This window comes from Sapajus apella, unplaced genomic scaffold, assembly GCF_009761245.1.
Source record: "Sapajus apella isolate SASKATOON/1434 unplaced genomic scaffold, GSC_monkey_1.0 scaffold109, whole genome shotgun sequence".
NCBI lineage: Eukaryota > Metazoa > Chordata > Mammalia > Primates > Cebidae > Sapajus > Sapajus apella.
The window spans coordinates 4,471,029-4,543,117 of NW_022437049.1; the positions used below are offsets into that span (position 1 = coordinate 4,471,029).

Consider the following 72,089-nt stretch of genomic DNA (forward strand, 5'->3'; position numbering starts at 1 on the left):
ACATTTTAACCTTTAGAATTTACCAACAGCCTTGTTTATGTAGCCCTGGAGACTTATCATCTCTAAAATACCTCTTCCCTCCCTCATTAAGTAGAGTTTTCTATCCTTGGTTACTCTGTGTGTGTGTGTGTGTGTGTGTGTGTGTGTGTGTGTGTGTGTGTGTATGGCAGCGGACAGGGAGGCTAAGCAAAGCAATGGTGTTTTGTAAATTTGTAAATTTAGGGGAGGAGTAACCAATTGAAACACAAAATCCTGAGAAAGAATGTCCTTTCCCCAATTCTCTCCTGCTACTTGTTTGGAAAAAGGGAATGTAGCATTTAGTAAGGGGTGGAGAGGGGACCAAGACATCCCTGCAACCCATCACTTACCTCTGTAGCTAGGACTTGAAGTGAGATGCAGGTGACAGAAGATAGGTGTGCCGGGCTAATTTCTTCTATGACTGTGAAACATAATTACTGTCCTGGGAATAGGCTAGTTCAATTTCTCCATTTTCTGATAGTGAAGTGTTGCTATATCCCTGCCTTGCTTGGGTTACATATGTCAGTGAAGAATCAAACTCTGTAAAACATTTGAAGAAATTTATTCTGAGCCAAATATGAATGACCATAGCCTATGACACAGTTCTCAGCAGGTCCTGAGAACATGTGCCCATGGTGGGTGGGGCACAGCTTGGTTTTATACATTTTAGGGAGGTATGAGACATTAATCAAATATATTTAAGAAATACATTGGTTTGGTTCAGAAAGGCAGAACAACTCAAACGAGGGGGTGGTAGGGGAGCTTCCAGGCTATAGGTAAATTTAAATATTTTCTGATTGACAATTGAGTTTGTCTGAAGACCTGGAATCAATAAAAAGGAAACGTTCAGGTTAAGATAGAAGATTGTAAAGACCAAGGTTCTTTTGAAGTCTTGTGGTGGCTGACCTTAGAAACAACAGATGACAAATGTTTCCTATTCAGACCTTTAAAAAGGTACTAAACTTTTACTTAATCTCTTCAGGACTGGGAGGGCCTGGAAAAAAAAGATCTACCTGTGTTAATAGAGATTCTTTAGAGATGCACATTTTCCCCCATAAAGGATAGCTTTATAGGGCCATTTCAAGATATGGCGAATAAACATGTTTTGGGTAAAATATTTTCATTTTCTTGCTTGTCTCATAATGTTATGCCAGAGTCAGTTTGGAAAGTAAGTCACAATATATAGGACTAAATAAAACCGATCTGATGAGAATTTTTGATTTGAAGGGCATGATTCCCCAAACCTTTTAGATAGGAATTTGGACAAAATTAAAAATTTAAAAATTTAAGCTTAGTCCTCACACAAAATGTTGTAAATATATGTTTAAAACATATATTTATACAATGTTAAACATGTGCTCTGAATGAAGAGACCCCCTAAACAGGCTTTGCATGAGCAACAAGGCTGTTTATTCATTCAGGTGTGAGTGGGCTGAGTCTGAAAAGAGAGTCAGCCAGAGGGCTGTGGGATAGGAGTTGGTTTTATAGGTTTGGGGTAGGCAGCAGAAAGTTACAGAAGTTACAGTTCAGGGTGGTTTTTGCAAGCTGGGAGGGGGTCGTAGGGTTTGGAGTCATTAGGTTAACCTAGGTCAGTTACAAAGTCCTGTTGCTTTATCAGTTGAGGCGGGAATAAGAAACAATAGAAGAGTGGCTCAAAGTTAATTCAACACCACAGGGGTTGATCATTCTTCCCTTTTTGTGGTCTTCCAGTTACTTCAGACTTTCTAGTTCCAGGAACTTATCTGGAGTATATGTGCAGGTCACAGAGGTTACCATGCCATCTATGGTGCTGTCAGTCAGCCTAAAAGACTTTACATACAACACTTTTATTAAAATATGTACTGTAAATACAGCTGGCATTCTACTGAGATTATGTATTTGAAAAGCATAGATTATGATCATTAGTGAGCAAGGAGCATGAATTTTTTTTTCCTTTTATGTTCTGCTTGGCTTACATGGAAAGAACACAGGTATTAGTATTGAACCCATCTGGTTTTGAATTCTGACTTTGCTAATTATAGAACTCAGTTTCCTCATCTGTAAAATAGAAATAGTGATATCTTTTTCATGGGGTTATTATGAAGACTTGGAAAATTCCACTGCTTATAAGTGCATTTTCTGGATTTGTGATAAGCAACCTTTTCCTAATATCTTTTCCCCTACTTTGGGTCAGTGGGAGGAATTGTGGTGCTGGTGGTGTTTTATATCTTGATCTGAAGGGGAGTTACATGTGGGGAATTTATTTTATTAAAAATTATCAAGCTGTGCATTTAAGGTCTCTGCCTATATGTTATTTGTAGTAAAAGTTTTGCTAGATAAATATCATTTTTATTTAAAAAATTCAATGCTGGATGGCTAGACAGTTTCTGTAGGCCATAATTAAAAGACACACCATTATTCAAGAAATCCTAAAGTGTAGACAAAAGAAGAATACAACTTACAATTCAGCACTCATATATTCATGCATTTATATATTGTTTTTATTGAGATAAAACTTATAAACAAAAATGTATAGATTTTAAATGTAAGATTCAATAAGTTTTGATACCTGTATACATTCATGAAATTGGAGCCCCAATCAAGAGGTAGAACATTTTTATCACTACTTCAAGTTTCCTTGTGTTTCTTTCCAGTCAATAGCCTACCTAGAGGAAGCCAATTGCTCTTAATTATGTCCCATTAAGTTAGTAGAGCTTGTCCTCAAATACCTGAAATAGAATAATGTAGTACATATATGCTTGTATTTGTCCTCTTTCACTTGTCATAATGTTTTTGATACTCATTCAAGTGTTGAATGCACTAATAGTTAATATTTTATTTTATTAATATACCGAAATTTATTTATTTCACTGTTATTGAATATTTGGGTTGTTTCTAGGTTGTGGTTATGATGGAGAAAACTGTTCAACATTCCTGCATAAGTCTTTCTTGAAATATGTGACCTAAGAAATCTTTGCTTAACTTCAGGTGATAAAGACAGTTTTCTGCATTTTCTTTTAGAAGATTTACCTTCTTCCTTTATGTTTACATCTGTAACCTATCAAATTAATTATTGTGCCTAGTGTGAGGTAGGGATCAAAATTCATTTTTTTCCGTTTATGGAGTTGTTTCAGCTACATTTGTTGAATGAAACCTTTTATTTCCTCATTGGATTACTTTGCCTCACCTATTGACTGTCAACCAGCTATAAGTATGTAGGTCTATGCCTGGGCTTTCTATTTTATTCTGTTGATCTTCTTACTCTTATGCCAATAACACATGGCCTTGATTACTGTAGCTTTAGTGTTAAGTCTTATGATATAGTGGATATCTATCTATCTATCCATCTGTCTATCTATCTATCATCTATCTGTCTGTCTATCTATCTTTCTATCTTTAGGTAATTCTAACGCATTTATAAACCTCTGTACAGTGGAGATGAACTGCATCCAGTGTCCTAGGTGGTAACTTAATTTTATGTTTGATGAGAAATAATCACTTATGTTTCAGAAATCTTCTATGGCAATGTACCTTAAAATACAGAAGTGTGGATGCTACTCCATAAAAAAATTTAATGCTGTTTATCAGATAAATTTCTAATGGCTTTGTTGACATTTCTATCCTTACTATAAAGGCAGTTCTGAGTAGTAACTCTGACCTATCAAATAGTGGCTTTGGATATAAAGTAATTGGTGAATGTGCTTTTATTTATTTCACATTTTGGTCTTTAACGGGACTTATAGCAGACTTGGTTGCCTTCCCAAATATATTTTTCCCCTTTTCTTCTTGGCTGTTTTTTTATGCTTCATTTTCTTCTGTCCATCCTTTTTCTTTTCAAGAAAGTTATGCTACAGTCTCAACCCAGGGTAAATACAACTAGCCTTAAGGTAATGAGGTGGTCTCATTTCCGTTTTGTCAGTGATTGGTTGTTAATGAGGTGATGGAGAAGCTGCTTTGGAGTTCCTGTGAAAGAACTTTCAGGTCATAAAAAGGAAAATGGAACTCAGGGGCAAAGTAGTAATTTACATGCTGCCTCTGTTGGTTCTGGATGTCGTCCTGTCAGACTGTGCTGTCTGGAGGTGTTGTAGCCATCTTATGATCATGAGGTCTACAAGATAACTTGCTGAATTAAACAGAATGGAAAGAAGAAAGAAACCTGAGTCCTCAAAGAAATGGATGGAGCTAAAAATCAGGTCCTAATCTGTCTCCAATCTTCCAGTTATGGGAGTTAATACACTTTGTTCATTGTTTAAATCATTTGAGTTGGGTTTTCTCTTATTCTTTCCCAAAGCATGATATCTGATAAAACTATATTGCATTTTAGCAGCTCTTTGATGAGGTAAGAACATATACTGAAAATATTAAATAAATAAACCATTAGTTTAAGAACTAAAATATGAGGAAAAGCATAATTTATTGATAAATTCTAGCTCTTGGGATATATGATTCCAAAAAGAGGAAAAATACTTTATAAAGTATGAAAAAAAATGCATGAAGTTTTTATTGCTATGTCTTGGAATAGAGCTACTTATGATCCAAACAACTGTAGATGAATTGAGTAGAAAATGGATAATAAGAGAAACAAAACCAACTGCAGATACTGAGAGGATATCTATAATCATACATTTCCCTTGCCTGATGAGCCATTGGGCTTAGAGAGTTGGGTAAGATCTGAGCTTGCAAAGGCATCAAGTGGCTCAGCTAAGGGGGCAGAGAGCAGGGCAGGGCAGGGCATGATAGAAGCAGCTCCAGTTTCTGTATAGAAGGGGCTTAAGGGATATAGGCAAATTGGGGCTTAGAGTAACGTTTGCAGATAACTTTTCTTATCTGTCATCTATCAAAGAATAGAGATCGGACAGTAGCCACAGAGTTAATTACCTCCTTTCGCGTGATGACTAAGGCCAGGCTAGTTGTTCTGTGTTGGGTTGAGGAAACCCACAGTCATTAAAAGCAAGTCAACTTCAACATCTATAGCTACTTTATTTTAAAATGAAGTTATTATTTCAAGTTAAAAGTGCATAAAGAATTTCTGAAGAGTTTCTAAGGCAGAAAATTCCAATTCAGGTTGGTTTGAAATCACAGATAGTCTTTCAGTTTTCAATCTCATCAGAGGTGACACTTCATAATTTGAACTTTTGATGCTGAAAATTAAACTGAAAATGAGATTCTTCCATAGTTCAACCATTCTGCTTTATTGGTATCATTATTATTAGTAGTAGGTTATCTAGTCCAAGGTGCAGAAAAGAGACCCAGTCTTTGCCTTTGAGATATACAATGACAATCCCAGGAAATACCTTTTTCAAATAGCCTGTGCATGGTGAGGGATGGGATCTTCTATTGATTTAAGACATAGTCTTTTCCACACTCAGGCACAGGGTCTTTTTTGCTGAATTTCTACATTTTTAAATTCTTTCAGTGGAAAGAGAATCAACATGGCTATTACAGAGGGGACAAGTGCATGGAATTCACAGAGCAAATTGTCTGATTTTGTTTTAACCCTTGTAACAGGCAGTATTGGGAATTTATTGGAGGACCTGTCTTTCTTGCTAACATGTTAGCATGATATTCCTCTTTGGGTAATTCATTTACATATTTACAAAGATCTCTGGAAAAATAATGTGTAAACCTAGTTGTTTGTAACTCATGTTTACCCTGCCATGAGATGAATCAAGGCTTTTAAAAAGTGTATCCTTAACTCATCTAAAAACTGTAGAATACAAAACAGACCCACACTAAATATTTTCTATTTTAAAGTTAATACTAGTGACTATTACCTTTCTTTGTGTTGTCAGATTCCCTCTCTCTTTTTCTCTTTCTCTCTGTCTCTGGTGCGTGCGTGCGTGTGTGTGTGTGTGTGTGTGTGTGTGTGTGTGTGTGTGTGTTGTATAGTGGTGTAACCTTTGGGATAAAGCTTTTTCTACTATCCTTGAGTATACTTTTTAACTTGAGAAAAAATGCTACCAGCTTACAAAAAATTCAAAACTGCATCTAACTAACCACAGAAAATTGTATAAAAGAGCTTAGCCCTAAAGTATTTGTGGGTCATATTAAAGTAGATGCCAGGCAGGGCCCTAGCTCATTGTTCAATACCTATTTACATCATATTGCTGTAGTCAGTGGGATAGTGGGTTTACTCACAAATGACACATATTGATAATGTTGAATGTTTTTGCCACTTGCTTTCAAGCTTCCAGATTATTGAATAAAAATTTTCTTGAAATTATTCTCTGGTCTTGTTTAGCTATTAAGCAAAGGGTCCCATAGCTTAGTAAAGGTCTGAGAGTGGGCACCTGGCCCAGATCTGGCTGATTGGACATAAGAGAACTCTGTTGGAAGCTTCTGGAAGAGATGTTTTCTAATTGCCAATGTGAGACACTTGTGGCTTGATCAATATCTGTGAGGAGAAATGGGAACTGTTTATTATTATCATGTGATAGACTTAAAAATATTGAAGCAGGGGTGCATCCCACTGGCTATATCTTTTCCACCCTTAGAGAAGTACCAAGTTTGCATGACTCCCTTGCATACATCAAGATGATGGCAATTGGGGTGAGCAAATGGAGAAATCAGGACCAGTGATTTTGGAAAGAGGTTGAGGGTGGGAGAGTCAGAAGAAGATGATGATCTTAAAGAGGGCTTGTGGGAAAAAGAAGAGAGATTTGGGCCACTGTGAGTGGGATTCTGAGAAGAAAAATGGGAAAATATAATCTTTGTGTGTGTGTGTGTGTGTGTGAATTTACATTTCCACTTTCTGAAGTCTTCAGAAAGCCTCTGATCAAAATTGCCTTTTGCCACTGTCAACAGCAGGAGATGACCCAGTTTTATAAATGAAGAGTGTTTATTCCACTTTATAGGAAATGTTTTTGGCACTTGCCTTTCAAGCTTCCAGATTAGTTATTAAAAAGTTTCTTGAAATTATTATCTGGTCTTGTTTAGCAATTAGGTAAAGCATCCTGTAGCTTAGTGAAGGTCTGAGAGTGGGCACCTGGCCCAGATCTGGCTGACTGGATGTAACAGAACTCTGTTGGAGGCTTCTGGAAGAGATATTTTCTAACAAAAAGAGAGGATTGTCTACAAAGAGGTGGTTTCCTGCTGTCTTGAATGCCCCTTTACTCCTGCTTTCTGTGGTGTTGTGATGAACATGACTGTATTAGTCCATTCTCATATTGCTATAAAGAACTGCCCCAAACTGGGTAATTTATAAAGCAAAGAGGTTTAATTCACTCACAGTTAGGCATGGCTGGGGAGGCCACAGGAAACTTACATTCATGGAAGAAGGTAAAGGGGAAGCAAGGCACTCTTCACAAGGTGGCGGGAAGGAAAAGTGCCAACTGAAGTGGGGAGAGCCCTTTAAAAAACCATCAGATCTCATGAGAACTCATTATCAGAAGAACAGTATGGGAGAAACCACCTCAGTTACCTCCACCTGGTCCCTCCCTTGACACATAGGGATTAAGATTACAATTCAAGATGAGATTTGGATGGGGACACAGAGTCAAACCATATCAATGACCATGAATTGGCCCTTCAGGGGTGGAAGGACAGCCTGCTGATGGTGGAAAGCCTTTATGGCATTGTTGAGCTATTGAACTAGCTCCAGATTGTCTACTTTGGAGAACTGGTTCAAGTCTTCTAAGTGCTATTTCTAATTGGTACAGTTATCTGTATTTGTTGGCTTTTGTTAATCAATAATTGTTGGGAGAAGGTCTTGACGTGTGTGTGATGGAGTATATGTTGTTTCCTGAGAGGCGATGACAAGGAACACCGAGCCATCCCCAGGCAGGAAACTGCTAGAATAAGTAAGCAGCAGGTACTGATCATGCACTAGTTAAATCAGTTCTCCAAACACAGGATATTTGACCTTGTCCCCATTGCTGACCCGCAGAGTGCTTTTCAGCTTGTTTCTATCTTAGTAGTGAACAGGCATTATCTGCCTATTTAGTGTATCTTTATTTTATGAAGAAACACTGAGCACCTGCTTATTAAAAATAATCACTTGTTCACAAAGAATAAACAAATGGGTCAGAGTGCTCTGGGCTGTCACTGGGAAATGCTGTCAGACTCCTGACAGTCCTACTCTGATCCTACTTTTGCACTCTATCTTTGTTTGTTTCTTAATTCCTTCAGTGCCTCCTGAGCTGGGGTCTCTATGATTGAGCTGGTCTTGGCAAATAATAAATACCCTTATGGTTAAGCCACTGACATTTAACTCCGACATGCAGCCAAGGGCATTAGTAACTGGCACACAGCACATTTGAAACTATAGCCATTTGTAACTACTTCTTCATAAGGTGGGATCAAACAAAACAGAAATAATAAAATTATAGCTTATAGAGAACTACAGCTGTCATCCATAACGTTTAATTTTCAATGTCTGTGTTCGTCAGAATCATCTGGCTCCATTGATTGACTGTATAATAGGCAAATGTCGCAAAAGAACTCAAATTATAAATTTTAATTAGTAAAATTTTTCAATTTGCCTGTTTTGCATTTTGGTTCCAATTAAGATTTCATTTGAAAAAAAGCTAAAATAATTGAAAAGCACAGCAAAAGCCAAAGGGAAGCAGGGTAAGTGAATTTGTGTTTGTGTATATGTGCATGTACTAATCATTGCATTCATCTGATCATTTAAATTCATTAAGCCCCTCCTATGTGACATTGACTGTTCTGTGTGCTAGAGATCAAGAGCTTAATGGAACACAGACTCTGACATCTATGTCAGGGACTCCATTTCGGTAAATGGCAACCACAATTCAATAAGATGTTCAGGCTGAAAGCCACGTTGCCATTTTTGAATAGTATGTTTCTCACACATCCTATTTGTAGTCCGTCAGCAAATCATATTGAGTCTTCCTTTACAGCACTACCTGACTCTAACTCCTTTTCATGTTCTTCATTGCCTCCACCCTAATTCCAGCCAACATCATCTTCCACACGTATCCTTCTCTATGGTTTCTTTCCCATATGGTAGCCAGAATGGTTAAAAAAAAAAAAAAGACATAAAGGAGGCCATGACATTCCATTCTTTTTAGCTCTTCCATGGCTGTATATTACTATTTTTTTTTTTTTGCTTTTTTTTTTTTCATTGCATGTGAGATGGGTCTCTTGAATACAGCATTTTTTTGCTTTTTAAATGGTTTTATTTTATGTGCAAATAATGAACAGGTGTTGTATCTATAACTTCCACTTCCTAAAAACAGGAGCTTTTTAAAAGAAAACCATATAATGACTTTTAAAAGGCACTGGGATTCCTCTGCTTTTAGATCATTGCTAGGCTAGAAAAATAAAGTTTGTTCTACCAGGAATCACAAGTTAGAACTGAGTATTTTCCAAAGTGGAAATTCTAGAGTGTAGTGTCCTTCCAGGCAAAGATTATTCAGTTATCATCCCCAACATCCACAACTACCTGTCAGAAGGGTTAAACCAGGTCAAAACAGTCCAGCATAAATAGGCTTCATCAAATTATGTCATTATGCTCTTCTGAGATGCAAATAAACCAAAGCAGGAAATACTGAAATCAAAATAATGTTTGACACTGTCATAGAAATTATTAGTTCCTTATTGTATCCCTCCTTCTATAACATTAATGAAGAGAATATTTTACTGGAAAGGATATTTTATTTTATATATCACTAGCCATGATTTCTTGCCATGAGTTATTATACAAATGCTGCCTAGCATCATTATCCAAATGACAGAACCATTTTGATGTCCACAATTCGCTTCTGTAGTTATACGTAAAATTTTCATGATTTACATGGCTACATCTATCAGTGAAGATTTAACACTGAGATGCAATCTAACATCCATAATATCTAATGTAGATAGCAATGTAGGAAAGATATATTTTAATCACTTTTCATTTAAGTGACCTTATGTAAAAAATAAGCTAATAATTTAGAAGTTTCAAGTCTCCAAAGGGCATTTTCCAATGTACATAAAAGAAATGGTTACAGAGATTTTTAAGAAGGATCTTCCATGTCCACATTCTCTTGTAACTGCTGTACCACTTTCTCTTCCAAATGCTTCCCTTTGCCTGCAAGCGGGCTCGGATAAGATGGATGTTTTGCTTGACTTCTTTGATATCCTGAACTTTCTGTAGTTCTTTACTTTTCTTCAATCTGTTCCCTGTAAAGTTAACTAGGCATTTCTATTTGATCTCTTCAACTCTCTTCATTGCATCGATAGTTTTATTCCGTAGCTCTCGCAGGTATTTGATAGGTTCATTTCTTCATTTTTCAACTTCAAATGAATTATCCACTGTAAGCTCTTTCCCAGTTGCTTTCTGGAATGCTTTGGTCCACCTAGCTTTGCGAGGATTGCACTTCTATTTAAAGTTTTTATGACATTTAGATTGACAAAATCTGAACACTTTGTAATCGTTGTGGACGAACATCATGCCATGGCCAGGGTAGATGGGCTCTGAACAGAAATAACATTTCTTGATATGTATGTTAAACCTGCGTGGTTCCCCACTGACCAAACACCAAGCTTGAGAGAAGCTGTATATTACTATTTAAAAAAATCCAAATTATTGTTCCTCGCATATAAGGTTTCTTTATGATCCCAGCATAATTTTCTACCCTGCTATTTCTCATTCAGTTCAGTCCAAGCATTCTGGCCTTGATGTTTGCTGCACACCCCAACTATGTTTCCTCCTTGGTAACTTTGCCCTTGCTGATCACTTAATTCATGTCTGCTCAAAGTTACCCCAAGGTTTCCCCTGACCCTTTTATATTCTTCTCTAGCCTTACACTGTATTGTATACCTAATAGTTGTAATCTACCTCTTTCACTTGAGCATCAACTCCATGAGTCCAAGGACTTCGCTGTTTTGATGAATCTGAATGGATGGATGGATGAATGGATGGATGGATGGATGAATGGATGGATGGATGGATAGATGGATGGGTAGATGGATGAGCTCTGGGTGAGTCACTCCATTCTTTTCAGTCCTGATTCTTCCCTGACTAGCGATGTCTTCTGGACCAGTTTTTCCCTTTGTGCCTCTGTGTTTGCGTCTATGAAATGAGGGGAAATTTCAAGCCTTGGAATGGGGAGATTTTAAAGGGGAGGCCTGTTGGTTGCCTTCCTTTCACGCTGCTTGGGTGGCTTCCTACTTCATGCATCAGGCCAGCCTGTTGCCAGGCAGGATGGGAAGCTGACCTATGTGCAGGTGCTGACTAATGTAGGCATCTCTCACCTTAACCCTGTGGCGAAAAGCCAGCTCAGGCAGCCTAGGGCAAACAAACACATGGAGTCAGCAAAGACCTCTTCTGGGCTTGCATTTTTTTGGCACCCTTCCTACTCCTGTTGACCCACTTCCTACCAGGAACATAATGCAATCCTGATACTGTATGCTTTCATCCTAAGAGGGTGGATTACAAAATTTAACTCATCCACAGCTATCCAGGAAATATTTGTTCCTCTTTCAGGCATCTTTGCATGGATTTCATGAAGAGCAGTCTATTTTCACTCTAAAACCATGTACACCTTTTGTCCAGGTCCAGCTCTTTCACAGCTGTGTGAGCTAGGGCAGGTGTCTCTACCTTTCTGAGCCTCAGTTCTTTCCTCTGTAAGATGTGAACACTAAGAGTTACCTCATGTCATTGCAATTACAGTTAAATGAAGTGACAAGTAGAAGGTATCTGATACAATGCATACAGCAGCCCCACAATAAGAAAAGACGGCAGAGAGAAGACAGTGGATAACTCAGTGAGATTTTGGTTCACCTTGACTTTCTAGGATCCTTTAAATTTCCTCTGTATGCCATTTCTGTTCAAATAAATAGCCAATCTTGCTTATAACCATGGAATTGGGAAGTGCTAGAAGGGAGGCTGAGACAAATCAAAAACAACAGTTAAAAACATTAATGCGGGCCGGGCGCGGTGGCTCACGCCTGTAATCCCAGCACTTTGGGAGGCCGAGGCGGGTGGATCACGAGGTCAAGAGATCGAGACCATCCTGGTCAACACGGTGAAACCCCGTCTCTACTAAAACTACAAAAAATGAGCTGGGCATGGTGGCACGTGCCTGTAGTCCCAGCTACTCAGGAGGCTGAGGCAGGAGAATTGCCTGAACCCAGGAGGCGGAGGTTGCGGTGAGCCGAGATCGCGCCATTGCACTCCAGCCTGGGTAACAAGAGCGAAACTCCACCCCCCCACAAAAAAAAAAAAAAAAAAAAACATTAATGCATTCACAGTCCTGGACTCACCTCAGCAGAGCCTGTAGTCTGCAAAGTGTTGGTCATTAGGAAAACTGCTAGGCCCGCAGCCTGGCTTCTTTCCCCCGCTACCCGTCATGCTTTCCCTCCAAGGGTGGAGCAAACCTGCTGGAGGGGGGCGCTGGTCTGGACTACACATCCCTAATCTGTAATCCTACCCTGACTCTGGAGGACGGGACTCCCCTTTTTCCATTCCCACATGGCAGGGATGAGGATGGAGGTGGGAGACCAGCTTGCTCATTCATGATAATGTGTACCAGGCCTGTGAGAAATGAAACAGAATGAGCACACACAGCTTGTCCTTCATGGAGCTCACTCTTCGTTACCTTTCACGGCTTGAGCTCCTTTGTGCCAGTGTGAGGTGGGGTGGCTAGGGGCTTCTGCCAGGAAACAGGTGGAGTCTTGCCAACACCTCTGCTTGATGCTGGAGTTTGTCAGCAGAGGAAAACGTGTGTTGAAAGGCCAGGAATCTGCCACTTCCTGCATGTGAGTGAACAAAAAAGCAGTTTTGTTTACCTGGAGAACTACTTTTAGAGCCCATGGCAACCACGGTTTTGGGGGCAGGGTTACTCTGAGATATCCAGTCAGACTGAGGGCTGGGAAGTCCCTGGATCTCCCAGAAAGGGAGGCTGGCTTCTGGGCCAGGGTGAGGGATTCCAGCCAAGGGGAGAAAGGAGAGAAGTCAGAAAAGAGGCTGAGGCGTCAAACTGATTTCCCCCTCGGGCTTTTGCCTGTGTGCTCTCTGCAGTGCTCTCCGTCCTTCACGGGTGGGGCTTCCTCCTCCCTCTCGTCTTGCCCTCAGTGCCCCTTATCCTTGAGGCTTGGCTGGAGCCCTCCTTCCTAACACCCAGTGCCCTCCACTTGCTGTCTCTACAGTGTCTCCAAGTGTTTCCTGGGTATATTCAACATGTCTATGGAGTTCTAAGTCAACATCTGGCAAATAAAGGATAACTCTGATCTGATTTCTTTCCCAATTCATCCATGTATCTATTTTGTAATCAATTTCCAGAATATAACAAAGCCGTCTGAATTCAAAATAGACTGTAATAACTAAGCCATTCATTGGCTAAAGCTTTCTGGCAAAAAGAATAACATAATGATGAGGGCCTGGGAAGGTCCTACTCTTGATGAGGGTCCTCCTCTCCTTGTAAACGAATGCTCTGCTTATCTTCAGGTATGGAATTCTTCCTCAAGGCACATCTGTGTGGTTAAATGCAGGCCGCTTTTGTAAAGTCATTATACATTTAGTGCAAAAGGGGTTACAATCATCATTTTACTTGAAGCCTCCCCCAAGCAAATGATGAACCCCATTATTAGTGGGACAAGATTAACTTATTTTTACAAGAAACATATGGAAAGCTTAGGTGGGGGGAAAACGTCTTGCTTTAACCACCATGTGTGTTTATAATGAAATAATTTTAAAAAGAAATGCTGTAGAAAGGTTAATTGCTGGGTCTGTATGTTTTACCAGGCTGGGACAATTTCTAAGCACAGTAATCAAATTAATCACAGCAGGATTGTTCCAGTGTGGTAGAGAAGGGAAGCAGGCAAACTGGCCACACAACTGGCTCGTCCATGGATCATGATTGTTTTTTGTTTGTTTGTTTGTTTTTTATTTTTTAGAGGCGGAGTCTCACTCTGTCATCTAAGCTGGAGTGCAGTGGTACCATCTAGGCTCACTGCAACCTCCACCTTCCAGGTTCAAGAGATTCTCCTGCCTCAGCTTCTAGGCTGGTCTCAAACTCCTGACCTCAAGTGATCCACTTGCTTTGACCTCCCACAGTGCTGAGATTACAGGTGTGAGCCACTGCACCTGGCCCCGTGGATCATTATTGGTCACCTACCGTGCCAGACATTTTCTAGGGGTTGGGAATTTAGCAGGGACAACAGAGATAAACTTGCCTGGCCTTGTGGAACTTTCCAGTGTGGGAGACAGATAATAACAAAATAAATAAAGTATACAGTATATTAGAAGGTGACATGTACCTTCTAAAAATGGCAGAAATGGGGGTGGGGGATGCACCTTAAAATGGGCCCATCAGGGTGGCACTTAGGTGACATTCAGGCAAAGATTAAGAGGTCAGGAGATAGCTGGGGGAGGGGCATGCTAAGCAGAGGAAAAGGCCAGTGTGAGGGTCCAGATGTGTTTGAAGAAGAGCAAGGAGACCAGTGTGTCTGGACGGCAGTGAGCCAGGGGCTGGGTGGGAGGGTTGGGGTAGGAAATGAGCCAGGGAGGGAAGGGGTGCTGAGCACCTGGGGTCTGCACCCAGTGGAATAATCTTTGTGCTTTATTCCGAGTGAAATGTGAAGCCAACCCAAGGTTTCACAGAGGACCTACATGATCTGACTCACAGTTTTCAAAGATCCCCAGAATGAATCATTTGACAGCCTGCGTTAGTTTGGCCAAAACACTCAAGTCAGGGCTTGCAGGCAGGGTCACCCCAAGGTGTAGTGGGGAGTCAGATGCAGATCCCTGCACATGACGCTAACACCCTCCACCCCTAAAGCCTCTGTGTTTTACTCTCAGTAATGCCAACAGTTAAAGTCAAGGGTAAAGGGGTTATAAGCTCTGAAACTATTTCTGGTCCAAGAGGCCCAGATTCCTCACCTTCCTTTTTTAAACTTCCCTGATTGAAGGAAGAAGGTGGAACTGGGGTGTGGGGCAGGGGAGCTCAAGCTAGAATATTCATGCTAATGTCCTGCCAGAATGCTCCTGGTCACAGCAGACCTCACCCTAGAGGATCTTATGCTAGGATTGCCTGAGTCACTCTTCTCTTCTAAACATTTGGTATTGATGCAATTACTTATTTCATGGCCTGTGAGCAGGGATTTTTATAGAACCTGGGACACTGTGTCTAACATGGGATGTTTAAATTATTTTAAAGTTAGAGGAACAGTCAGGGAAGTGTGGTATAGATGCAAAATGGACTCTCTGGGGTTTTTTATTTGTCACGAAGACAATAAGGCAAGAATTCTTGGACCAGACATTTCCAACAAGTGGGTTGGAACAGGATAAGGTTGGATGTCGTCAGTGAAGCAGAAGAAGTATCCAAAGGCTTAGGGAGAACAGATTTATCGTAGGAGACCAACTCACCCACTCCCTAACTGTGTCCCCACAGAGGGTCCAGAGGCCGCTCCCTTTTCCAAGGCCACTGAGACACACTTGTGATTGGAAGTCCAGCGTCCTCGAGTAGCTCCGTGGTGGGCCAGAAGTGACACTGGGCCTGGCTGCCGTTGGACGGGATTCTGACTTTAGTGGCCATGATGGGAGTGGCTGGCAGGGACCAAGAGGCTCTGTTTTTGTTTGTTTTGTTTTTTTGTGTGTTTTTTAATTTGGTTCTTTTGAGACCGAGTCTCGCTCTGTCACCCACACTGGAGTGCAGTGGCACAATCTCGGCTCACTGCAACCTCCATCTCTTGGGTTCAAGCTATTTTCCTGCCTCAGCCTCCTGAGTAGCTAGGATTACAGGCGAGAGCCACCACTCCTGGCTAAGGAGGTGCTCTTTAATTACCAAAGACAAGATAAGTGTGGCTACTGTAAAGGTCATCAGAAGAGTACTGGGGAGAGCAAAAACCACATGGTGACCATCAAGCAGGCTATGTGGAGACGAACGACTTTATATTTGAGGAATTTAGAAATAATTAGACTTCTCTTTTATCTAAAGTCAGCACCTGGTTGCAGACCTCTTTTCAACTTAAAATTTATAAGTAACTAGAATTTCCATACATTTCCAGAACACATGCGTGCTGAAACTCATTGTGCAACTCTCGCCGACATTAAGGCACCAAAATGTCTACAAATGAAATCATTTATTATGCAAACTACCCTCTAGGTCCCACTTTAAGGTCCATAAATACCCTTAAGGAAAAATGATGGGGCAGCCTGTCTCGCTGAGGAGCCCCACTGCACTTTTCTGCAGCATTCTTTCTTTTTTTTTTTTTTTGAGATGGAGTCTTGCTCTGTCACCAGGCTGGAGTGCAGTGGTGCAATCTCGGCTCACTGCAACCTCTACCTCCTGGGCTCAAGCGATTCTTCCGCCTCAGCCTCCCAAGTAGCTGGGACCACAGGCATGTGCCACCAGGCTTGGCTAATTTTTTTGTATTTTTAGTAGAGACGGGGTTTCACCATGTTGGCCAGGATGGTCTTGATCTCTTGACCTCATGATCTGCCCGCCTTGGCCTCCCAAAGTGCTGGGATTACAGGCGTGAGCCAGCATTGTTTCTTTTTAATAAAGCTTTCCTTCTTCAAACATACACTGTCATCAGTAAATTCTTATCAACCCATGAGATGACCACTTTCCGATGCGGGGGCTCTGACATCTTGCACAGCAAGTATGACCCACAGAAATCACTGTCTTGGTTGATCATCATGATATGCCTTGAGCAGCAATAGATGGGCAGACGAAAGCAATCTCACCTGTTTTGCATAGATGGAAAAGCTTTAGATCGGGCACGTGGAATCACCACAATAGTAGGTCCTAGCCTCTCACCCAGTTTGTAGATTTGAGCCACTTCGCAGGCTCAACACCTCTGGAAAAGAGAGGAGGACCAGTCTCCTTAAGGAGATCCTGCAGCATAGCCGACAATGTACACTGTCAATTGTCCTTCCAACCTTCCCCCAGGGACCTGCGGCTGTTTATTAGGGTGACTGTGCATAAGGGAAGGGGATATAACCAGACTTTGGGGAACTACTGGACAATAGAGACCCCAAACTCTACTACTGTCCCTACTGTCTGCCAATTAAGTGACCAGTGGAGATTGGCTCTGGTTCATCTCTTGGTGGACCCAGAATGTTCTGCAAATCTACTCTGTGGTTATCTCTCCAGTTTCAGAAGTCAGTGTTGGAAAAGATATGTCATCAGTGTGGGCAGAGGGACCACATTGGTTAGAACTCTTTAGCCTATCATCTTTTAGGTTCCCAAGTACTAAGTGCCCAGTGCTCAGGGTACTTCCCAAACACAGATGGTGATGTATGAGGGGCTGTGTGTGAAGAGGCCAACCCACTCTGGCTGGCTGGCTGCTTGCCCGTGGCTGCAGCACCAATTCTGATGCTACACAACTGAGGCTGAGGCAGGAACTCTTGTAGGCCAGAGCAGGTGGCAAAGGGCAGGGAAGAGAAAACCAGTCTCATTTCTGCCATCACTTTCATGTGGCTTACTGGGCACATCCCTTTGTCTTTCTGAGTCTTGGTTTGCTCATCTCTAAGAAGAGAAGTCAGGTTTGAAGTCACTGATTCTTTGGCTGCATATTGGAGTCACTCAGGGAACTTAAAAAGGATGAATACTTAAGCCCTACACTAGAGATTTTGATTTAATTGGTCTGGGGTGGGGGCCAAGTGCTGATGATTTTATGCCTCCTCTGGTGATTGAAGTGTGCATTCAGGGGTGATCCCTGCTGGCTGAAGTCTTTCCTGAGGTCTCTTCCAGCTTTGACAGGAGGAGTCTATAAGATATTCGTTCACTGAGAGAGAGAAAGAGAGTCTGACACATTTGAAGTCAAAGTTACATGGAGCCATTGGAGAGAAAAACCTGAAAGCCTCTTTCTAAAATTAGAAACCTGCCTCTGTTATTCTCCCTGGGAAAAATGTGACTGGCCAGAACACAGGGAAGCTGGTTGAGGACAGTCCTGCTATGGTCTGGATGTTGGTATCTCTCCCAATTTATATGTTGGAATCTAATAACCAACTGATGGTATTAATAGGTGGGGCTTATGGGAAGTGACTAATTCATAAGGGCTCCCCTGGGGCATGGGATTAGTGCCCTTCTGAAGGAGGCTTGAGCAAGTCCCATCCCCCCTGCACCTTGTGAGGACACACAGAAGGCATCACCTATGAAAAACAGGCCTTCACCACACACCCAATTTGCTGATGCCTTGATCTTGGACTTGCCAGCCCCAAGAACTGTTAGCAATACATTTCTACAGTTTATAAATTACTCAGCTTAAGGTATTTTGTTATAGCAGCCTGAACAGACTAAGATAAGTCCAAATCAGCATTTCACTGCTCAAAGATTTGTTCATAGCATGTGCCTGTGTCCTAGACATAGGCCAAAATCTGCCCTTGGGTTTAATCTGCATCTTGCCATACCCCTGATATTATAGATTCAGAAAGATACCCATCCTTTCTGCTTACTGATGGATGCTCTAACTTCTGTGTCTTATTCCTGCCTTCATCTTTAGCTAGACTTTGATAAATGATTGTTCCTATTCTGGGAATAATAGTAGGATTGGTTCTGGTTTCTGAACCTGACTTGAACACACACTAGCTGCGTGCCCTTGAAGAGGTATCTTTCTCTTCCTGGCATCAATTTCCTCATCTGTTAAACCTGTGGTCCCGAGGTGTCTTCTGGATAAAATGCTCTATGCTAATGTAATTTTATGAAACTCCGCTGATCCATCCAGAATAGAATGCTGAGCTGCCTTCCTGAAGCAAAATGGAGCCCAGACGTTTGCAAACTGATTATTCTCACAGGTGTCAGAGGTAGATTTGTGCGGAGCATGTTTCCAACTTAGTCCACCCCAAAAGAATGGTCTCTTCTTTCCACCTACCCCTGTCGACAATGAACCCAGCTTTGAAGCACTTGGAGCAAAGGCTGCTAGATGGCGCTGTTTCCCAAGATTTGCAGGGAATCTGCGTTTCAGCAGATGGCTGTTAGAGAAAAATTAACAATTAATGTCCACTCTATCAGCCAAAGCCGGCAGAAAATACGTTATACTCCAGAATATACAGAAAGCTGAGATTTCTCAAAGACGTTCTGCTGTCAGCTTGGTCCTCTGCTGGCCAAAAATGTAATCCATCCTCACATTGGTCCCCTAAATAGGAGACATTAATAACAAGGGTAAATAAGGAATATTATAATAAATTATTTGTATGCTTATTTTCTCAGTCTTATCACATTTTCTTCTGAAAGTTTATCTTCATATTTCAGCTAGAAAACTATCATTACTGGGCTAGAGGGTGACTATAAGGTCACCAATTCTGATGTGAGTTCACTTGGCAACCACTTAAAAAAGGAAACTATCAGATGAAACACATGGGCTGCTTCTCCGAATCCATATGGCGTTTGCAGGGTATCACAAACCCAGGCACGAGGGCTGTGGAGGCAGGCAGATTTCTCCTGTTTGCCTAACCTTTATTTTTCTACAACAAGGCTGTTTGAGTCAAGAGCTTGAACACCGCAGATGTCATTGTCTTCATCAAAAGGCAAAGATGTCCTTTGTCACATAAAAGGAGAGTCAGGAAATGCAGTCAAAGGGAAGGGTAAAGAGGTCGTGTGGCACATTCTCAGCGAGGCTTCTTGCATTTTCCCCCCTTAGTGTTTGCAACCTTCATTCTCACTATTTCCATTCCTGCCTTGCTGGGTGCTGAAAGGTAAGCTCCTTCTAATGATGACAGAGCGCGGTGTGAGGAGGGCACCGTAAGATTCTGCTCTTCTGCCTGGCCCCCGACGACCTGCTTTGCTTGTAGATATGGCCACATCGTGGGTAGCCAGTGGTGCAGTGGCCGGGTTAAGCAGCAGAACCACAGGATTCTCTTGCGGGCATTGCTCATGCTCTGAAATATAAAACCTATGCCCTCCGCAGTGTGTCCCTTCCCCTTACTTTTTGGCTCCCTACTCCTTCCTTGCCCAGAAACAGCAGTCTATCAAGATTAAATTATTAACCGCTTCACCCTCCCTCTGCCACGCTGTTTGCCGCTCACTTTTGCAGTCTGGGGAGAAAAAAAATGAAACCTATGTATTTCCCTCAAGTTTCCCTCCTAGTTAAATTTTGCTTTTTGTGAATTCATGGTGTGCATAGTTTACATTTAGAAAAATATTCCCAGTGCCAACTCCTCTGTGTGATTTTTTTTTTTAAAGCACACATTTTCAATCAACAGCATCAACAACTCAGACCCCAGGCTGGTGGAGAAGGGTGAGTAGGGGCTGCCCATGGGAAAGCAGAGCATCTTCCCTCCCGGCAGGGAAAGGCAAGGCCCCTTGACCCAAGGTACCAATTACTATTTTAACTATCCTCCCCCACTGCCCAAGAGGCAGCTGGAAAGGAATCAGCATGCTGGGAGTTCCCAGAGCATCTCACTGGCTCCCCAAGGCTTCCAGGCATTTGCCCATCTGGTGAGGCCTCCGGAGCAGGGGGGCTAATTAGGCGTCATCTGGCCACCTGAGAAGGCTTGGCGGGCCTCCCCTGGCTTCCCCCTCCTCCAGGCAGGACTCCGCTCTGACAGCTGCAAATCTCTGGAGTTTATTTGGTTTAGCAGCTGCCCTGGCTAATTATTGGATAGCAGGGTCCCCAGATGGCTGCCTCAGACTGGAGGGGGTGGGGTGAGCAGAGAGAGGGTTGGGGAACAGAAAGAGGGGAACGACATGAGGGGTAGTAAGAGAGCAATGTGAGAAACAGAGCAGTTGGATAAACATTCGATTCAAATCTCAGGAGCTGGAAGATGAGGAAGGAGTTTCCTGACTCCTGGCAGGAGAGTTGATTTCTTAGATGGGTCCACCCATGAGAGAACACCAACCCCTACACACACATCTCCTGCCACACCATGATATTCTGTATTCATGCCCAATTCTTCCCTTTTAGCACCGTCCTCTGCCTGGACTTACTCCACCATCCAGGAACTAACCAAGAATTTTTCATTAAGAGAAAGTGGCCTTACAGTCCTAATTTGGGGTGGGGATGGTGGGTAAGCAAGCTTTAGAAAGAGAATGTTTTATACAAAATTATTATTTACTATTGTTGGAATTTTTTTTTTTTTGAGATGGAGTTTTGTTCATGTTGGCCAGGCTGGAGTACAATGGCACAATCTTGGCTCTCTGCAACCTCTGCCTCCTGGGTTCAAGCGCTTCTCCTCCCTCAGCCTCCCGAGTAGCTGGGATTACAGGCACACACCACCACACACTGCTAATTTTGTTATTTTGGTAGAGATGGGGTCTCGCCATGTTGGTCAGGTCTGTCCTGGAACTCCTGACCTCAGGTGATCCACCCGACTCAGCCTCCCAAAGTGCTGGGATTATAGGAGTGAGCTACCTTGCCTGGACCACTGTTGTTGGAATTTTAGGCTTAAAGGCATGTAAGTATTTTAACCCTGGTGTCCCTAAACCATGACAGGTGCCCAGAGAATTGAACACTTATAGGCAAGTCGGTCTACCTACCACTTCTGGGATATTCTCTTTGTCTCCTGGGCAGGCACCCCATGACATGGAACAAATAGGAAGAATGTGGGGATGAAATAAGAAGAAGCAGAATGAAAAGCAGTATCATCCACACAATGGGCTCTATTGTGAAAGATGCTACTTCTAGGTCACTAAATCCTGCTGTCAGTGTGAACCCTCACTTGCTAAGCACCTAGACTGAGACACTGAAACACTGAATTCCATAGTTTTCTCTTTTGTAATGTAAGATTATTTGAAGCAATAAGGTGGGGGTGGGAGGGGTAACCCTGGTCTAGGTCAAAATGAGTTCTAGTTTCATTTCTGGTCCTGTATATCCGTGGTATGTTTCTTTGGATTAAATCATCACATTTTTTTCCTGGTCCAATGTTCCTATCTTGAGATGGAAAATGTGAGACAATGCTTTTTTCAGTATGTCAGAAGTTCCTATTTTCTGTGAATATTAGAGGTTAGAATTTTGTGTTTCTCTATTTTGTTGAACTGTACCCAAGAGAGAATGGCTTTCTCTGTCCCCCTCATCTCTAAACTGCCATTGTGAGACTGAAGCCCATTTTATACCAGGAAAGGAAAACTACTGGATGGAGACAGCTGTCTTGAGACTCATCACGTGTGCCCCAAAGATCAGAAAGGTGGGGGCTCTACATATGTGCAATACTCGTTGACAGCTGTAGTAATAATTGGAAGGGTGGTTGAGATTTCGTGATGGCAGGAAGATAATCTTGTTAAGGTTTTGATATCTTGTCTGGTTCCCTCATAACTGTCTACCCATCCCTTGGAATTACAAGGCTGAGACGGGAAGACTTAGCCTGGGATAGAAGAGTTCAGAGATTTGGATCCATCAAGCAAGATTCACAATGATGAGTAATTCTCTTCAGAGCACTAGAACACTTTGATTCCATTAGGTGGAGACTGCAATCATCCTTATCCCCCCAGCTCTCTAAAGCCCTTGGGGCATAAATCCCAGGCATATGAAATGGACGCAGTGGGAGCGGAAAGGAAAGCAAATGAGGGGCTTCTTAGTAACCCGTGTCAGCTTTCAGCGGGGTATGTAATAATGGAGACTGAATTTCTTCAGTTTGGGGATAAGAGTCATTATTTTAAATTAGTCTGGGACCAAGATAGACCCCAGAGGATAAATGTTACATTTTTCTGTAGGTCACTAAACATCCTAGCTTTGTGTTACAGCTTCAACAGAAAATGACCAAACCTTTTATTGAAATCTGTAGTTCTTCAGGGGAACTACAGGGCCTCTGAGAGTTGATTTTGTCCAGTTTATCACTCTGGTAGCTTCCCCTCCAGTGTCTCTGAGGAATGGAAGCCCATTGTTTGCTTGACTACCCCTCAATAAAGGAACCCAGTACATTCCATCGTGGGCAGGTCAAGTGCTTAGAGGACTGTTCCTTATTTTGAGCTGAAGCCCTTTCCTTAAGACTTCTCACTAATCCCATTTCTGCCCTTTGGAGCTACACAGGATAAATATGGTCCCCCTTTCAGATGAAAGCTCTTCAGACAGTTAAAGCCAGTTATCACATTCTTTAACTCTTCCTTTGTACAAAATGCACATTTCAAGTGTGACACAGTCTCTATCTCCCTTACCGTCTGACTCTGGACATAATCTGGTTTTTCTGCATTTGCATCAGAAAAGAAGATAGAAATATTCTCGGTATTTCCAATAAAGGGAAATTAATATAAGGCAATTATATTAATAATAATGAACTAATAAAGGCAAATATGAGAGAATGCAAATATTAGTAAGTTCAGGAAGTGGCTTCCATTCCTACAGCTGGAGAATGAATAAGAAGTGTCCTGCTACCTGGAATCCCAGTGGGGTGGGGGTGAGGAGCACCCAAGGCAGAGTGGGAACCATGGCAGAGGCACCATGAACAGTGCTGGTACTGCCAAGGGGAATTGAGCTGCTGATGGTGGAATAACTGAAGGGGCACTGCCTGGCTAATGCTGGGACCACCATGGCTGCTGCTGGCATCACTAACATGCTGCATCTCAGCAGGTGAGACCAGCACTGGCTCCAAGGAAGAGGTTTTCCATACAGATGTGGAAACTGCCAAAAGACCTTGGACGTGAGCTGCCACCTGCTGCTGGAAAGATGTGGAGAGAATGCAGATTCAGGAAGAGAGCTGCTTCTTCCCACCTCTCATATCCCAGTTTCTTGCCATGCTTTCCATTGGCACACCCTAACTGAAAACTATTGGCAAGAGACTTGCAGAAATTAACTTTGCAGAGTCCCAGGGCCGCTAGATTACAGAGAAGAGAACAGAAGAGAGGAAATGGGGCCTGAGACAAATATCCTAAAATATAGCGTTCTTCCTAAAAGGTAAAATCGGGAATTGAAAACTAAACCCTACATAAGATGGGAATAAAGCTGAGAGATGTAGCTAGCCTCACCCTTGGGTTGACAGTAGAGTGTTATTAAAATCAAACACATGTGACATAAATACTGTTCTCGGTTACTGAACTTGCAGTCAACAACATCCTTTATTTACATGAAGCAGGTGAGGTAAAACCTGTATTTTTGAAAATGAGTGACTCAAGTTTAAGTCTCTAGTCGATATATTTGTATATATTTTTTCTCTCTTTCCTGGGATACTGCCTCTTTCTTCTGGTAATGGAGCCCTTCTTTTTCCCTTGGGGAAATTGCACTCTTCCATCCATGTGGCTGTCCCTTAATCACATGACTCCAGGAGCCCTAATCACAGGGGAGGGCACAAGAGACAAGCTCCGAAACTTGAGTAGAGACACTGAGGGACAGATGGATGGTGGATCTGAAGCTGTACTTGGCACTTCCCTGCAGATGCAGTCTTCTCCACTGACATCCAGAAGCTACTCTGATTCTGGGCGGTCTCAAAACCTGGTTGTTCACCTTTTCTGCTGTTGCACCCACTGCCCAGTGTTCTTCCTGCAAAGTCTTTTCTTGCTTTGGTTAGCCAGGGTCTATTCCTGTTGCTTACACCAAAGAACCTGGAATGACATGCAGTCTACTTACCTGTATTCCCTCTGGGTGAGAAGACACCCCCTGGCTTAGGGGAGAGCTATCAAATGCTAACTCTACAGCCAGTGTAGCAGCTATTGCTCCATCTTTGTATCCTCACAAATATTAGAAGCATAATGAGCCATGGCCAACCAGGAAAGTGAACTTACGGTGATATGCTGGAGAGATCTGTCCTTATTGCAATGGAGTTCCAAAATCTATGATGCAGATAAATACATGGGAAAAGATTTTCATGCAATAATCTTGATGTGGCTATTTTGATTTGGTCACATCAAAATAGGCGCCTCAAAATAGCTTATATTTTATACCAAATTATTTATTAAATATCATTTTTTATTCTCTAGTAATAGATATCTCAGAACCCTGTCCCATTCCTGGGCTTGACCTGATTGCATTTCTAAAATGTGCTCAGAAATGGAATAAAGATAGGAATGAAGTTTGTGTGTAGTTATGTTAATTGCTACTTCAACAAGTTTCTTAACATTAAGTTGTTTTCTAGGGCTGTCAGCATGTCTTCAAAATGGCTGCATCAAAATATCATGTGTCTAATTTCTACATAGTCATATGAGTAATAACAATGTGCCAAATATAAGAGCTATCTCTCCAGAGCAAGAAGAGCACCCCTCCGTCAATGCACACTACTTTCTAGGTAGACAGAATTGAATGTATAAACAGCTTATGTCTCCAGATACTCAACTAGTTAAGAAACTCTTCATTATGTAACCATCATTCAGCCTATGTGTATCTATATTGTCCATAGGGATAGTTTGGGGATGACTTCTTGAAATCTCAACCCAGGAAACTGTGTTGACATCCCATGGTAACTTTTCAACACAGAAACAAAGTTAGTTTGGTAAAGCTTATTTTATAAGAATTCTGTTGGCACAAGTAATTTTGTTTAGTAGTTATCTTTTAAATATTAAAATATATTTAAACTTTTAAAATTTTGCTGGGCATTGATATTTTACAATGTTATGTAGCACACATATTCCATGCTTTAAAAAAAAATTGGAGCATATTCCTGTCTCCCTAATCCTACAGTTCTCCCTGCAGCTGCTCTAGTCCACACCTCTCTTTGGTGAAGTAGGATGAAAGTCATTCACTTGGTTCTGTGGACTTGAATTCATTTAGAGAGGCTAGGTGTTTTCTTATTGTCTTCTTGCCTATCTCAGGTTTGAATTTCCTACTAACCATATTTGTTCTAGCCATCCCAGTTTGAAGGTTGCTTTCCTTGATAGAGAAGTGATATAGAAGTTGAATTGTCCTGTTTCTCTCTGTTTGCTTTCAATATGACACCATTTGCCCCCAAGCAGTGGGCTGATTCATTCCTCATTCTTTTTTCTTTGCTGAAGCCAGTGGAATCCCCCCTTTTGGTGCTCTTACACTGTCCTGTGAAGCCTCAGTACAGCTTGGACTCCATTTTTTCCTAGTATTATATGGCTGGTTTGTATTGCTTTGTTATATATGCCTCCTTCCATTATTTCAGGCATTTCTTTAAAAATCTAAGATCATTAGAGAGCTCTTTGTAGAGCTATTTTTTAAAAAAAAACTTAGTTTTTTTCCTTCATGATCAGTGTCATTTGTTATTGTTCTGATTGAATTCTTTCCTGTGAAACTTCCTTCTTCTTTCAGCCATTTTAACTTTTATAGTGTCATTAGGAATCATACCTACCTTTTCTCTGAACTTTTAGAAACTATTTTTCCTAAGGCGTAGAGTTTATGTTTAATTTTGGGCAACACCTCCTTCTTCAGATCTTAGAATTTCTAAAATAATTATTCTTTATCCAAGTGTTTTTTTGAGTATGCTGTAGCAGGAAAGGCCACAAAACCTCTCGAACATCGAATTGGGAAGGAAGGGGTGATTTATTCGGCCCGGAGCTGAGGCGGCATAGTTCCCTAACAGCCAAGCTCCCCTAACAAAGAAAATACCTGCCCTTTTAAAGGCTCACAGCTCTAGAAATTCCATGTGAAAGGGTCTTGGGCTTACAACTCTAGAAATTACATGTGAAAGGGCCTTGGGCTTACAACTCTACAAATTACATGTGAAAGGGTCTTGATCCATGACGTAGGTGTGGCATACGTGACTTAGGTGGGGGTGTGATTGTGTTTAAGTAAAAACAATGCCTTCTGGAAAGATTCCTCCATACCATGCCTGCGATCTATAGGAGTGCGATTAAGGGTGGCACCCGAGTCTGCTAGCCTTAACTTCTCCTATTGAAATGCAATGTAGAAGTCTAGGGGGAAGGAGTCTTAGAAGCTTAAGAGGGTTAAGGGTCTCCTTCCTCAATACTAAGCTGATTGTGGCCAGTGTACTAATATTAAGGTGATGGATTATAGTTAAGAGATCAGATCTGTGTTCAGATCTCCACAGACCTGCTGATGATCTTTAAAAATCTACTTGACTTATCTGACTTCTCTAAGAGAGTTTTTTTAAAATGTAGTCAACTGTACAACTTTACAGGATTGCTGTTGAAACTGTAAATTATGTGAAATACCATTAGCTCCATAAATGGTAGCCATTATTATTACTGCCTCATGTTTTTGATATTTTGGGAAATTTCTTTGCCCTAATATTTGCACTAATATATGTGTAGAAGTTGGTAATATAGTATGAATAAGGTAAAGCTACAAGGGAGACATTAGGGTTGAAGTATAAATATATTGTTGGCAAATACATGCTGTGCAAATGGCTGGAACATTCTCTGTTCCCATTTCTTTATAGACAATCCCAATTCATGAGGTCATCACAAAAATTTAAATGAGTGGATATATGTAGTTGCTTAGACCATCACCTGGCACATATCCAGCACTTCATTTGGTCTTATTATTGACACGCTAAGGACTGGAATGTATGAACATGGGGTTGAGAATGCCAGCAGCACTAGCATTTTTATGTATGTAAGCCAGGATGTATGAAATAAAATTGAGAAATCCTTAGAGATAAAGAAGCCTATGGAAAATGAGCAAAAGAAAATCACTGAAAAGTGTTGATCAAAAAGTGTAGATTGATGTCATTCCATTGAGAAACATGAACATTTTTTGAGGTGACGGATTTAGAGTCATTATACTGTAGAAGACTGGACCATGAAGGCAGCTGAGCATCAACCATCAATTTTGGGGTGAATCTTGCTGAATTATTGGAGCCATTGTTTGAGCTGCCTATACATGTGCCCTCTATCCTTTTATGGAACTGGAGGTGTGTACCATTCTCCAAGATGGATTGTCATGTACATATGGATTGTGAAAGAAAAATAAATCTTGGGGCCCCAAAATCACCACGCTAAAGGGAAAGTGAACCTGGGAACTGCTTAGGGCAAGCCTGCCTCTCATTCTATTCGGTCATCCCTCTGCTTAATGAGACAAATGCATATCTGATGGCCCCTTTTGGAAAGGTGAATCAGAAACTCAAAAGAATGCAACCATTTGTCTCTCACCTACCTGTGATCTGGAAGCCCCCCCCTGCTTTGAATTGTCTCACCTTTCTGGACAGAACCAATATACATCTTACATATATTGATTGATGTCTTTAGTCTCCCTAAAGTGTATAAAACCAAGCTGTGCTCTGACCACCTTGGTCACATGTTGTCAGGAACCCCTGAGGCTGTGTCACATGCAGGCTTTCTCAACCTTGGCAAGATAAACCTTTTAAATTAACTGAGAGTGTCTCAGATATTTGGGGTTCACATATCGTAACAACAGAGGGATTCTGAGTGGAGATAATCTGATGACCTTTACTTTCACAACATAGTAATTTATGCACCCTGGTGCCTACCAAGTCCTTTGTCACATATGATCTTTCTAGATTTCCTTTGGCCCTGTCGATGTGGTATACTAAGCTAGGTTCCCCAAATTCCCAACCACGCCTACTTGTCAACATGGACTATAGTTAGAAGAAGCCCGCCAGTGCTGGACTAGCAGGATCTAAATCCTGCCTCTTCCATTTCCTCTCTGTTCTGTCTTGCCCAAGTTGATGTCATTTTAAAATGTGGATGGTGATAATACCCATCCATTAAATGTTTTGAGGATTAAATGAATTAATCTAGTACCTGGCACATAATAAGTGCTCAACAAAATTAGCTACTGTTTATCAAAGGCTGTCAAGGAATTGAGGATTATGAACTGAGAAACTTTTCTTTGTTCAAGAATTCCCCTTTCTGTCTTCCATAAATATTCTTGCATACCAAAAGTAATCTTTGAGGTCAATTTTTAGAAGATTTTTGTCTATCTAAACCAAGGTTCTATATAAGGTTGAGTCAATTCAGGATTCTGCTGGGTTTCAGAGCTGATTCAACCACCATTACCCCTTGGAAGCCCCTCCAGCTGTTCCACAGCGTGTAGTGATGTCCCTCTCTGGTTGTCCACTGCCCATTGGCCTAAGCTTTACATGCTACCAGTCATTTACATGATATTTTGTATTTCTTTCTCTTCGTTGCATCTGAATAAATCTTTTATTCTAGATTATTGAAGGCAATATCTAGAAGTCAGACTGGTTTTAAAAAAAATTATGAGTGAATTTATTTCTCTGTGTAATCCAAGGTTGGCCTATAAAGGAAAGATTGTGTGCTGTGATTTAAAAAAATGTCTAAGTGTTGAAATCAACTTGCCTGCATTTTAGGATTGGGTCCTCTCCTTATTTGTTCTACAGTTTTGTACAGGCTCTCTAAACTCTCGGGACCTTGATTTCTTCATCAGTAATATGAGAATCATTGAGAATATATATACACACACACACACACACACATACACACACACACATATATGTATATATATGTGTGTATGTATGTCTATATACAACTCCTTATCTATTCTATCAAAAAATGTCTCTGAGCAGGGGTTCTTTTTTTTTTTTCTCCCCATTTATTTATTTTATTGCATTTTAGGTTTTGGGGTACATGTGAAGAACATGCAAGATTGTTGCATAGGTACACACGTGGCAGTGTGATTTGCTGCCTTCCTCCCCATCACCTACATCTGGCATTTCTCCCCTTGCTATCTCTCCCCAGCTCCCCACCCCCCACCGTCCCTCCCCTATTTCCCCCCAACTGACCCCAGTGTGTAGTGCTCCCCTCCCTGTGTCCATGTGTTCTCATTGCTCAACACCCACCTATGAGTGAGAACATGCGGTGTTTGATCTTCTGCTCTTCTGTCAGTTTGCTGAGAATGATGGTTTCCAGGTTCATCCATGTCCCTACAAAGGACCCAAACTCATCGTTTTTGATGGCTGCATAATATTCCATGGTGTATATGTGCCACATTTTCCCTATCCAGTCTATCGTCGATGGGCATTTGGGTTGGTTCCAGGTCTTTGCTATTGTAAACACTGCTGAGCAGGGGTTCTTAACCTTGGGCACACACACCCAGACTTCAGGCTTCTATGAGCTCCCCAGATTTGAAGCCAAATCACTAATCTGTGCATTTCTTCTTTGGGGGGGAAGTTGACTGACAGCTTTCATTTTATGTATATCCCTGAACCCTCTTTCCCATGTTCTTTCTCAGCAAAAACAAAACCAAACCAAAATGAAAACCTTAAGAACCATATCTCCATGCTCCAGGCCAATTTCCACCCCAGCCATCAGGGTCTATCTTTGTATAATAACAATCTGGATGGAGCTGTGCCAGTGACTAGCCTATCCCCTCATGGACCAATATCTCCCCACAATCTCATCAGTTTTTGTTATCAACATGTGGTTCTTCCAGGCACAGTAGTATTTCAGGAAAAGGTGCAGAACATGCAGACATGACTCATCTAGCCTATCTTCAACTGTTCTTCAGGCTGACTGAGGCTCCTGCTGAGCACAGGTCTTGTGGAAACCCTGCTTTGGGCCCTGTGTGGACCCTACTAGGTATCCAAAGATGGCCATCTATCAGGCTTTCTCTGATTGAAAGTTTTCTGCCACGGTTCCCATCAAGAGTTCTGTTTTGCATAGGGAGATCATAGAGTGTCTCCACAGGGGTCCAAACCAACTTTCTTGGGAAAGGTCTGAGCCATTTCCACAGCTTGGTTATTCTCCCTCTGAGAAATATGGCCACACTGCAGCTCCTTTGGGCACTGAGTCTAATCCACAGTAGAATTTTCCTTCCTTCTTATCGTGGAGCACGTCCAAGCAAGCAGGTTCCCTGGGGAATGGTGGATAGAACTTGCATGCTGCCCTCTACTCATAGCCCCTTAATTCCACTTTCCCTGTCCCCTAAGCTTGTGGGATAGGAACCACCTAGCCACCTCGACCCATAATCATTTAATTGCCTGTTTCCTAAGCTCTTCTCTTTATAGGGAAACATCAAATAACACTCCCCTCTGCCATGTCTGATTCTTTATTTATGAAGATCCTGTTTCTCCTCTAATGTGCTTCTACACTGTCCCAGGCTTTGGAATGTCTATAAATGGCTCAAGAGCATTTGCTGACAATGCCTCATGCATGTGTTCTTCCTCTGGGCAGAGCCTATGTCACAGCCTTTAGACCCAGCTAGTTTCCTGTTGCATGGTACTTGTGGGGAAGGCAGTAGGAGACTGGTGTAGCCAAGTGACTCTATCTGAAGGCCCCTGTGATCTCTGAGCTCACGTACATCTTCACTTCCTTGATACTTTTTTGTCTTTCAGTCCCATGACAATAGCTTTCCTGGAGAAGTCCAGCTTTGATATCTGCACTGCTGACGTCTCCTCTGCTAATAAAAATGGCATAGTGAGTCTGGAGACAGTGAAGTGCCTTTTGTGTTCACTCCCATCCCTCCAACTGCTCCGTTCTTCTGCCTAGTTGCTTACTTAATATGAGAAGCTTAGCAGTGCTGGGCTCTGGAAGAGAGCAGGCAAATATGGCAATATAAAATGCTAACAACAGCAGATGGCAAGACAAGTTTCCTTTAGATTCAGATGAGCAGTTGTTTTTTTCTGGTGGGTTTTTATTATTAAATTTATTTTCATCATTTGGCTTGATAAGACTATCTTTGTACTTACTTATGATGTGCCAGAATAATCTTGCTTTCAGTATTTAAAACAAAGAGCTGTATATCATACCAATTATAAATACATCCAATGGCCCCATGTGTAATTGTCAACTCAGCCTTGTGTTTGGAGGGAGTGAATACTTATTTTATTCTGAAGAGTTGATAGAAGCCTAAAGCTTAAAAACTTACAAGAAATAATCACTTCTATGGCTTTTTTTCAGGGTCCAAAAAATATTGGGTCTTTAATTGATTTCAAACATATTATCCTTATCTTAGGCCCGGAGGTCCTGGATCTAAGCCCTATTTTACAACTATTCAAAGCTGGGACACTTATCTTAATGCCATCACTTCTACCCTTGTGGATTTTTTATTTTTTATTTCTAACTTTCAATAAGAGGACACAAAGGTCAGCAGTTTCTTTGGAATTTAAATTTAAATGATTCCTACTCTTTAAACCTGCCCTCCCGCCCCCCAAGGAAGAATTCGTCACCCCCATGATAGCAGCAGCAGCATCTCCACTATTGCTTGTCTTCCTTCTCTGCAGCTCTTGCCATCAATGTTGATTAATTTCATAAGTAGCAGAAATAGCATAATACAATATATTTCTGACAATTCCAGACCAGAAATCCTAGACTCACAAAATTCCAAGGTTACACGGGAAGACCAGGGAGTCATCTAACCCAATCCTCTGCTTTCCAGGAAAGAAATGTTGAAACCATACAGCAGGAATTTCTTTTCCAGTGAAATATCCTTTTTGGTGAGAGGGATAGGGAAAGAATAATGGACATCAACAGGAAGTTAAAATGAAATGGCTCTTCTCTTTTCACAGGATCTCTAGTTAGTAGTAAAGGACCATGAGTGCTGGGGGAAAAGGCCATCATAGATAATTTTGTGAACCCAGTGATAATCTTCCTGTTGAAGAGAGATGTGCCGTGAACCTGATTATTTTTCAAAGAACTGTCATTTTCCCAAGAGCTGGCATTTTCAGCCTCTTGAAGAGCACCAACCACTGTTATCACAGCTCAAACTTGAGCAATCAATCAGGGGTTTGAAACATTAAACTGGAATATATAATTTCAATAGGGATAATTTTAGCAAAATTCATCCTGAACTAAAACAGCTTTAGTCAGCCCAGCTTCAACAAGGGGGCCATTGCCTGCTTTTCTTGGCACTGACAGCCCCTCCTTGCCCTCACCCAACCTCTTCTACAGCCAGAGGAAAAGACACAGCAGGCCATGGCTTTATAATAAGATTTGGAGGGGCTAAGCTAGGTTGATTTACTAGGAGGTAGGTCAATGCCCAGGACGATGCCTACTGGGAAGCTGCAGGTTGTAGGTAGTGGTGTAACAGCCTGGGATGTGCCATCTAAATGTCTTCCCATATATCTGCCCACAGTAGAGTTTTTCTTCCCAGATAACACTTTCGTCTTCTATTGGAAGGTAAACCAAGACTTTATAAGCATTTTACAATGTCAGGATTTTTACTAGTCAATTTACAAGTATGTAGCATTTTTCTTCTTTGCTCTTTCCTCTCTTGCTTGCACACTATGTTCCTGGGGACTTTTCCTCTCTCTGGCAAGGAGCTACCGAAGAAGCTAGCCCAGCCCCTCCCAATCCTCCAAAAATATCAGATTAAACAGATACCTGTAGTCAGACTCAGTCAAGCCAAAGAACTTGCTTAATTGGTGATTTCTGCCGATGTCGTGGTGGTGGTGAAAAGGATGATACTGGGAATAATGATGATGCTAAATGACAAAGGCCATGGGTTTGAAGGAAGAGTGCTGTTTTAGCTGGTTTTAAAGTTTCTACACACTTAATTACAATTTAGGATTTTCATGTCCAGAGTGTGAATCAGGGTCCAGTTAAACAAATCAGGCTTGTTAGGTAATGACAGGAGACAATGGGTAGATGTCATTTGAAGCACCATGAGAGAAAGAGGGCTGAGAACGTAAAGCAATGTTTATGTAATATCCGCTACGCGCCAAGCTTGCTTACTCTTGCTCTCTCTCCGTCTCCCCACTCTATATATTGTTATATATGCAAAAGGCAGTAAAAAAACACCTAAAGACATAGAGCCTTTGATGACACCATTTAGGCTCTTGATTAAATGCTGTGAAATTCACTGTGTCTTTGGACTTTCTATTATGTGAATTAAATATCTCCTGTGTATTTTAATCCAAAGATCATAGATTTTATAAATGATAAAAACTGAGACTTTTAAGCCAGGTCTTTGACTTCAGGATGCAGTCTCTTTCTATGACAGCAAATGCTTTCCTAAATGATTAAAATAGTTAACTTTTATGCACAATGCAATACACACACACTTATGTGTATCACTCCATTTAATCATTTAATTATCATAACAAGTTTAGAATTGGTATCATTTCCATTTTATGTACAGGAATCGTGAACAAGAGCAGTTAGCTAATTTGAAATGATTGTTAGTTGCAAGGCCATGCACTTAAAAGGACTGAACACTTGGGTCAGGGTTGGGCCTTGAAAGACCCATGCCAACCAGGACAATCGCATGCCCTTCACCTTAGTGACTGATTTTAGTGACCCAGATCTAAGCCACTCATGGCATTCCCCTTGGCCCCAGAGAGTGGTTAAATAATAGGCAAGTGGTCCATTTAGGCAGAAAAAAACCACAGAGAGAGGCCTGTTTGAAAGGTTCTCAGAAAGAAGCATCTCTGTTTCTTTGCAATACTCTGGTTGGTGTAATATGCAGATGTGAAGCATGAAACCAATGCAGCCATTTGATCTTACAAGATAAGCCAAACTGGCAATGAAACTGACACTGTGGAAGACAGAGAAACGAGACCTAAAGACATAGGGCCTTTAATGACACCATTTAGGCTCTTGATTAAATACTCTGATTCTCACTGTGACTCTGGATTTTCCATTATGCGAATTAAATATCTCCTGTATAGTTTAACCCAAAGGTCATAAAACTTGTAAATGGTAAAACTGAGATTCTAAGCCACGTCATTGACTTCAGGATCCAATTCCTTTCTATGACAGCAAATGCTCTCCTAAGCGATTAAAATAATTAAATTTTATGCACAATGCAATAGAAAATTAACTTCAGCTCCTCAGCAGGGAAGTAATCTGATCAAAACAATGGGTGAGACAGATGGCTGTGATTTGGGTATTCAGAGTTAGCTGGGGAAGGACAGGAAGGAAGGCAGAGGAATTAAAGTCATTGTTGCATGTTCTAGGGATTTGCTACAACAAATTCATCCATGTCTTTGATAGTATTTGTTTGAGTACTTAGCCTGTGCTAGATACCAAGAACATAGTGTGACAAAATAGACATTCTCCCTGCTTATGTGAAGTTATAGTCAGTCTAGAGGAGGGGTTGTCAAGCCATGACCCATGGGCAGAATATTGCTGCTACTTGTTTTTGTAAATAACATTTTATTGGAACATAGTCATGGTCAATATTTTATGTATTATCTATGACTGCTTGGCTCTACAGTATCAGAGCTGTGTAGTTGCCACAGAGAATGTATGGCACACAGAGCCTAAGATATTTATTATCTGGCCCTTTACAGAAAAAGTTTGCTTATCATTAGAGAGAGGAGACAGACCATGATCAAATTGGCTACACGGCTTGTAAATATTGGGTGATATATATAATCACCCAATAGATAGGTAGATTATATCTATCACCCAATATTTAGATTGTTATAGATTATCGATTGGTATAGATCAGATCTGATGGTGATAACTGAAGTACATGTGGAAGAATGAGTTGAAGGGACTAATTTGGGTGGGGGAGTCTACTTCTTGGGGGAAGTGATATGTGAGTTGGGGTAATAAATGAGTAGGAATCAGCACTGTAAATGCTAGAGGAAGAGTATTCCTGGCAGGGTGTGTGAATCCTGGAGATGGGAAAGAGAACACTGGAATAGGTCAAGGAATTGAGAGAAGAGTGATGTGCCTTGAGCATAGTGAATATGAAGGAGTGTGTCAGGGGTGAGTCTGGGAGAAACCAGGTCAGATCATGGAGAATCTATCGGCCATGATATGCAGTCTGCATTTTCTCTACATGGAATAGAAAGTCGTCTCGCTCAGGAGAAGCTCAACTTGATCATTTATCTTTAATAAATAAGAAACTATATTTTGTTATTTTATATTCAGTATTTTTGGTCTGTTGTCTTTCAACAGTTTTGGCTCAGTAAATAAGAGTGAAATGAACAAAACTTTTTATAAAATATACAGTCAGCCCTCTGTATACATGTTTCTACATCCATGGATGCTACTAGCCATAAATTGAAAATATCTGAGAAAAGACAATAAAAAACAATAGTACAACAATAAAAATATTAATAAAGTACAGTAAAATAGTGACTTACAGAGCATTTACATTGTATTAGGTATTAGGTATACAGGAAGATTGCATAGGTTATATTCAAATACTATACCATTTTATATCAGAGACTTGAGCATCCTCAAATTTTGGTATCTTTGGAGATGGAGGGTGGGGATCCTGGAACCAATCCCCCTCCAATATGGGGGAACAACTGTAATTTTTATATCCCTATATATTTTTCAAGGAAAAGGGAACTACATTATGATGGACTTTTCTATCATGGGTAGATGTAAGTTAGGAAAGAATTTAGAGCATTGCAGGGGATGCTGATTAAGTGATGATACAGTGGCAGTTATAGAAAACACTCTCTAGACCATGCCCATGAAAAGAGGTGTACCTCTCTTTGTTGCTGCTATCTCTCACCCAACCTTTGATACTCAACCAATAAAGGGAGTGTAGAAGGATGGTGTCAAGGGAGGACCCTGACTTCTTAGAAACAGCAATGCTCTGTGTATGCTCAGGGTAGATGGCATTGGCTGGTCCACCTGGCCAAAGGCAGAAGGAAATCTACAGTGGGTCCAGAAGCAGCATGGCGGGATCAAGAGCATGGAGGTTGGCAGAATTGAATCCTCTTCTCTTCTCTCTTGAGACTCTCTCTTAGGGGGCCCCATGGCTCCATGCAGAATCTATAGGGAGATGAGCTACAAACTTCTATTTCCACCTTAGAGCTCTTTGTTTTAACCTTCTAACTTATATGTTCAACTGCTGCTTGGTTTGCTATCTTGGATGTCTCGAAGCAGTTTAAACTCAACACATCCTTAAGCCAAGTTGATAGAACAAGCTGCTACCTGCAGAGGTGGACAGCTCCCATCAGATGAGGCACCAAGATTGACTTTGCAACTCTTCAGCACCTCTCCTTCCCCTTTTCTCTGCCACTCATCTTGCCTATTATTGTGCTTTGACCCCCTCTATTAGCTGACTAAAAGCATTATTGGCATAATATCCCTTATTTTCATCCTGCTTCTTTTGGCTCCCTCTGGTCTGCTACTATTTAAGAAAAATCAGACTGCTCTGGTGTTTTTCTCAGACCACATCTACTGCTCTCAATAGACCTGATTACTGCCAAAAATTTAATGATTGCTCCTTTAGCAACTTCACAAGGTAGATTTTCTCCTACAGGTCCCTTCTGATACTTAAATTCCCCTCACATAATTCATCTCAAACTTTGGTCTTATAAAAGTTCAATGTTGACCCCACTTCAATACAGTGTCACTGCTGAAGTAATGACACTCTGATTGGCAAAACCTACTCTTGAGGAATGGAAAGAATATTGGGGCTCTCCTTGCTACAGTGGTCTGTTTTTCCTTTCTTTTTTTTTAAATTTATTTTATTGCATTTTAGGTTTTGGGGTACAAGTGATTTTTCTTAGTGACACAACTGCTTGCTTTTGAGAAATTGTTGAAACTCCACTTAAGAAATCTTCCCAATTGGAGAGAGGAAAAAATAAGTCTTATTCCTGTTGTGATAAATACCCAGAGTAGGAATAATATAGGTAGAAAGAGTGATCTCAGACTTACCTATGACCCTGTAGGATATCATGAATAATATAACTTCTGCTCTGGAAGCCCAACTAAACAGTTTACGTTTAGATTCATTAGCTGATGTTGTCATGAATAATTACGTAGGTCTTAATTTCCTCTTAGCCAGCCAAGGGGAAATTTATGCTGTAGCAAACACTTTTAGTTGTACCTAGGAAGAATAGTCTATAATTAGGCTAAAAAATGCCCCTTGGATCTCTAGAAGAGACTACTTGGAATTTGGGACATGTTTTCATTGCCTGGGTTTGGTAATCTAGGTCCCTGTCTTCAGGGCCTATTACAAGAACTAATAACCATTTTTGTTTCTGTTTCTGGTAATTGCCTTTCTTGCAGAGAGCTGGTGTATCTTGCTCAGAGTCGTAAATGCTACTGTGCAGCCACTGTCTTGTCAGATGATAAGCTACTTGTCCTTTAACAAAGGGAACAGGAGAGACAAACCTGGTCCCATGCCTATGAGGTATAGGCCACATGGGTGGTACAACCGCCTAACCAGCAAAAACTCAGCAATGGTGAAACGTGAACGTTCCAGATGAATATCTTGCAGCTTAACCTTATCTGCCCTTGGTCAAAAGAGGGGCCTGAGAATGAGAAAAGTACCCCTGATGGCAAGGAACTCACCCGGTCTTAGCCATTAGGCTATCACATTTCTAGGCACTTCCTGTCATTCACAGCTAGGCCGTGGTGTTCTCTTGTGGCACATAAACAATTTCAAAGCACACCGACATCAGGTAAGGCCTCTCAGACAGGACAAAAACAGGATCCAAAAGCATAATCGTCCTCAACACAAAAATGAGCAAACATCACCTCCTCCCGGATACCACAAGCCTGTGTTGTCATTACCAATCACAACTTCAGCTTCATTCAGCCATCTGCATTAAGAATTATGAAGATACGCAATTACAGAAATATCTTTGCTTCCGGAAAGCATTCAAAGCAGAGAAAACTCCCATTTCCTTGTATCATCTCCAAATCACCTAACAGAAGCCTGAATTCTCTAAGTCCCTTTTAACAGTCTCCTTCTGAGATCTTCTGTGCTTCCCCACTGTGTGCATTCTCTCTTGTTGCAACGAGTCAGTGTGCCCAATCTCATTCAGCTACAGGTCTGTACTCGCTGGCATTCAGCTGAAGGGGATCAACATCTTCTTGTACTATGTCACATCTTCGTAAATGTTACCATCATCTCTTCCATTCTAATAAATGTCCAGGGATCAAGAAGTCAGGCTTGACATCTTCCTCTTGACCCTATCCTCCATCAATCAAAAGTCCTAATGTTTTTACCACACAAATAGGTCTCATAACCACTTCCTCCTCTATGTCTCTAAAGTGACTTTAGTGGTCCAAGCTCCATGCATTCCTCATTTTAGCTACTGTAATAGTCTTTTAATTGGTCTTCCCGTAGCCCCTTGACTTTCTCCAACCTCTTGTTTTCCACACGGCAGCCAAAGTTTTTATTTCTAATGGGAAGCTGTAAAAGAGTCATTCTCATGTTGAAAGTGCTTTAACACTTCCAAGTGCTCTGAAAATAAAGACATGTTCACTTCACATGGCTGACAAGGCCACAAGAAGTCTGGCCCATTCTTGCCTTTGCAGCCTCATCTTATGCTACTCTTGCATCTTTCTATTCCATCCACATTGGCCTCTCATTTCCTTGAACACCACGTGCCTCTGGCTACAGTAGGGTCTTTGCACATGTCCTCTCTCTGGAAGTTCACTCTTCTCCTCCTTCAGTTAATAACTTAGATCTTAGTTCACCTGTGTCTTAGGGTGGCCTCCTTCACCAACCTGAGGAAATCAGTTCATGTTGTTTACAGCTCATCGCACCAAGCGCCTCTCTGTGGTAGCTCTTTTTAAAATTTGCATTGGTTTGATTCTTTGAGTAATATTTGTCTCCCACAGAAGACTCCTTGCTCTTCGTATGTGCTTAATAAATATTTTTGTAGTGAGTGACTAGTTTCTGTTCTTCTGCTGGTAAGCTGTCTCATTTTGAATGTGTTATTTAACCTTGTGTTTGTATTAGTCTGCAAAGGCTGCCCTAAGAAAATAGCACAAACTGGGTGGCTTAAACACGGACACTTATTTTCTCACAGGACTGTAAGCCAGAAGTCCAAGATTAAGGTACCTTCAGGGTTGCTTTCTGAAGAAGGTTTTCTTCCAGGCTTGTAGACGGTGCCTTCTCCCTAGGACTTCACATGGCCTTTTCTCTGCGCAGGTCAGGGGAGCCCTACAAGTGTCTATTCCTCTTCCTATAAAAACACAAGTCCTATTGAATTAAGGCCTTGCCATTATGACCTCATTTAACCTCATTTAATTACTTCCCTAAAGGTCCCATTCCAGATACAGTAAGTAACATTGGGAATTAAAGCTTCAACATGTGAATTTGCTCTGGGGAAACAGAATTCAGTCCATAACATCAAGCTTTAGATTTTTTGTCTATACCAGGGATAATTATGCAGCCCTGCTCCCAGGAAGATGTTTTAAGGGAAGAATTAGACAATGAATATGAAAGCTCCTTCAGATATAAAGTGCTAAGCCATGGAATGGGGTAGGAGTCCACTGTTTGACCAAGAAGGACTGTGATTAATGCCCTTTCAGTGTAGAAAACATTTATAGATAAAAAAGCCCACACTGGGATGAGGGTAGGAATTGTCTTAGTTCAACCTCAGAAACATTTTTCCCTAATAGGTAGAGTCAAGGTGTTTGATAATGAGCTGGGATTCTTGGAATTGTTAGTCCCCATGCCTGGGTGGTTCTTGCAGACATTCTATGGATTAGGAGGCTGGACCAGGGATCGTCTAAATTCTTTTCTCACTTGAAGCTTTGTTCCTTGTGCTGTGTTACAGCTTGTCTTTACCGCATCAGGAATGGGCCCTGAGCTAATCTAATTTGACCATAGATATAAGAAGTCAGCAAACTATTTCTGAAAAGGGCCAGATAGTAAATAAATATTTTAGCCTTCTCAAGCTGTGTGCTCTCTTTTGCAGCCGCTTAACCCTTCCGTTGTGGCACAAAAGCAGCTTTAGACACTACATAAACAAATAAGCGTGACTGAATTTCAAGAAAACCTTATCTACAGAAAGTGAATCCAAATCTCAAATGATTTTTATGTGTCACAACATAGTATTCTTCTTTTGATTTTTCTTTTCAATTATTTTAAAATGTAAAAATCAAAGGCTGGGTGCAGTGGCTTACGCCTGTAATCCCAGCACTTTGGGTGGCTGAGGCAGGCAGATCATGAGGTCAGGAGTTTGAGACCAGCCTGGCTAATATGGTGAAACCCTCTCTCTATTAAAGATACAAAATATAATTAGCCAAAGCTTCAAGTGAGAAAAGTGGCGTGCCTGTAGTCCCAGCTACTTGGGAGGCTGAGGCAGGAGAATTGCTTGAACCCAGGAGGCGGTGGTTGCAGTGAGCTGAGGTTGTGCCATTGCACTTCAGCCTGGGTGACGGGGCAAGACTCCATCTCAAAAAAAACAAAACAAAACAAAAAAAACAAACAAAAAAAACCATTCCTTCCTGGTGAGCCTACACATATGCAGTGAGTTGGAGTTGACCTAGGGCCATCATTGGCAAGTCTTTGATGTATATCATTAACTCAGAACCTGAAATATTATTAATTTCCTGGCTATCCTTAGACCACCAAGCTACCTTGATTTTTAGGCATGGTTGGAAAAATCGAATCTTCTCTAATTTGACTTACTGGCTAGACAGAACATTTACTTTATTGTTTCCATAAGTTTCATTTTACTGCTGGCTGTGAAAAAATTACTTATCCCTTTGCCAGGTTACAGCAGCTGACGCTAGGCTCTTAAGCCAAACCTGGCCTTTTCCACATTCCCTCTGCCTCTGGCCAATCCTAATTCTGCCATATTCTCGGAGTCCCTTAGCTGCTGCCAATGCCAAGCCCTCAACCTGTAAGCCAGCCTCTTCCAATAAGTATTTCCAACCTCTAGATTTTAAAAATACCCCAGAGCCATATATAGATTCAATTACAAAGCTTAGACATGCACCTAGAAGAAGAAAAGGGCAAAAATTGACTGATGTTCTACCAGCAACCCTTAGGTCACTTGGCAAGAATGACTCCATGTAATTTAAAGATTGTGTTAAATGACAGTGTTTCATTTTCCCAAAGATCCTTAAATTAGAGTGTACAAAGCCTTCTTCAAATGCCTGGTCAGGCATAATTCTGCCATGGATGTTTTTAGTGGTGGCAAATCATCTAGAGATCAGGTCAAGAGAAGTATTGAGCCTGAATCTCTGAATTTTCTCCTTGCTACTGAATGGTTATCTCTGTACTCAAACCGTCCTCTCCTTAATAGATATGAGACTGGTTAGAGAATGTCAAGATGCCTAGAAGTGACAACCTGTGGTTCATGATGTGTGCTGTGCTATGGAAAAAAAAGAGAATTGCTTCTAGCTGGCCAAGGCTAGGTAGAATATTCTGGTTGTAGAGCTTACATGTTGCAATTTGAGTCTCAGTGCTCTTCTAAAAAACTATCCAGCTTGTTTATTGATAAATTTTTATTTATTATAGCCCATGTTTAATGTTCTACAAAACAACCAATCACACAGCTGCATGCCCATATCCTGATTTTTAAAAGTGCCAACTTATGTTACCAATGTGTGTGTTCATCCCAGGTAGCACAGTTACAACAAATACCCGGAGAATTCCTCAAGCAACTCTTTTCGAGTCATAACTCTATTACTCATTCATTCATTCACTCTTTCATTTATTCCATCCAGCAATAATCCTGACTTACATATTGTTTACATTATTTTAACCGCGTTTCGGTCATCCACCCATTGGAAGAGATACTAGACACTGGGGATAAAAAAGAGAAACAGACATAGGCCCATGTTAAAAAAAATAGTATGCATATTTAGTTATGGGGGAGTAAGGCATTTACAAAATGTGTTATTTTGATGTGCAAAATGGCATAGCAGAGATATTGACCAAGAGCTTTAGGACTAGTCAGGAATGCAATGGAAGTTTGGAAGCAGGGTAGGTAATGGAAAGCTTCAGAGGTGGCATATGAACTGGGCTGTGAAGAATGAGTGGTCCACCAGGGAGAAGATGGGAAAGAACATTTTAGGCAAAGGAGACAGCACCCACCCCGTTACTATCCCCAGAACATGCTTTCTTTTCTACAACCAGGCTGAATCATATCCTCACCTGTAACTATCTCATTTCATTCGGCCTCTCCCCTTTCTTTGTATGCCTTTTCTCTCTAGGCTGATACACAATGAACTAGGAGTAACTAGTGGAAGACAAATATATAGGAAGGGGGTTAAAAGCCAAGCTAGCCTTTTTTACTTACAGTAATCGATAGGTTTCTAAGTAGAGACAAGTCGATGTGAGCAATATTTTAGAAGGGTTTGCATGGCCATGACATAACATGGTTTAGAGGGAAGAGGCTAGGTATTGAAGTCACCTGTGATGCTATGTTGGTGATGTTTGCATTCTGCTTCCCACAGAACTGTGCAGGCTATATTTTGAGTGAGCACCCAGCCCAAACTGGGCGTCTGGCCCCTGGTGGAGAAAATGTATCTGCATACCCAACGCTGGCTCTGATAACGACTGAGAATCAGGCAAGGATTTCGAGTAGAGGCTTAACTTGCAGCTCACTCAGCCCTTCTGAGCAGAGCCTGGAATTACTTAGCAGTCAGGGAAATTTGGCCAACGTGGCAGATGGGCAGGAACGACACTTCTGCTTGGCCTGAGGTTGAAAATGAGGTAGGCTGCCATCGTGCTGAGCAGGGACAGGGGAAAGCAGAAGCTCACAGGAAGGATGCAGTAAAAGCTGCCAAGGTGCATGTCAAGCAGGGCTAACAGAGTTCCAGAAGCCTGAGCCAGCAAGGAGTGATAAGTAGATACAAGGTTCCCTGCAGAACCCTGGCAGATAGAAGAGTGTTATCAGGAAATACCCTTTTCTCACCATGGCGGGGAAATTTGTTACTTGCCTGGTCCAGATATTTCAAAAGCTGCTTCCCTTGAAGGCAGAATCCAAATTAAGACGTCAGGTGATGGCAACTCTGCAACACTTCTGTTGAGCAGATAAATAGGCTCTAAAATGATTTGCAGATCCCTGGGAGACAGTGCAGAGAAGTGGGGGTCAGAAGAGCTGGTTCTTGCTCAGCTCATCCCTCCGTGTTCCTGTGACTTTGAACACGCCATTGAATGGCTGGACCTCGGTTGTCTAATGTATAAAAGAGGGAGTAGAAGATGCTAGCTAAATCACCTCTAAAATTTCTTTCATATTGCCATTCAAAGCATAGTGATTAAGTGTGTGTATTTTAAAGAAAGTAGCAAATTTAAAGTGATGGGAATATCCAAATCACTGTTAGTATTAACAAAAAATAGTACAACTCATTTGCAAAGCAATTTGGCAATCTATATTACAAGCCCTGAAAATGTTCACATTCATTGACTCAATAATTTCTCTCCTAGAAAACTATTGCAAAAAGTGTTCTGAAATTCAGAAAGAAAACAATGTGCTTTGTACTATGATTTTTTTATTTTTTAATTTTTTTATTGAGACAAAGTCTCACTCTGTTGCCCAGGCTGGAGTGCAGTGGCGTGATCTCGGCTCACAGCAACCTCTGCCTCCTGGGTTCAAGCGATTCTTCTGCCTCAGCCTCCCAAGTAGCTGGGACTACAGGCATGCACCACCATGTCCAGCTAATTTTTGTACTTTTAGTAGAGACAGGGTTTCAGCATATTGGCCAGGCTGGTCTGAAGCTCCTGACCTCATGGTCCGCCTGCCTCAGCCTCCCAAAGTGCTGGGATTACAGGCATAAGCCACACCCCCCGGTCTGTACTATGATTTTTTATGAGTCAAAAATTGTCCAGCAATTGTGGGGCAATGATTCATTGACATTCCATATGATGGATATTTTTTAGTCATTAAAAATGATTATCAAAGCATATTAAATGATGATTTTAAGTAGTAAATAGGGAAATTATTGAAGTAAATAGGGAAATGTTTATGTTGTAATATTTAGTTTTCAAAAAGCAGGATTCTAAGTCATGTAAAGACTAAGATCTCAATTATTTAAAAAGGCTTAAACAGACTGCAGGAAAATATTAATTTTAAATGTTTGAGATTATCATTTTAATTTTTTCTCATCGTTCTCTAATATTCTAATCAACTTGAATTACTTTTATTATAACAAAAACTGAAATAACTCAAGTTGATGATTATCAGTTGGTCATATATTAAGAAGCTGTCAGAAAAAAAAATAGAAATCACCACAATTACAGAGCTTCATTTGTTAATATAAAATGAAATTATATACCATGTAGCTCATTGGTTGATGGGTTACTAGAAAGCCTCCTACACTCATAGTCAAAAGCTCTAGATTTAAATTGTAGTTTTTACATAGTCTAGCTGTGTGGTCTTGAGTAATTTAGTCCTATCTCTGAATCTCAGGAATATTATCTGTAAAATGAAAATTCAAAAACATTTATTGAATATCTACCATGTGCTAAGTATTTGTGACATGCAATAGTGATATTGAGTTAAACAAAATAAGATTCATGTTAATAAAATATTCATCAATAAAAGACACATCAGTAGATGTCTTCATTGAGTCTTTGAAGTTGAGCAATGAGTGGGAGTTAGTAAAATGACACTATAGCTAGAGGAAAGAGCAAATCCATTATCAGGGACCTCCTGAAGTGTTTCATGCAGGGAAGTGGCCTGGTAGCATGGCATAACAGAGAAACCACGGCCATGGTGTCATAGGTCTGTGTTCAAGTCCTGACTTAGTCTCTTACTAGCTGTGTGACTTTGGGGAAGTTGCCCAACCTCTCTGTGCCCCAATTTTCTTCACCTTAAAGTGGAGATTCTGTTACCTATTTCTCATGAGTAGCGTGTGTAGAGACAACTTTTGTAAAGTACTTGATGAAGCCATGATCCATGTCTTCAATGATTATGTATTGAATGCCCAGTATGTGTTAAATGTGGCCACAGAGGCTGGGAATAAACAATAACAAGACAACTTCCTGTAATCTTCCATCTAAAATGTTATTGTCATTCATAATATAATGTTGTAATTGGAAAGAAATTCTTAGGATTTTCTATGTGCCATGTAGTGCCATCAGTTTCCATTACTGGTGTAATTTTCATATCAGATCATGGGGGAGGGAGACAAGAGATCACATATTGATGGAAAATGGTTCTCCCGGATACCCTGCTATGCCCTTCCACCTTCCTGCCCCATTGAGTCTCACTGAGGGGAGAACAGATGTTCCACTGATTGGCTGGGGTGAGGAGGATGGGCTACCGCAGCGGCCTCTGGGAAGTGGGATGCTCACAAACCCCTTCAGCCAATGATGGCTGTCACCCTGCCCAGAACTGGGGAGACAGAGGAAGAAAAAAAGACCCAGACAGCAAACTCCTTCCAGAGGGCTCTTTGAAAAGTGGGGTGGGGGAATAATTATGGCAAATGTCTGAGCAGCCACAGGAGGAGGTGAAGGGGAAGCAGAGGGGTGGTGGAGGGGAGAGTCTAGTTAATTATGGAACAGATGCCCAGCAGCACCTTGGGGTGAATGCATTAAGAATAAGGAACTGTCATCTCATTCTCCGCCTCAAATGTATTCACAGGCTCTTGTGGCACCCAGCTGGGGCTGGTTTAGTGTGGGTTTTGCCTCAGTTGGAGAGATGTGCAAGTTCAAAGCCTTCTCCTTATTTCCAAATGGGCTCTCCCTCTGGCCTTCTCTGTCTTCCTTCCCCTCTCCGCCTCGCCATTGTGACTCTCCGCACACCCCACTGTGCTGCCTCTGCCTGCAGATGACTTTCATTGTTTTGCCTGTACTCATTCAGGAAAGTGCCCTCCAGACCTTCAGGCAAATAGGAGGAGGGGGCTGGGGCTTCCAGGCATCCTCTGCCTTCCCAGGTCTCACCTCTGCTCCATGGCCTGCCCATGGCCGGGAGCCAAGTCCAGCCAGCAGGGTCCTCTTGCAGAGGATGCCTGAGGGAAGGCTTCAAAGCCTTGCACTGTAGACCTGGGGCTTCTGCTTGCAGCCTAGAGATATGTAAATCAGGCAGCAGGGACACAAAGAGCAGAGGCCCTCATTCTGTTTGCCTTACACTGCTGTTTCCTACCCAGATACTGCTTGGTTTGTATCCCAGCCCCAGGGTCTTGGGGCCTGAGGCCGAGCGTGGAAAACAAGGCTGGAACTGGGTTGTCCTGGGTTCTCCTTTACTGCCCTGCAGTGTCTTTCCCACATTTTCCCCAACTGCATTCTCTCAGGCTGCCAAATGGAGTTAAAACCTAAAAATCAGAAGAGGGAAATGCCTGGTATTGTCACCTGCTTTCCTTCCCTCAGCATTTTCAAATATGACTCACCTCACCAGGGGCCCAGCTCAATCCACCTTTGCTATGAAAAATGCTCTACCTCCACAGCGCCTCTCATCTCTCTCCCAGCTTTATTTGTCCCCAGGTGAGCACTGGCTTTTCCACTAACATTTTCTTCAGAAGATCCTTTCTCTCTCTGGCTAAATGGTAAATTTCTGAAAAAATCTATGCCCACTTCAGAGCCCACCCCCGACACATGGCAGACATGGCGCTCTGGGCACACACCCTCTCCAGTTTTGCGCATGTTCACCTATGGGTGACATTTATGGTTGGTCAGCAAATTAAAATGCCCTTCGTTATCAGGGAAGTCTATAATATCTAGCATGAGCATCAAGAAAAATTGGATGGGAAGACCAATAGGTGATAATTTTTCCTGCACAAATAAAATGAATACTATTAGGGTTCAATAATTTTATTGATTACTGGTGGTAATCCATACAGGTCTTCGGCAACCTCAATTCTTGCCTCGTCATAAGAAAGAATTTGACTGAGGGGCATAAGGCAGAAAAAGAGATCAAGGCAAGTTTCAGCGCAGGAGTGGAAGTTTATTAAAAAGCTTTAGAGCAGGGAAGGAAGAGAGTACACTTGGAAGAGATCCAAGCAGGCACTTTGGAGGTCAAGTGCAGTGTTTGACCTTCTATCTTGGGGTTTTATATACTGGCTTACTTCCAGGGAATTGCGTCCCTTTTCCCATGATTTTTCCCTTAGGGTGGGCCACCTGCATGTGTAATGCCCTCCCTGCGCTTGGGAAACGCGCATGCGCAGTGTGTTTGAGAAGTTGTACTCATGCGCAACTGACGCTTTTTTCCCTTTTTTGGTGGAAGTGCCCCCAGAAAGAGGAGTGAGGCCATTTTGTTTCTTAATGCTCATGCTTGAGCTCACTCGCTCAAGCCCTGAAAGCTGTCAATCACCAGTTACAGGTGTCTTTTTAAAATCTGTATGGGGAGACTGCCTTTCTCTGGTGCCGGCTGTCACCAATTACTATTTGAGAGAGAGAGTTAACAACTGCCTGACTAGGACCTGATGGTCACCTGACTTTCCTGGTGGGGGTGTAGGGGGAGCCCTTTCCTGCCCCTCATAGTCTGGCTAGCTACCTGCTGTAAGAATACTGTGAGTAATTCAAAGCAGATAACACAAATGAACTCATTGGAAATGAAACACTTCATGCATTCTTGGCTCTATCCTTGTTCTGTTGTTATTCTCCTAATTTCAAGATATGGGTTATCTATGAGATTCAGAAGTGACCTTCCAAGTTATTTGGTCCAATTGTTGTACTGGCCCGAGCATAGAAAGTCAACACCAAGACAAAAGTATGCCAAATTGCAGGGTCTTTATTGCCGGTGGCCACGGAGGACTCACATTTCTCCAACCCGTGGCCCCGAAAGGAGGGTGTCAAGACCTTTTATACCCATAAAACCAACTCGAGAGTGAGAGTGAGGGGCAGGGTTGGGGGTGAGGGGCTTCAGACGTTCTTAGGGCTAGTGGATTCTGTAAATCACCTCCTGGGCGGAGATTAGGGTGAGGGGCTCCGGACATTCCGAGGGCCAGGGGACTTTGGACATTCTGATTGTTACTTAAGTGGTTCACAAAAGTCAAGATTAGCATTTGTTTACACATTGTCTGGGTAGGGTGGAAATTACAGTCCTTAATTACTAATTACAAGTCGCAGGAGCCAAGATGGCATGGGTTTGGACTGCTTGCCTGCCACATTTGGGTTACAGAGAGCAGTTTCAATAGAAAGCCGAGGTATGGTTGAGGTATGCAGTTTTATGGGGCTTTTACCATGTAACACAATGTCCTACCCAAAAGACAGTTTTCTGACTTAGCAAAAGCTAAGGTAAAATGCTAAATCAGTTTGTATGCAGAAACACATAAGGAATGTGAAATTGGTGTGAGACATTATCGTGCTGTGGAGAAAGAGCAGGGTCTGAAATATGGGATCTGTCTGGCACCACACTCGGAGATCCATAACCTTCCATGAGAGCATTTAAAGCAGGGATTGCAAATTGGCTCCTAAAGGGTTGATTTCCACCTGCAGAGGTGTTTGGTTTGGCCTGCATATAATTTATTAATTTTTAAATATCAGTCAACATTTATAATTCAGGAGAGTTCACCCAAACAAGTCAGAATTTGAGTTTTTTTTTTTTTTTTTTCTTAGTGGAAGATCTGGAAATAACAGTTCTGCCATTATACTTGGAAGCAATTAGCTAGAGGAATTTCCTTTAGACCTGGGATGACCTTTAGGTTTACCACAGTCCTCACCACTCCCTATTACCTCTTTGTCACTAATGTCAGGTGCCAATTGCCACTTATCCTTATGCCTGTCTTAAAATTTTTTCTCCTGTCTTCTTCCTTTCCTCCTTCTCTCCTTCCTTCCTTCTTTAATTCCTTTTCTCTTTTTTAAAAGCAAAAGTGGGACGATAAAAGTTAGATTAATATTACTTATCCTTCCAAATACTGCTCCATACATCTTATGCTTTCTCTCCATATCCCTGGCATTCATATTACTTGTTTGACGCCTGTCTTTGCCTCTGGCCTGTGAATTGCTAGTGGTAGGGAACTGCCTGTCTTGCTCACACCCGTACCTAGTGGTGTGCCTAACAGTCCACATTGAATATGTAACTGAACAGAAGTTTAGTTGCTTGCTGCATACAGAGTCCAATGAACAAGAGCAAAGTATGGGATAAAACAAAGTGATTTACTCTGAAGCTAGCTTAGGGGAAGAGGTGCAGAAGTCCTGCCTTTAAATGTGCCACTTTATTTTTGGAGCATAAAGTGGGCACTTTTATAAGGCAGAGGAGGAAGTGAGCAAGGACAGGATGTCCCCATGCTAGCTTGTTGCCTTAACTATTGGGCAGTTGAGCTGGCACCTTCCTGGGAAGAAATAAGTTGTAAAAGTGGCCAAGTGGGCATGCTTTCAACATGCCTTCCTGGTGGGTGAGAGTCCTGTGGCAACCCCCTGGAGGATGACAGTTCTATGGTAGGCATGCTTTGTTCTGCAAGTCGACTGTCAACTCCAGAGGAGAGATCTTTCTTGGAGCAGAGTTAGATGAACTTGTGCTATTGGGAATAACCAGTGAAGGTGAGGTGAAAGGATATATTTGCATTTCTAAAGGGCTAAGTAGGAAGCAGAGAAAAGGTGGAAAGGAGAAAGGAGAAAAGAAGAGACAATAACTTTTTTAAAAGTAACTCATTCATTTTTTTCCTAGAAAAAAATGGGGGCACTTAGTTATAAATAAATATAGTTGAAGTGCTATTACATTCTCTTACTCTTACCTATAAGTAACGAGATATCGCATAGTCAGAACGGACTAAACAAGGTAACAAGATGAGTGGGATCCAAAAATTCAACAATATAAATGTGGGTAATTGGGAGGCAGTGAAAACAGTGCTTTTCACTTGGTCTGTGCTGTCACAAGGAGCTGAATGGAGAAAGAATAAACAGTCACAAATCAGTCACTTCCTCACTGCCTTTTCCCACCAGAAGATAAGAAATTCACCTGCTTTTGAGAATGGGGATTAGGCACAGCATGGGAGCCAGTCATTAATCGAAATGTCCGAATACCCATTATCACAGCAAATGCTTCCCTGAGACCCACAATCAAAGGCTTTTAGTGGATACTGACATTCTGGCTGGAAGTTGTGAAATCAAAACACTGCATCGTGACTGGCTGTTTCTGAGGTGCTCCTACAAAGACCACAGCTAACGTGATGCACTTCTCAGTGTGGGTTTGTTGCTGTCTCCTTCACTTGCTTTTAAGCCCCGAGACTAAGAACTTTATTTCCAACCCCTAGCTGCCCCTGGGCACCTGCTCAAAAAACTTGTTCCTTGGTCCGGTGTGAACTCTTTTGAAAATGTCATTCTCTACCTGGCTTTGCTCTCCAACTTTGAGCACTGAGAGGTTCTGCCTTCCTCTTGGGTCCTGGACATAGCCTGAGCAGGGAGCTCAGGAAAGAGTGGTCAGCCTTCTCACAGGCTTGAGTCAAAACTCTAGTGTATGTCAGGGGTTCCCACTTTTTTCTTTGAGGTTTAGGGGGACATAATTCCTGGGAGGCTCTTCTTGGAATCTACTACTATCTGTTATTCCTTGCCTGCAATGAACATCTGGTTTTTGTACTTTGTCACTCTCTCCTCTTTCTGGCCTGTGCTAAACTCCTGGGCAGGGAACGTGGCTGGAACACTTGAGAATCACTCTCTACCCATCGCCAGGCACCTGGTTTAATCCTGGCACCTGGCTGAGGCTGCTAGCTTACGGGCTTACAGGTAGACATTCAGTATCTGTGTAACACCCAGCCCTATCTCCTTTGATCACAGGTGACAACTCAAAGCTGACCTTTCCAATATGGAAAACCAAAGGGAAAGTGACTTAATCCATTTGGCCTTCTGCTTTTCTTTTTTTTTTTAGTAATAATTTTTTGTTTTGCTTACTCTTTATGCCCTTCTTGAATACAGCATCTGTGGGCATTTGAACAAGTCAGTATTAAGGCCAAAGGTAGCCTAGTTCTCATGGGGGCTGGAGGTGGGCTTGCAGGAAGCCATGATCAATACTGGCAGGGTAAACCCCTGAATATAGGTACAGCACACTGCTTCAGTGACATTGATGATGCTACTACATACCTGCCTTCCACCAGGAGCAGTGATTGTGCATCAGAGAGACCAAGTGGGTCAATTTTGATAATCCACACCACCCAGCAAACTTTGATAGCTTCTACAATCAGTCAGGAGAAATCCCACCATGCTAGGTTGCTGGTAGGCTTTTCCCAGGACTTAAAGCGTACCTGGGGGGGTCACTCTTAATCGTTTCTGATAGAGCATATACCTTCCACTCCCTCCCACGTGATACCTGCCTCCCCAGATCCTGCCTTGAAAAGAATTGCCTGCTTCAAGGGTGGCCTTCTCAAATGTCACAGTGATACAGTTAGTACCTTATTCTTGTCAAAACCTTTTGCAAGACCACTGCCTCAGCTACCTTGAGCCTCTTCCCACTGAGCACATCCCTTTGTGAATACTGCATTTCTCTGATGAGTTTCCCCCTCTGCCCTGCTTTCTTCATCTGTTTAATTTGTTTGCTGTGCACTTTGAACCCATTCCCTGGAAGACATGACATAACACCATCTCTTTCTATTTAAACTGTTATTCAGGACATGCTTGAAATGTGCATTATTCATGGGCATTATTGGAGATCAGTGCAAATCAGCTTCATTGGGCACTCTGGAGACTGCAATAGAGTTGCATGTACTTATACATTGGGTAATATCATTTCCTGAAAAGCAGGTTTCCTCTGCCTTCTGGGGGATGGGAAATGACAGTTTCATGGAACTTCTGAGAACAATCATGCCTTTGAAAGGGATCACGAGGCCATTTCATTTGTCATTGGATGCACACACTTCAGCAGGGCTGGAAAACTCCTCATGTGGTTTGATTCACAGGGTTTTGAAATCTTATTCAGACTCTGACATTGGCCAGGACCCTGTAGAAGTCACAGGAGAGTTGGGGTTTCAAGACAAAACAACAACAACAATAACAAAACCAACAATCTTGAGTCCATTTTGCTTAGTGGGGATGGAAAGGCCAGTATAGAGAACTTCTTTAATCCAAGGACACCCACACCCATAAATCAGATAGCAGTGAACCCGGATAAGCATGGCTGTGAAGGTAAGTCAGGTGTCACTTTGGTGCCCTGCTGCCCTTTCTAAGTCTTTTTTTTTCCTGTTCTAAGCTCCCATTGTACCCTTGGGCTACATGAGGGACCTCTTGTTCTGGAGAAAGTGATTCGTGTGTTGGGTGGTAGAATTTTGCCATACTGTCCCTCCTAGGAACACTTGCTATTAGAAAGACTGATGTGGAACCTCAAGGGGGGACATTTCTGTCGATGGAGATCAAGGATTGTGGCCCTTGAGTGAAGAGACATTTTTAAACAGGAAGGACTTCCCAGAGCCTCTCTAAATCACACTGCACCATGAAGCTCTTCCAGCATTTGAGTGGATCAGGTCTTGTGCCAAAGTGAGCTGGACCCTCTAGTTCTATTTTCTTTGCACTAGTATTCTACATGCTTCAATAGTCCCTGGTGGTAAAGGAGAGTTTTTGGAAAGCACTTACTCTTTCAGGCTTCTGTACAGGTATGTACTAGACAAATGTCTTGACTTTTGAAAAGTCTGGGTTAGGAAAGACTATTGAAGTCAGTTTGTTCCAAGAGTTAAAAGTGTTGATATGAAAGTGGCTGCTAATGCCATTGGTTGGTAATGGGTAGAGTTGAGACACCTCTGCCATGGGTTCTGCTTTGTTCTGTTGATAGATGTTCTTATGTGGAAAGTTTTAAATGAAAGGCCTTTGTGGAGAGGAAAAAAATTATTGGGTATTTAAAGGATTTAAAGAGGAAATATGTTTCTGTTATGCATTTAGCTCCTTACATTAACATTTCAAATGGTCAGGGCCCAGTAAACCTCAAACCTTAATTTTCTCATTCATACATTTAAAAACTTATTATTTTATTCATTTAATTCAGAGCTCGTGAATGTTTACTGTACCCTGTAACACTCTGCTAGGTACATGGAATAAAATGGGTAAAGGCTTCTCTATTATGTATGTGTGTATGTGTGTGCATGTGTGCATGCGTGTGCATGTGCACATGGACACACTTGGGTTGCAAGGCATAAGTCTAAAAGTTTTGATTCAGTGGGCTGAGGGGCGGGATGGAGGGAAGGTAAGAGTCTATTGGAGTGAAGAGGATAGAAGTACGCAGTCTAGCACTGGGGGAGATAGTTGGGAAGACAAGCCAATGAAACTGATGCTTGAGTTGAACCTTGAAAAATGATGAAGATCATTGAAAGGAGAGGCTGTAGCTTTGTCAAAGCATGGAAGCACTTGTACAAAAGCACAGAGGAAATGAGGCTGTTTAGGGAAACTGAAAGTGTTTTTACAATTGGGAGTTCTGAAGCATGTTAGGATTTTGATAAAAGAGAAGATTAGAGAGGAAAACTGAGTCCAAACAGGAGGTGCTAAAGATTTGAGATTCTTAAAGTGATGGAAAATTGCTGCAGATTTTAAACAGGACTGTGCAGTTTTGAAAGATCATTCTGGAAATGGTGGAGGCAGGATTAGAAGAAAATGAGATGAGAGTAAGGGAGGCCAATTAGAATGCTGTAGCCATAGCCCAGGTGGGAAAGGCTTCCCAACAGCAGTGGCAAAGCCCAGGTGGGAAACGCTTCCCAAAAACAGTGGCAAAGCCCAGGTAGGAAAGGCTTCCCAACAACAGTGGCAAAGCCCAGGTGGAAAAGGCTCCCCAACAACAGTGGCAAAGGGGGATAGAAAGGAGCAGAGGGGCCGGAGACACCAAGGAGGGAGAACTGGCAGAGCTGGTGAATGTGTGGATGTTAGGGAGGTGGAGGATGGCTCTCAGGTGCCTGGTCTGGGTGCTAATGATGAGTGGACCATTCCTAGAGACAAGGCGCCTTGTCTTGAGGAGGCTCCTCCATTAAGAGAAAGAGACCCAAGTTGGAAGAACATGTACCTCCTTGGGAAATGATTAGACAACACGAATTAGCTTGTATTAAGCAAAGGGAATTCTTAAAAATATATAAGCCAAATAGCCCACAACTGTGCATGCAAGTGCTAGACTCAATGGAGCAGCCGTCTTCAGTCATCTGTCTCTCTCCATGGGAGAAAAAGACCACTGATATTTAGGGTGATGACTTTGTGGCCTTAAAAATCATGAACAAAGCTGAAATATTCCATTATATTCATTAAAGCAGGAAGGTGAACTTGGGCATTTGAATTTGAATTTATTCCAACTCTGCAAGCTGCCCACTTTCAAAACAATTAGAGCCAGTTTACAGATTTGGACTGTTCAAGACACATGAGGAAGGCAGAGGAGTAGGAGATTTTCAGGCCCTGGAGTTGAACAGACATCACCATTTGATGATAAAATACCATGAGACCAAATTTTGAGTTCTTTCCACTAAGGCAAAAATATCGTTTTTGATAATAAAAAGGATGTACTTTCATCAGTTATTTTAAAAATTCTGCAATGAAATTAATTTTAAAACATTTTATTTTTTGTGGGTATATAGTACATATATATATTTATGGGACATATGAGATACTTTGATACAGACATGCAATACATAATAATCACATCATGGTAAATGGGATATCCATCACCTCAAGCATTTATGCTTTGTGGTGCAAGCAATACAATTAAACTTTCTAGTTATTTTAAAATGTACAATTAAATCATTGTTGACTATAGTCACCCTGTTGTGCTATCAAATACTAGATCTAATTCATTCTTTCTGGGTTTTTTTTTGTTTGTTTGCTTGTTTGTTTTCCATTAGCCATCCTACTCCCCACTACCCTTCCCAGCCTGTGGTAACAATCCTAGTCTGTATCTCCGTGAGTGCAATCATTTCGATTTTTAGCTTCCACAAATAAGTGAGAACATGCAAAGTCTGTCTTTCTGTTGCCTAGCTTATTTCACTTATCATAATGACCTCCAGTTCTATCTATATTGTCTGTAGAGAAATTTTAAAATCCATTAATAATTACTTCCCATAAGGTAACATCAGTCTTGAAGTCGTCCAAGGTTTAAACTGGAACTTGTTGCCTTCACCTTTAAGGCTCGAGAGTCATCCTTTAAACAATGTTTAAGCATCTCTTTTCCTTCTATTCTAAGCCCAGGCCTCCCTCTCTGCATGCTGGGCCCAGTGCCTGGTGTGCGGATGGCACTGTGCCTTCACTGTTTTCCCTCTCTGACCCAGCTTGTGTGCACCTGCGCTTGTTCATTGACACACAGATGACACCCTAATTGATATTTCCAGCCCTCACCTTTCCCCTGAGTCTACTCAACATCTCCATAAGAGATGTTTAAGAGGCATTTTCAACTTAACATGGTCCAAAGTCAACTACTGATTTGATACCCCAAAAGCTATCCTCTGTCTTCCCCCAGTATCCCCACATCTTGTCCCCTCTGCCAGTTCTCCCTCCTCGGTGACTCCGGCCCCTCTGCTCCTCTCTTTGCCACTGTTCTTGGGAAGACTTTCCCACCTGGGCTATGGCTACGGCATCTTAATTGGCCTCCCTTACTCTCATCTCACTCTCCTCTAATCCAGCCCCCACCATTTCCAGAATGATCTTTCAAAACTGCACAGTCCTGTTTAAAATCTGCAGCAATTTTCCATCAGTTTAAAGATTAGGTCTCAAATCTTCAGCGCTTTCTGTTTGGACTTGGCTTTCCTATCCAGCCTTCTCACTTGAATCTTCTTATCTCAATGGCAATTCTGGACTTCCAGTTGCCTATTTTAAAAAATTCTCTTGGTTCTATCTATCTATCCAGAATCTGATCACCTGTGACCACCTTTACCTCCACTTTCTGGCATCATCATCTATCACGTGGATCGAGTAAAAGCCTCCTGCTTGGTCTTCAAGTCTGCCTCTGGCTCCTACATAATGTTCACAGAGGCATGGCCAGAGTGATCTTATTAATACATATATGTGTTCCTCCCCTGCTCGGAACTCTCTGGCAGCTCCATCACCCTCAGAGTAAATCTAAAGTCCTTGCAGGGGCCTCCTGGCCCTTTCATCTTGTCTCTGCCTACCTCCTCATTTCCTGCCAATCTCCCCTTACTCACAGTGCTCCAACCACAGTGACTGCCTTTCTTTCCTCGCCTCCAGATCCTATCTGCCTCAGTAGGAATTCCCTGCCCTGTTCTCCAATCTTGGCCCATACTGTTCTCCCTGGAGTCCTTCCCACCGGCCCAAACGGTCCTCTTACTTTCAAGCTCACCTAAGCTCATTTTCTCTGTGAAGACTCCCTTGACTTCCCAGTGACCTTCCATTTTCCCCAAACCCCAGAGTTCTAATTTGACCCTTGTGCTCCTCGCTTGTAGGAGGCCGCCTGGTTTCTCTTCCTGATGTGACACAGCTGGCTGGGTGCCCACCAGCCAATGAGATGATCACTTGATGATCACTTTCCTGAGGCCGAGGACCATTTCATTTGTTTTGACCTCCTGAAGAGCTTCCGTATGTTCCTCCTATAAAGAAGCCTCTTAAGGATCCTGTTAGTTTGCTTTGGCCTCTGCATCGAGCTAGGAAAAGGGTACAGGAGAATGGAGGAACTTGTCTCTTAGGATGGTTCTGACATCATCAGCAATGAAGAGGACTGAACCACTGATACATCCGACCACATGGGTGAATCTCAAATGCATTATGTTAAGTGAAAGAAGAGGCACCCCTAAAATACACAGAGTATGATTCCGCTGATGTGACACGATGGAAAAGGCAAACTGGAGTGGTGGAGAATATAGCAGTGGTTGCCAGAGGCTGACAGTGAGGGAGGGGCTGACTACAAAGGAATAGCAAGGATTAATTTTTTTGTGGAAAGTGATGGAAATGCTCTATCAATTGTGGTGCTGGGTCTGTGACACTATGCATTTGTCAACATTCGTAAAACCGTATACCAAGCGCAGTACATTTTGTTTCTAAAATAAATGTAGAAAACACACACAAAAAAACAGAACACTGCCTGACACATCTAAGTGTTTAATTAATGTTTCTATTACTAAGGAAAAAGAGTTCTGCCTTGCAGAAAATACAAAATTACCAATGGCAAAATTTTTTTTACTTAAGGAGTATTATCTGAAAAACAAATAAGATTGGTTGCAAGATTTTCTAGTTTGTAAAATACCCAGTTGTACTTGTGTTTCACAGGGATCACGTTGTATCTTTAAAGTACTAAAAGAAAAATATGTGAAAACATGACACCTAAGTGCTGATTTCTTTAAATAATCTAAAATAAAGCAATGTGTTTTAGTTTTAAAAAGTTCTGGTGTCCAAAGACATACATTTTCATTGTTATTAAGCGCATGCAAAAAATTATAAACATGTATATACATAAACATAAGTAGTTGTTTTTGCAAGGTTCTTTGAACTGACTGCATGTTGGACCACAACATGGTGACCCCTGGGACCCACACGTACACCTCCACATGGCCTTCCAGAACCAGAAAACCTAAGGTAACAGAAAAACTGCAAAAGGAGAAGAATAGCTAGCTCCTGTAGTGCCTGATTAACTGACCTTGTGACATTCCACCATTGCTCCTGCCTTAACCATTCCTGCCTCAACTGATAAGTCAACCTTGTGGCACTGGAGCTTGGACTCCCCAGCGACACCCACCAACTTGCAAAAACCACCCTAAACTGTAACTTTCCCCTGCCTACCCCAAACCTATAAAACCAAGACCTATCCCACCACCCTCTGCTGACACTTTCTGGATTCAGCCTTCTAGCACCCAGGTGAATAAACAGCCTTCTTGCTCCCACGAAGTCTGTTTAGGTGGCTTCTTCGTTCAGAGCGTGCCTAACAGTTTTCTTACTTTTCAAAGGTAAAACTGTAGGGAATTAATATTGAATCCCGCTTGTGCTAGGCACTGTTATATTCTTTAGTTCTTATAACAATCCCATGAGAAAAGCAGTATTATCCCCATTGTATAGACGGCAACTATGAGACCCAGGGAGGTGAAGTGAGTTAAGAAAGGTTACAGGGCTGGTAGCATCTGGGCCAAGATGCAATCCAGGTCTTCCTGACTCTGCTGAGGCACTTCCCACAGACACACACTCCTGGCTGTACAAATGGCAGGCAGCCAACAGCTCCAGCTCACAAAGACGAGGCTCCAGCCTGAAGAGCATGCAGCTCTCTCAAGCCTGGCCTCTGCCGAGAACCTCTGTCCCACTGCCGGACCTGCAGCCCCAAGGCGCCTGCCCGGTCACTGGCTTCAGGGTGGTCACTCTGGTGAGGAAAATTTGCCCCTTTGCGAAGTCACTGAGGCAGGGCCTGGATCTAAGCCATACCTTCTTCTGCTGCAGTGCCAGCACAAAAACAAACAGCCTCTTAGGGGGCCGTTTTGTCAGGAAGATAAATGCTGTCTCATTGATTCCCTCACCGAGGAGCTTGTCCGAAATGGCAGCTGCTAGACAGAAACGCTTTGAAGATTGAACCCAGGAGTCCAGTTCCAGCCTCCCTTGCAGTCTTGACTAGCAATTCAAACTCACATGACAAATTTAAGTCCCTGTCACTGGCTAGAACAGAAAGTAAAATGGGTGAATGACACAACTTGCCCAGGAAGATCCTTAGACAGTTGCCAGGACTAGGACAGATCCTACTGGTTACTCGCTGCTGGAGGATTTACAGCCAGTCCCATCCCAGAATTTACATAGGTCACAGTGTCCTTCAAGGGCAAAGGGAGGACCTGAAAAGACAATGAAGTCAAGAAACGGAGGGCACAGAGCCTCTCCCTTGGCAGGACGTGGGGAGGGAGAAGGTCCCTGGGGGCTCTCTGTGTAGATGTGTGAATGCATACATGCACTCATGAATGTGCATCACGGCTTTTGTTTCTGTTGTACCAGCTAACAGTATCACACCAGCTGTCCCCGTGTCGCTGTCTTGTGTCACCTGCTGCTCACATCAGAGGGCGAGGACTCGGGCAACCATCCCCAATTCCCTGTGCGCCAAGGAAGTGGCATAATGTCCTGGGTGAGATGGGATATGAGCAACAGCAATTGATCACATCCAGGGGCACACCCCGCCCTTGGCATTTCCACCTGGCCCCTCAGTGGAGGAGGTTAGTGCAGTGGGAGATTTCTCCACCAGGTGGCGCTCATAATTTAGCTTTATTTTTATTTTCATTGATGAAAACATTTGCTCTACTACTACCTCCGGAGACCGCGCAGGACTTATGATTTCTAATTCATCTGCAGATTTCATGTACTGTCATGTTTGGGGTTATGTTGAATTTTGTACAATTATAACTAATTCTTTCCCTCTGGGACCTTGGCAAGCAACACTATATAGGGATAGGCATTATAACCTGTTGAGGGGTGGTCATTTTTAACACACACACACACACACACACACACACACACACACACACACTTGCTTTAGGGCTAAATTCTGTCAATTTTTTTTTCACTTTTCCTTTCCTGCTGCCTCCCTGACCCTTTCCTGGTCCTCATCGTGATCAGAATGGTGTGACCAGCTGATACGCTTTGTTTACTAGAACCCGGAATAGCAACCCCGGTTCAATATTCATGTCCGTTACATGGTGGACAAAGCTTGAATTGGCAGCCTCAAAAAATGCTCACCCACACCGAGGCCTAGAGATCAAAGCTTCGAGGAAAAAAGCTGATGGCAGGCTTGTCTTTAAAGGAGGACATCAGAGCTGGTATGTGTCTGAGATGCTGGGGCTGGGTTTTACATGGTAGCTGCCTCTGAGGAAGCTATCTGTAGGGCTGAGCTAACCGGGGTTTTTGGAAGCCTGATAGTAATTTTACTGCATATGATCCAGTTATAAGAGTTTAAGACAACAGATGTACAATATCATCCCTTTCCTCAAAGTATCCAGTCTACTAGAGAAGATAAGAAATTTGGTCACTCCAGTAACACAAAAGGTAGTTTCTGCTAAGTACATCATGTCGACAAATTTGCTCTGAGAGTTCATAGGAAAACTGATCCCTGTGTCTTGGACGGTTGGGGAAGTGTTCAGGGAAGGATAGATCTAGGACAGGCTCGGACAGGATTAGGCATTAGGGAGGGTAGGAGAGGGCATGACCGGGGAAGTGGGAAGGAATTACGAAACAGAGCACAGATGTAGACTGTAAAACCTCACATAGCTGGAGCTCAATTAATTGATATCCTTAGTAATAGATGGTTCCTTTAAAAATTCTATTTCATGCAAAGACAAAATCACAGCAAGATGACAATTCCTTACTGTATAGAAAGATGGCATCCCGAAGCCCAGCAAAATAATTACTCTTTAAGGTAGTATTTATTTCTATTCTTATTAAATACTGAGAGTGACCTCATTCATTCACCACATATTTATGGAGTATTTTCATTGTGCTGAATGTTTTGTGGAAAACTAAGATATATCAGGCAGGATTGTCTTCTCTGGAGCCTTTGTGCTAGAAGAGAAGACAATACATGTGAATAGAATGATGATGTCAGAGAAAAGACAAAGGTAAGTACAGAAAAGTGTAGAGCAAGACACAAATTATTTCAGCTGGGGGTTCAGAGGTAGGATGTATTCATATAAAGATAAAAGGAGAGGAGGAGATGTTTGCGTTGAGAAATGGCCAGCACAAAATAAACAAGTTTGCGAGAAGAGGCTGAATGGGGAACACAGAGTAAGATAGCAGAAATAGTGAGCAAGGCTGCTGCAAGCTTAGGTGACAGCCAGATGTGAGGCAGCTTTGTGTGGCAGGTTCGAGTTTGAGTTCAGTAGGATGCTACATACTTTGGAGTAGATGGAAAAGTTGATCTTTATAAACACCTGTGTTTCAAAAGATTAGCACATAATACTAACATATAAGATGGACTGACCTGGGGGGAGAAAGGAGATAGAGGATTTGGTTAAAAGGCTACCCTATAGGCCCCAGAATGAAGAGGACTTTATAAATTGACATTTGTTATTATCATTCTGGAACTTATCAAAATCCACCCCTCAAAATTAAAAAATATCAAAGCATATCTAATCCACCATATCTGAAAAGACTGTGTTAAGGGTTACCAAAAGTAGCTGAGAACAGGAAGAAATGATGCGAGAAGAAAGGAAGAGACGGGACATGGAGAAGGGAGGGCAGCGATTTCAGAATGCACCAGCACTTCCTGAAGGTGAGAGATATGCCCAGGAGAGCAGATGCTAGATTCTCTGTTTACGACACTGGATGCAGGAACTGGGTAAAGCAGAGATATGGGCAGAAGCTGTCACAGAATGAATTTGGTAGAGGAAAGCAGGGGACAAGGACCTCATCTAGAATTGCACCTACAACAAGGTGACTATAGTTAATGACAGTATAGTCTCAAAAAATGCAGAAAGAGTGGGTATCATTGTCACCACAACAACGGTAACTATGTGAGGAAATAAATTTGTTAGCTAGATTTAACCATTCCAGAATGTCTGTATACTTTAAAACATCCATGTTGCATAGGATGCTTACACTTTGTCAATTTTTGAAAACATTACAACTTAAATCTAAAAAATGAAGACAAAATTGTGCCTATGAACAATGTTGAAACTATTATGGTGACTGTCACACACATATCCTTTTATAGCCAGAATCAATGTTACAACAATATCAATTATCTCATGTTAATTTTAAATTTAAAGTAGCTCAGCTTTATGGATGGTTTACTGAAATAGACAATGTACTTTCAAAGCTCACATGGAAAACTAAAAAATAAGTATAGTTAGGGCTGGGTGCTGCAGCTTTTACCTGTAATCCTAGCACTTTGGGAGACCGACGTGGGTGGATTACCTGAACTCGGGAGTTCAAGACCAGCCTGAGCAACCCTCTCTGGTCTCAAAATGGTGAAACAGTGTCTCTACTAATAATACAAAGAATTAACCAGATATAGTGGCACACACCTGTAGTTCTGGTTACTTAGGAGGCTGAGGCATAAGAATAGTTTGAACGTGGGAGGCAGAGGTTGCAGTGAGCAGAGATTACACCACTGCCCTCTAGCCTGAGTGATAGAGTAAGACTCTGTCTCCAAAAAAAGTATAGCTAGAAAAAATTTTAAAAAAGATAAATGAGAGGTAAATAGCATTGATATACGTGAAAATTTATTATAAAGTCACAATAATTATAATAGTGAATTACCAGTGCAGGAATTGATGAATGAACCAAAGGAAAATGATTGAAAACCTAGAAATAGTTTAAAATAAATATGAGCAAATTTAGATTACAATAATTCAGCATAATATGGTTTGTCTGTGTTCCTAAAACTCATCTTGAATTGTAGTTTCCATGATCCTCATGTATCATGGGAGGAACGCTGTGAGAGGTAATTGAATCATGGAGGTGGTTACCCCCAGGCTGTTCTTGTGATAGTGTGTGAGTTGTCAGGAGAGCTGATAGTTTTATAAGGGGTTTTTCCCTGTTTGCTTAGCACTTCTCTCTCCTGCTGCCATGGAAAGTTGTGTTTGTGTTCCCTTCTGCCATGATTGTAAGTTTCCTGAGGCTTCCCTTGCCATCTGGAACCGTGAGTCAATTACCCAGTCTTTCCTTTCTAAATTACCCAGTCTTCGGTGGTTATTTATAGCAGCCTGATAACAGAATAATACAATAAATAACTGGGGAAAATGATAGAATACCGTAATAAACTCTGAACAGATTATATATTTAAGGATAAGAAATGAAACTGTAAAAATAAAAACATAATTGTGGGAATACTTTAAAATCTTAGTTAGGGGAAGATCTTTCTGCTTTTAATTCAAAATTTGTGAAGTCATAAAAAATGTTTGCCTAATTGAACCACAAAAACAATTTAAAATTGTTCTATATAGCATTTTTGGTCTTCTAGTACATTGCCTTTTATTTCAGGCCCAAACAAATTATTCTATTAATGGCAGTAATAATAACAGAACATTTACAACCAAGTTAATGCATGAACAGGCAATAGCAATTACATCAGAACTACCAGCTGGTTGACAGTTCAACCATTGATTGTAAAGTCAAAGATGTAAAAAGCTTTTGAGATAGAACTGTCAACATTAGTGATATCTGTAGTACAAAGTATATACTTGTATTATTAAAAGTAGAATAAGCTTTCTATGTACCAGTTTGTACCTAAGATAATTAATATTTAATAATTAATTGATTGATCATAATTTCAGTTCCAAAATGGTAGTGTAAAACCAAGCTGGCTCCCACCACAGAATACCAAAAAACAAATATACAATGCCAAGATTATCACCAGCAATATCCCAGAACTGATATGTGAAAATGAGTCAGTTACTGGGGCCACAGAGAAGTGAAAAAAACTGAGCAGATGGTAAAAGAATTGGATTTCCATATCTGTAACACCCCTCCCCTACATCTGCCCAGCACCAAACATGCAGAAAATTTCTTCTAACTCATGATTTCTTCACTGGAAAAAGTAAGATTGAGGTGGACAACCAGCTTCCCCACTATCTTATGTTTACTGGCAGGAGATCTGTTTCTGCCTCAACCCATGGGTAGCATCTTGAGTGCCTGAAGGGAGAAATGCCTCTGAGAACAGCAAGAGACAAAGGAAGGAGGCGGGATTTCCATCCAGCCCTGGAAACCCTACTCTATAACTCAGGCAAAAGAGACAACAAATCAGAGTGGCTGTTCAGCAGCTCCAGGCTGTAGGAGGTATGTTCCACAGGACCCATGGGCACAAATCCCTAGCCAGCCTTCTCTTACTGCTGCAACATATTTGGGACCTCCCACATTCTGGAGGGGTAGCACTCTGATTATGTGCTAGAGCCAAGGCAAATCTGGGCTTAAGGGGCCACTTAATGCTGATAAGGAGGCAGTGACATAGCAGAAAAAAAATTAAGAAATTCAACAGGTAAATTACTAAGAACCTCTAAGCAAACATATACACATATAAAATCACCACCACCACCAACAAAAAGCAAGACAGAAAAGATAGAAATAAATAACTAATATTTTAATGCAAAGACATATATGTATCTTCACAAAAAACAACAGTAAGAACCATGACCTCCCCAAATGAACAAAGCAAAGAACCAGTATCTGACAGAAAGAAGATGGCAGCATGTGAGCTCTCTGACCTAACATTCAAAATAGTACTTCTAAGAAAACTCAGTGAATTACACCATAACACAAAAAATCAATTCAGAAATTTATTGCAGAAATACAATAGAGATTGAAATAATAATAAAAAAAAATCAAATGGAAATCTTAGGCTGAGAAATATGTTTGATAAACTAAAAAATTCATAAGAGTTTCTCAACAGCAGAATGGATCAATCAGAAGGAAGAATCAGTGAACTTGAAGACAGCCTATTTGAAATTACATAGTCAGAGGAGGAAAAGAAAGAATAAAAAGGAATGAAGATTGCCTACAAGATACAGCAAATTATCTCCAAGGACCAAATCTAAAACTTATTGGTATTCAAGAGGGAGTTGAACAAGACAAGAAGGTAGAAAGTTTATTCAAAGAAACAATAACAGAAAACTTTTCAAAAATTGAGAAAGATATAAATACCCAGGTACAAGAAAATTAGATAACATCAAACAGATTCAATCCAATGAGACCACCCCAAGGCATATAATCAAATTTTCAAAGTTCAAGGAGAAAGGGGATCCTAAAAGAAGAATAAAAAGAGAAACAGAAAATATATAAAGAAACTCTAATTCATCAGGCAACAGTCTTCTCAACAGAAGCCATACAGGCCAGGAGGGAATGGGATGGCAGTTTCAAAGTGCTAAAAGAAAAAAAAAAAACTTGCTATCCAAGAATACTGTATTTAGCAAAGCTTGCCATCCAAGAACACTGTATTTAACAAAACTATTCTTCAAATATGAAAAAGAGATAAAGTTTTTTTCAGATGAATGAAAGCTGAAAAAATTTACTGCCACCAGATCTGACTTACAAGAAATGCTAAGGAAAGTTCCTAAGCCACAAAAAAAAATACTAATGCGCAAAAAGAAAATGTTTGAAGGTATAAAGTTACAGAGGTAACTCCAGAATACTCCAATACTGTAGTTGTGGTATTCAATCCACTCATAACTTTGGTATGAAGCCTAAAAGAGAAATCTATCAAAATCAATAATAGCAACAGCAACCTGGTAAGAGACAGGCAATATAAAAAGATGTAAATCGAGACAATAAAAAGTCAAAATGTGGGGAGATGAAGTTAAAGCATAAACTTTTAGTTTTTTCTTCATTTGTTTCTGTTCTTCTTTTGTGATTGAAAATGAATTATCATCTCTTTGAAATAACTTTTTATATCTATAAGATGTTTTTTGTAAGTTCCAGGGTAACCACAATGCAAAAATCTGCAATAGATACACTAAAAACAAAAAAGTAATCAATTAAAATATACTGCCAGAGAAAATAACTTAACCAAAAAGGAAGACAGTAAGAAATAAAGAAAGGAAGAGAGGAGTTGCAAAACAACCAGAAAACCAGCAATAAAATGGCAGTAGTAAGTCCTTACTTATCAGTAATAATATTGAATGTAAATGGGCTCAATTAACCAATTGAAAGCCATAGAGTGGCTGAATAGATGAAGAAACAAGACTGAACTATATTTTGCCTACAGTAAACCCACTTCACCTATAAAGACACGTAAGAACTGGAAGTAAGGGATAGAAAAGATATCCTATGCAAGTGAAAACTAAAGAGCAGGAGTAGGTATACTGATATCAGATAAAACAGACAAATCTGAGTCTGTAAAAGGAGAATGAAAGTCATGCTAAAATAATAAAATGGAGTCAATTCAACAAGAGGTTATAACAATCATAAATATCTATGCACTCAACACCAGAGTACACAATTATATAAAGCAAACATTAGTACAGGTAAAAGGAGAGTAGACTGCAATATAGTTAGCAGTAGGAGACTTCAACACTTCCCTCTCAGTAATGGGCAGTTCATCTAGACAGAAATTCCGCAAAGAAACATCAGAGTTACCATTTTACCTAATTGCTGCAAAATACATTATTTTCATCAATATATGGAACATTCTCTAGAAGACCATATTTTAAGCTGCAAAATAAGTCTCAACAAATTCAAAAAAGCAGAAATCATATCAGCTATCTTTTCTGACCATAGTGGATTAAAATTAGAAACCAATAACTAGAAGAACCTCAGAAACAACATAGCCACAGAAAAATTAAACAACATGTTTCTGAATGACCAATGGGTCAATGAAGGAATTAAGAAGAAAATTAAAAAAATATTAAAACAACAGAAAGACAAAATACAAAAATCTATGGAATACGGCAAAATCAGTACTAAAAGGGAAGTTTATAGCAATAAATGTCTACATGAGGAAAGGAGAAAGATTTCAAATAAAAGACCTACTGATGCACTTCAATGTATTAGAAAAGCAAGAACAAAACCAAACCCAAAGTTAGAAGAAAGAAAGAAATAATAAAAATTAGAGCATAAATAAATAAAATCAAAACTACAAAAATATAGAAAATCAATGAACTGAAAAGTTGGTTTTTCAAAAAGATAAACAAAATCGACAAGCCTTTAGCTAGACTAAGAAAAAAAGAGAGAACATCCTAATAAAATTAAATGAAAAAGTAGACATAGTGACTAAGAACACAGAAATCAAAGAATTGGAGACAACTGTGAACAACTATATTGCCAACAAATTGAAAAACCTAGAAGAAATAAATAAATTTCTGGAAACATACAACCTATCAAAATTGAACCATGAAATGATAGAAAACTTTGGTAAAGCAACAGTGAGTAATGTGATCATAGCTGTAAGAAAAAGTCTACCATCAAAGAATAGGCCAGGACCTGATAGCTTCACTGCTGAATTCTACCAAACATTTATTTATTTATTTAAATGAAGTCTCACTCACTCTGTCACCCATGTTGGAGTGCAGTGATGTGATCGCAGCTCACTGCAACCTCCACCTGTCGGGTTCAAGAGATTCTCCTGTCTCTCTTGGTGAGCCCAGCTAAGTTTTGAATTTTAGTAGAGATGGGATTTTACCATGCTGGCCAGGCTGGCCTCAAACTCCTGACCTCAAGTAATCCACCTGCCTTTGCCTCCCAAAGTGTTGGGATTAACAGGTGTGAGCCCCATGCCCAGACCTCTACCAAACCTTTAAGAACTAATACCAATTGTACTCAAACTCTTCCACAAAACTGAAGAGAAGGGAATACTTCCAAACTCATTCTATAAGACCAGCGTTACCCTGACACCAAAACCAGACAAGGGCACCAGTGAAAAAAAAAAAAAAACTGCAGGCCAACATCACTGATGAACATAGATGCAAAAATCCTTACAAAATACTAGCAGAGTGAACTGAACAATGTTATAACATATTAAAAACATAATTCACCATGATCAAGTGGGATTCATCCCAGGATGAAAGAATGGTTCAGTGTATGCAAACCAATAAACATAATACATCATATTATTAGAACCAAGAACAAAAGCCTTATGATCATTTCAATAGATACCAAAAAAACATTAGCTAAAATTCAACATGCCTTTATGATAAAAACCTTCATTAAATATATTAATATAAGAACCTCAAACAACTCAACGGCATAAAAGCAAACAAACAATTCAATTAAAAAGTGAACAAAGGGCATGAATAGACATCTCTAAAAAAAAAAAAAGACATACAAGTGACCAGCAGATTTGTGAACAAATGCTCAACATCACTAATCATCACAGAAATGCAAATAAGAAACCCCTCATCAGAATATATTCAGTTGGGAGCTCAAACAACTCAACAGCATAAAAGCAAACAAACAATTCAATTAAAAAGTGGACAAAGGACATGAATAGACATCTCTAAAAAAAAAATAAAAGACATGCATATGACCAACAGGTATGTGAAAAAATTTTCAACCTCACTAATCATTAGAGAAATGCAAATCAAAACAACAATGTGATATTATCTCACCCCAATTAGAATGGCTTCTATCAAAAAGACAGGGAATAATAGCCGTTGCTAAGGATGTGAAGAAAGGGAACTCCTTGTTACTGTTGGTGGGAAGGTTAATTAATACAGCCACTAAGGAAAACAGTATGGAGGTTTCTTCAAAAACTAAAACTGGAGCTACCATATATCCAGCTGGGTATATATCCGAAAGAAAGGAAATCAACAAATCAAAGAGATATCTGTACTTCCATATTTATTGCAGTTGTATCTCTAAGAGCCCAAATATAAAATCAATGTTTTTGTCCATCATTGGATAAATGGATAATAAAAATGTGCCATATTTACAATGGAATGTCATTCAGCCATGAAAAATGAAATCCTGTCATTTGCAGCAACATGGATGAAACTGGAGATCATTATATTAAGAGAAATAAGCCAGGCACAGAAAAACAAAAACAAACATTATATGTTCTCACTCATATGTGGGAACTAAAAAAGTGCATCTCATGAAGATGGAGAGTAGATTGGTGGTTACCAGAGGCTGGGAAAGGTAGAGGATAAGAGGGATGAAGAGAGATTGATCAATGGGTACAAATATACAGTTAGAGGAAATAAGACATAGTGCTTGATAGATCAGGTGGGCGACTGTATTTAACACTAATCATTTGTACATTTCAAAATAGCTACAAGAGAATAATTAGAAAGGATTAATATTTAAAGTGTTGGATGTCCCAATTACCCTGATTTGATTATCTGAATGTATCACATTATTGCGAGTACCCTGAAAAAAATATATATCTTATATACCTATACAAATAAAAAATAAATAAATTGATCATTGAAAAGATTATGATCTCAACAGATTGCCATAATAATTTGTGTATCAATCATTGAAAGATTAATTATACTAATAGTCTTAAAAGAATATATCAGTAATAATCTTAGCTCTGTATTAAAATTTCAGAACACTTGTTATACCCATTTGCTAAACATTTACTAGATGGTATTATTTGTGGTTAGTAAAAAAGAATGAGCGGAGTTCCATTTTATTGACTATTTACATTCACACACACAGGCATGTGTACACCCAGTACCACATTTCTGCATGTACACAACATTCTTTCTCAGTGTGTTCCAGGGTGGGGAAAAAATAATGCCCACAGCAGGGAAATATTAAAAGCATATTCATGAGTCAGAATTCTGTTTTTCTATTGTGAAGGGTAATTGTTTGTTACCATAAGTAATAGCATGTGCCTTGGTTGCAGTTTTCAGCACGGGGAAATATTAACTGTGCGTATCCCTCTGTGAAATGCAAGCTCTTTTCAATTACTTCTAAGTAACTCTAGCACAATATCACTTAATATCAGGCATTGATTACTTATGTAGGCGCAGAAGGCTTTATTTCACCCAAAAATAAACAACAAACATTCCCAATAGAGGTAGTACAGTGGTCCAAACCACTGGACAATCACAAGATAAGCTCATTAGGAAGTTTCCAGTCACCTTTCTTTTTTTTTTCCAAGATGGGTGATTGATCTAAAAATCAGATTCCAGGTGTTTTCTTATGCCCTTCAGGGTTATGCATTTGATCCAAACCAGCCAATTCTTTAGAAATTTATTTTAGAGTAAATAACCTGTCATGGGCAGAATGCCAAGTAATTCTGTTGAAACTAAAAGAACACTTGGCTTAGTCATTGAATAAATGTGTTAATTATTCTTTTCTGCCATAGATTTTAATCTAACTTTTGTTCTTCACTCTGACATATCTGAAATGCTGATTATAAATCTAAAGAACAAGAAATGTAGAGCTGATGGCTGTAATATTCAATTTATAGTATCTAATACTAACAACATAGGTCTTCCAGAAGTGGCTCATATTGATTTTACAATAGAAACCTCCAGAAAGAACATAAAAATAATTCTACACGCAATATTCTAGAGATTTTTTTTAAATGTGAGGGCCCAAAGCAGTCTACTCTGAGTGTGACTGATGTCCTCATTGCCCTTGTCTGGGAGCTGGTGGCCTCCTGGTCTGTTGCCACGGCCCGTCGCTAAAGAGTTAAACCTATTGGCATGTGTGTCGTACCCCTGCCCAATGGTCCCTTAAGCAAGCCACAAATCTTCCTTGCTCTGGATGACAGTTAATGAACTGTAAAAGTCTTGCACCGATATTTCTACTTCATCTGCAAGCTCGAAGAAGGCAAATTTGTTTTTCACCCTCGAAAAGAACCTGCTGTATTTCTCAGGCAGACAAAAATGATTTGCTTGTGTGGATTTCTTTTTAGTTAGGAGAATATCTTTGGAGCTTGGAAATTTGATTCAGAAAAAAAGCACAAGCTTCTAATTATTTCAGGATGTTTTATGTGCCTTGAGTGTTTTATTAGCCCAACTATATTGCGAGCTCTTCTAACTAACTCTGTGACCTTGAGCAAGCCACTTAACCTCTCTGGGCTTCTTTCCCCCTGTAACAGGAGGATTACAATACCTGGTGTTTCTACCTCACATAATTCCTCAGAAAATCAAATGAGATGGTCACTATTATGTTTCCTTAAAGATCATTTAAAATGACTCAATCAAACATAACATTAATTCTCAACAGCTTTAAATTACATTCATCATTATGCAACTTATGTATATACATATATATACATGTGTGTATATATCTCTATGTGTATTTAGATATATACGATATATACCATGTATTTAAACACATATATATTCTTTCACCCACTGAACAGGTTCTATGAAATATTGTTGTTACAGATTAAACAAAATGAAATATAACTGGACATGAGAAAGCAAGTGATTAGAAGCAAGCGTAACAATACATTTTAAGAAGCATCTACTGCACATTCTGGGATAATTGCTATAGGCATATCCCTAGTCATATAGTTTGCCTTAACTTTTGGCTTGAGCCACTTCATAAATTCTAATGTCCTTCTGCATTGTTGCCTCAGTTGCATTCTGTTTAATATTTACCACAATGGTAGCATTAGAAATGTTGCTAGCATTTTATTCCATTTCTTATTTATCCTTTTGTTATTTTAGGGAAAAAAAAAACTATTCCTTTCAGTTTCTCCTCTCTTTTCCCAAGTGGCACCACCTCTTGCCTTAGGCAGCTGGGATGGGCAGCACAATATTCCTGAAGCAAGTGTTCAAGCTGATTATGGATACATACTTGTTAGCTGTTGACGTTTTTGAGAATGCTGCTAACTTCACTACAAAATTTATCAAAATAATTCCTGGGTCTCTTATAAAGCGGATTGAGCTCCAGCTTGCACTGGAGAACTTCATCAGTGTAGATTTTACGTGTTCTATGACCAGTCCAAATCACAGCTTTTGGTTGTGGTATAACAGATCCACCAGCAGAAGGGATTCTGTGCATTTACTGTAGAATCCAAAAGAGCTTCTTGTATGGCAGGATTCTCTTCCAGTTGCTGGCTCTGTGTCTTCAAAATGTTGATATTAATAAAGCTTTTGTCATTGTCCATCTCTTCTTTTGAAATTTCTTCATTTGCTTTTTAAAAAATTCACTATGATGCGTACTTTATAGAGATTTGCTTAGTTTTTACTTAATGTCCTTTTTTTTTTGTTCCAGGATCCCATCCAGGAGACCACATTCCACTTAATTGTTATGTTTCCTTAGGCCCCTCTAGACTATGACAGCTTCTTGACATTCTTTATTTTTGATGACCTTGACAGTTTGAGGGGTAGAGTACTGGTCAGGTATTTTTATAGAGATTATCCCTCAATTTGGATTTTTCTGATTTTGTTCCTCATGATTAGGTTGGGGTTATAGGTTTTTCGGAGGAAGAGCACAGGAGTAATACCGTTAGCCTCACTCTATTATCCTTCAGTATCCCACTAGATCATATCAAGGGTATACATATGATTCATTTGACTTAGCACTATTGATGTTGACCTTGATCACCTGGCCAAGGTAGTGTATGTCAGGTTTCTCTATAGTAAATCACTTCCTGCTCCCCACTCACCTTCCCATACTGTACTCTTTGCAAGGAAACCAGTAGAGATAGCTCACACTTTTGGGTGGGAGTTATGCTCCACACACTAGAGGTG

At 40.9% G+C, this 72,089-nt stretch overlaps 1 pseudogene; it reads right to left on the minus strand.

Annotated features, from left to right (window-relative positions):
• Positions 1-9,772: 9,772 nt before the first annotated feature.
• On the minus strand, positions 9,773-46,848 carry LOC116537372 (annotated as a pseudogene).
• Between the last annotated feature and the right edge of the window lie 25,241 nt (positions 46,849-72,089).